Source organism: Daucus carota, chromosome 4, assembly GCF_001625215.2.
Source record: "Daucus carota subsp. sativus chromosome 4, DH1 v3.0, whole genome shotgun sequence".
In the NCBI taxonomy this organism is placed as follows: domain Eukaryota; kingdom Viridiplantae; phylum Streptophyta; class Magnoliopsida; order Apiales; family Apiaceae; genus Daucus; species Daucus carota.
Window position 1 is genome coordinate 19,941,048 of NC_030384.2, and position 72,089 is coordinate 20,013,136.

Consider the following 72,089-nt stretch of genomic DNA (forward strand, 5'->3'; position numbering starts at 1 on the left):
CATGCCAAGATTGATCCTCACAATGTTGTCAGTGCATGGTACTCTGTTAGGACATACAAGCTTTCTTATAGTTTTAGTATTAACCCTATACCTGACCAAAACCAATGGCCTGCATATGATGATCTACCTATTGTCATGCCACCTGCATGTGCTTTTAATTATATTTAGGTATCTTGTAAACACAAATAAAATAAAATAACATGGAAAAGTGCAAATACAAAAAAAATTTTGGCTGAGTGCTGCAACCTGTGAAATTTAGATTACTCGGTCAGCAACTTTCTTGAATCGTTCTGCATATGGAGCTGGTCAAAAAATTTAACAAACGAACTTAATAACTGAATGATTCTATTCAGGTCTATTCAGCCTCTTTCATCCACAAACAAATAGCCCCCTTAAGTTACCGGCATCACACACCTCCTTCCATCACTTACTACCATCACGGATCTCCGACAACTATAAGAGCTCGTCAATAGTCGACCACCAATACTTAACATAAGTAGATTTTCTGAATTATGAAGAACAAAATTGCTGATTTTATGTATAAAATAGTAATTAATGAAGAATAAACGGGTGATTCATATAGCTGCAAATAGTGATTGTGGAACTGGTTTTTAGTTTTTAATTAAGAATTGGTTTGTTTTTATATTCTTATGTTTCATCGATATTGATAATTTGGTTGCAGTGTTATTTTCTTCTGTCACAGGAAAGCAAATGCAACTTTAATTTCATGAAATGTTTTTGTATCAAGATTTTTATCTCTTGATCCACCATCTACTTCTAAGTTTTCTGTGTTCGCTGTCATCACCAATGACACTAATGCAGTTATGCAAAGAATGCAACAGATCTGCAGTAGCATACCATTATCCCAGAGTTCATATACAGGAAACACATACATGGTGGGATGGAGTAATCAGTATCCGTATAACTTTCCCCATTAAATCCCAAAAAAAAAAGAAGCAACATATTTAGGACTTATCTGAATATCCAAAATAAAATAATCATTAAAATTCAAAAGTACCATTATTTTCCTACTGTTATTGTTATATCGATAGCTAAGAAGATTCTAGGATTCTTAATCTTCTGAACAGCTCACTATGTGTTCCTCCCTAATCTGCTATCTCTATAACAAAATGAAGTTGTAGGTATTATATCGTTCATTGACACTACCAACACAAAACATTCAGTATCCTCAGGAGAGATACTCAGAACTTTCACACAGTTTCCTCAAGAGAGATTGCGTCGATGGTTGAGATAATTCAGTTAATTTAACAGAAAGATTATTTCCATAACTTGACAGAACTGTCGTGACTTCCGGAAGCAATCATTCATGTTACAGTGGACTGTGCTAAAGCAGCAACCATATTTTCATGTGCGCGAACTGTCATGATTTTATTCTCAGCAATATTCCACAACTCTAAACCCTGTACAGAATGTTAAAGAATATAGTGTTAGCAAAGTACAGATAGCTTTATGTATAAAAAGGAAACAAATACATTATATAGTGTTATTTAAAAGTCTACAATGTCAAGTGTCACACATCCAGAAATGATTGGTTGTATTGAGGTACCAATATCGACTAAAGTTATTGGTCCAGTCATTTGCAAGTTTTAAAATTAAAATTGAAGTAACAGAACATGAAAGATTGCAGCATAGCAAGTTAGTTCAAACTAGGCTCATGGCAATTAAGATCATTTAAGTATGACGAAAAAAGTACCCCCAAGTACCTAATCATCCAAAAGACAAGTCCATAATGGTAGACTAAGTGCAATATTTAAAACAAGGTCGCAGGAAACAAAAATACATAGATAAATACCTTCTCTCCACCAATCATCAAAAGAGCTGAATAGCTTGGATGGAAAGCACAGGAATGAAAGCGGTTACTCTTTGAGCTAAGTTCATGAACGGATTTGCCAGAGGTCAGCGACCAGACTTTCACAAACTCTTTACAAACGGAAGCCAAATAATAACCATTTAGATCCCAGCATAGGGAGTTAACCACACCGCTATGTCCCTGATAAGACACCGAGGTGAGAGAAAAGGGGTCAAATCAATTTTGTAATCAGCACATGAGAAGATATGCCCAAAGCCTTATACCAACAGTATATTAAGGTTTGGTAACACTAAACACTGACAAATAGCATTAAAATGTCAAACCTGGAAAAGATGTGTTTGCATGTCAGTTTCAACATCAAAGATGGACACAACTTCATCTGATGCTGCTGCTAATAAGCGTCCATTTGCCGGTTCAAATCTCACTTGTGAACTACCTCCTTGCTGACATGAGCAATACATAAAAAATGAAAGATAAAAAGTTAGTACTATTTAACATAATTTACATTTGTCTGCGAGAAGAAACGTATATAAGTTTCACAAACTAACCTTCGAAACCCGAGTACAGGAAAATGGATTGATGTTCCAATAACGAATTTCATTGTTACTATCACAAAAACAGAACATGTCATTCTTCTTTGGATGAAAGTCTAGGGACATAACATGAGAGGGGTGCCCAGTATAAGCATGCAGGCAGTAGCTTGGCTGCAAGGAAAAATAAGAGGTTATATAATAAAAACTTATGTCAGACGGTTCAATGGCTGAGTAATATTAAAAACTAAAACAACAATTATACACAACTGAGCGTAGATAATTACATTAGCTGCATCCCACAATTTCACAGACTTGTCAAGTGAAGCTGTCACCAATTGAGATGAATTAGGCCTGAAACGCACATCTGTAATCACGTCCTGGTGTTCTTCAGGAGTGCTTTCAGTTTGCAAGGTATTCATGTTCCAAAGAACAGCTTGTCAAATGACCAACACTTATATACATACATATACTCTCGTTCACCTTTACTCTGTTGTAACAGAGACAAAAAGACGTTGCAGTATTTTCTGTTACCTTCTTTTCATGTCTGGCACTAGCTAACAGCTTGCCATCTGAAGAGAAATGGCAGCATGTGACTTTATCTCTGGTCCGTCTACAACCAAGTTCTTCAAGGAAGAATCCTGATATAGGAGACGAAAACATGATAAGTGGTATTTATACACACTTATAGGCCTTCATTTCCACTTAAATTGGCTGGTTGTACTTAAGTGTTTAGTGTCTTTTGATGTGTTTTTATTGTTTTTCTGTGCAGGTCACGAGTTGAGGTGATGAAGTGATTTTCTATCATTTTAGGTTGGTTTTGGTGCATTATTTGCAAGAATAGAGAATTGTGGATTCATCAAGACTTGGGATTTTGTGGGTACATCTTCTACAAACCCTCACGAGAGCACACTCGTCCACTAGAGCTATCTAGGGGTTTAAAGGGCTTGTTGCATATGCTAAATGCAACCGTGATCACCTACGGAAGTGGTACTAGAAGCGAGGAAGGACATGCACGCGAGAACGAGCGAGAAACGAAGAAACGGAGCTGCCAGTGCAGACACTAGCGCGCCCGCGCTAAGTGGTAGCGCGCCCGCGCTACTAACTGCATCAACTAGCGCGCCTGCGCTAAGTTAGCGCGGCCGCGCCCATCAGAACTCCCCGGGCCGATTTTTACAGCTTTTTAGTGGATTTTCGCAGCGGTCGAGGCCCGGTTGACTTAGTCAATGCAATTTTTATTTCTCATGTGTAAAAAAACCCTAGCCTCAATAATATAGGGAGAGTTTTTAGTAGAGAACAATATCGTAGTTAATTTTTATCGAAGCACATTATCAGTTGTATTGGATCGTTCTTTGCGAGGAAGTGACAGTTTCGAGCAAGATCGTGAACATCAAATCTGTAACGTGTGATCCTTATTATTATTAATTCAAGCATTTTTATTCCATTCAATTCTTGTCTTTTATTTATCATGTTTTCATTAGAACCCATGATGTCGATTAGTTCGATTATGAACTAACCGCCTTCATGGGATTCTAATGGATTTATCGATGTAATCTAGTATTGTATATTAATTACTTGATTTTGTGACGTACGTTGATTTCTTTGCATGAGCCGTGCTTATTCTTCTTAGGAGAGTAGCTAACTTCTAAGTTGTTTGTTAATTCTTTCTGAAGCGAGAGTGGATGATTGAATTTAGAACTATGCCATGTAAACATAGGATTATGTGAATGAAACATAATTTGTGGTAGACTTGAACTATTTTTATCACCCTGTGTAATCACGATAGACGACTTGCTATTAAACCTCTCTGCTTACACTACCGCTATAGAGATATAGGGTCTGAGCTTTGTTGGTGTCCATGAGATTTCTGTCTTAATTGCGGATTTTGATTGGTATGATATGTGTGCAACGAGAGTTGGCATGTATTACTTTCGTGTTGTCTGATTAGGATCAACAGTCGCATGCTTATCAGTAATTTCAATTCTAGATGAATTCGATAATGAAGTTAGAATCCCATGTGTTTTCCTATTCTGAATTTGATTAGTAATTTTAGTTATTAGTATAAAAGAAACCATCCTTGTTAATTGTCTTGGCAGTGAAAAATTGATCATACATTGTTGCATAGGTGCGTATTCTTAATTCACCAGTCTCTGTGGGATCGAACTTAATATATTACTTGTGATCACGTGCGCTTGCGTGTAGTGTAGATTTCACCGAACAAGTTTTTGGCGCCGCTGCCGGGGACTCGGTGTTAATTAATTAGTTTATGTACTTGTCATCAGTGTGCATTAAAATTCACTGACTCGGATTCTTTTCTCACTTTTCTTAGTTGTTGTTGTATCTATTGTTTTTGTTTAGTTATTTATAATGTTTCCTTTGCTTCCTTGGGACTTCAGTTCCAAGTGAGGTAGCTTTTACTTCGTTCTTGGCTGTGTTTGTGCTGTTACAGGGTTACAATGGAAGAAGTCGATACCTTTGCACTTCTATCTTCCATAGTTGAGGCATATTCGTCGAAAGCTACAGAGCCGACCTTGTATCTGATGAGTGTCGATGAGATGTCACAAGTTGCCCCTACAACATACGGCTTCTGTCAAGTTTGTGGTGTTCAGGGTCACTATAGTTATGAATGCTCTTATAACCACTTCAACTCTCAGAATACTCAGTCGGGACATGGATATAATTATCAAGAAGAATATGAGTACAATCAGTATTCTAATTCTTGTGATCAAGAATGGATGGATCAACCAGATTTCTCTTACATGGACAACAATTTTGGTGATTTCCCATATCATGGTCAACATCAATTTCAAGAACAAAAATTTCAGCAACAATGTTATGAAGAACCTCCAATGCAACAATATGATCAGTTTGAGCAACAGTATTATCAGCCTCAATATGAGCAACCACAATCTCAACAGTATCAATATCCTCAAGTACAAGAGCTACAGGTTCCTCAACCCACTGTAGAAGTGCTTTCTGATCAAACAAATGAGGTATATGATATGTTGGTAAACATAAACAAGACGCTTAAGGAACTCAAAGCTACACAACTGATGATGGAGGCTCGACTTGAGCGGTTAGCTAGTTCTTTTACTGTCGAACAACCCGATTCTTCTCCACTTATAGCCACCCAAGTTGAAGATGACATAAATGCTACCATTCTTGCAAATGATGGAGATTGTGATAGTTTTTCGACCTGGGATGATGATGTGCCTATTAATAAAGAGGAAGATCGTGTCGCTGACGGCAAAATCGATGAAGTTGTTGTTGTGGACCGTGTGGGCGATGATGAGGTGCGTGAAAAAAGCAATATCGAGTTAATCGTAGTTTCTCCTACACCAGGTGTGCTTGAATTACATTTCCTGAAGGGGATTAGCTCAATCAAGGTTGCTCCATGTTCTGATATTGAAAATTTGGCTTTCAATCCAACCTCTACCCCTATACTTGAGAGTACATGTTTTAAAGCTGACATGATGATTGTCCAAGATGATCTTACACAAAATCTGGTGGGTTATCCAGTCCAAAAGGCTCTTACACTTCAACTCTTGGAAAAAGAGGATAGCAATTTCATCTCTTTATTCAGTGACATGAAAGGCCAAGAAGTTTTTATGACTCCTGTGAAAGTGAAGAGTTCTGAAAAACCACCACCCGAGCCTTCACCTTGTGTGAAAGTCGAAGGAGTTCGGTCCTTTAATGGATGTGAATTTTTTCGTTGTTTTATCACAAAGTTCTCTGAAAGTATAAATGTCGATCAATGGTTACTTCTTGAAGTGACAATTAAGTTTACTAACGTTTGTTTGGAGACTTTCTGCAGGACAAAGACAATATTTGATGCTCTTGATTTTAATTGTGGTGGCGAGATTTTGTTTGAGAAAGTGGATACCCCATTTCTTAAACCTAAGCAATATCCTCCACCGGAGTCACCTCCGGCAGAGGAGGGGGGAGGACTCCGATTAGGTACGTGTTCGCTCTAGCCTTTTTACCACTTTCAATGAGAACATTGAAAATTTTAAGTTTGGGGGTGGTAATCTAAGGAAGAGCATGTTATTGTAATTTTGTTTATTATTGCATGTGTTAGTTAGTTCATGTAGTTCACGTTTATTTTATTTCATTTTTTTTACATGTTTAGTGGTAATTGTCGTAGTTAGTATCACGAGCATTTGCATGAATTATGAAGTTGAGCCAAGTTAATTGCCTATGATGAGTTATGTGCGTAGTTCTTGATTAGTAATTTCAATTGCAATGCTAGGTTAGTACTTGGAAATTGCTTGTGTTGGAAATTGTAATTCACATATGTTCTTGAGATAGGATTTAGACGAAATTCCATGAATTCTAGGATTGAATTGAGCACCCTTCAGCTTAAGTCTGTAAATCTTAAGTTTGGGGGAACTGAGGAGTAGATATACCTTTCTAGAAAAAAAGAAAAAAAAAAGAAAAAAATATAGTAGTAAATAAATTCACTAAAAAAATAAGTGATAGAATTAACTAGGTTGGGCTCATTAGTACTCGAGTAATTAAGTCTGAGGGGACTTTGTGCCTAACAACCTAAAGCCCTTCGTGGTTTGGGATTGTTGACCCAACGCTCGCTACATGGGTACTAGTGCATAAATCTTTAGGGATCTCAACCATTGCACGGTTAAATAAACCAATGGAATAGAGTGAATAATTGGTGTGTGAAGTCTTGTGGTGTTCGTAACGCATTTACACTGCGAAGCGCTCTGACCTTCGACCAAGCAATTAAGCACCAATAAAAAGAAAAAAAAAAAATAATATAATAGTGAATAAAATAGAAGGGTGTGGACATTCTTTGGGACCTTGGCCTTAGTTGGACTTGAGTGACGGGGTGTTAGTTTAAACTTTTACGATTCTTGATTGGGATTCCGTGGGAGTAGTAGTTTTTGTCTTGTCTCAATAGAAGAGCATGCTTGCACACACGGGCACTCCACACTTGTAAATAGAAGAGTAATTGACTTGGTAGCGAGAGAGATGAAATTCGAGAACATTAGCACAATCTGAGGTATTATAAATTGGCAAGGCAATTACTTCATAGTTCACTCATTCATCACGTAGTTGCATTCATGCATTGCATTGTATTATTGTTAGTATCGTTGACGCTTGAGGACAAGCATCAGTTTAAGTTTGGGGGTGTGATAAGTGGTATTTATACACACTTATAGGCCTTCATTTCCACTTAAATTGGCTGGTTGTACTTAAGTGTTTAGTGTCTTTTGATGTGTTTTTATTGTTTTTCTGTGCAGGTCACGAGTTGAGGTGATGAAGTGATTTTCTATCATTTTAGGTTGGTTTTGGTGCATTATTTGCAAGAATAGAGAATTGTGGATTCATCAAGACTTGGGATTTTGTGGGTACATCTTCTACAAACCCTCACGAGAGCACACTCGTCCACTAGAGCTATCTAGGGGTTTAAAGGGCTTGTTGCATATGCTAAATGCAACCGTGATCACCTACGGAAGTGGTACTAGAAGCGAGGAAGGACATGCACGCGAGAACGAGCGAGAAACGAAGAAACGGAGCTGCCAGTGCAGACACTAGCGCGCCCGCGCTAAGTGGTAGCGCGCCCGCGCTACTAACTGCATCAACTAGCGCGCCTGCGCTAAGTTAGCGCGGCCGCGCCCAGCAGAACTCCCCGGGCCGATTTTTACAGCTTTTTAGTGGATTTTCGCAGCGGTCGAGGCCCGGTTGACTTAGTCAATGCAATTTTTATTTCTCATGTGTAAAAAAACCCTAGCCTCAATAATATAGGGAGAGTTTTTAGTAGAGAACAATATCGTAGTTAATTTTTATCGAAGCACATTATCAGTTGTATTGGATCGTTCTTTGCGAGGAAGTGACAGTTTCGAGCAAGATCGTGAACATCAAATCTGTAACGTGTGATCCTTATTATTATTAATTCAAGCATTTTTATTCCATTCAATTCTTGTCTTTTATTTATCATGTTTTCATTAGAACCCATGATGTCGATTAGTTCGATTATGAACTAACCGCCTTCATGGGATTCTAATGGATTTATCGATGTAATCTAGTATTGTATATTAATTACTTGATTTTGTGACGTACGTTGATTTCTTTGCATGAGCCGTGCTTATTCTTCTTAGGAGAGTAGCTAACTTCTAAGTTGTTTGTTAATTCTTTCTGAAGCGAGAGTGGATGATTGAATTTAGAACTATGCCATGTAAACATAGGATTATGTGAATGAAACATAATTTGTGGTAGACTTGAACTATTTTTATCACCCTGTGTAATCACGATAGACGACTTGCTATTAAACCTCTCTGCTTACACTACCGCTATAGAGATATAGGGTCTGAGCTTTGTTGGTGTCCATGAGATTTCTGTCTTAATTGCGGATTTTGATTGGTATGATATGTGTGCAACGAGAGTTGGCATGTATTACTTTCGTGTTGTCTGATTAGGATCAACAGTCGCATGCTTATCAGTAATTTCAATTCTAGATGAATTCGATAATGAAGTTAGAATCCCATGTGTTTTCCTATTCTGAATTTGATTAGTAATTTTAGTTATTAGTATAAAAGAAACCATCCTTGTTAATTGTCTTGGCAGTGAAAAATTGATCATACATTGTTGCATAGGTGCGTATTCTTAATTCACCAGTCTCTGTGGGATCGAACTTAATATATTACTTGTGATCACGTGCGCTTGCGTGTAGTGTAGATTTCACCGAACAAAACACCATAGAGTCAACAGTTCTGTGCAAAAGCCTAGATTTCTGAAAACATAATCAACAAGAAAAACTTTTACCTTTAGAAGACTCTGTTTTATGTTCAGTTAGATTTTGTTCGATGTTGTCGTATAAAGTCCGTCCATCTTCACCATCATTAGACAAAAAGGAGTCGACATCTCCCTCATCTCCAATATGTTCTATGTCATCCTGCGATATGAAATGTTCTTTGTGCATCAAGGCAATGTTTTGTATCAACTATCAAGTCATTCATAAACTTTACCACTTTTTGGATATATATCACAAACTTGATTATCTATATGCACATAGATTTTAAGAACACAATGCATATTTCGTCAATCATTCAAGTTAAACAAGGCAACCAATGATAAAAAGTGAAGAGTACTTAACATTGGTATTTCTAAGATGCAAATTGACACTAGCATATAGATTGACGAGTGTGTCTGTGAAACATAGAAGGGCCTACCAACTGATTTTCAGGTGATGCAAGACCTGCTGTTTCCGAACCATACATCATCAACCCTTTTTGTCCACTGCTTACATGCTGCAGACTACTAGCCGTATTTTTCTCATCGCCAGGGGTATGAGTCGATACCAGGGATTTTGGTGAAGGATCCATTGTGTTTCCCTTACCCTTACTATTAGTTGGTCCAGAAGACGACTGCTGTTTTCTTTCTCTGTTATTGTTCTGTATGGAAATAACAAGACAAGAGCATTAATTAAATCAAACCCAAAAGCGAACTAGGAAGCATGAGTGTGGGTGCGGGTACGTGAGTGGGCGTTACGGGGATACAAGAATTCGGCAATCCAAATATGGGGATTCAGGTGCAGGGGGATTTGGTAAATATTATTATATTAAAAATATATATTATGCATGTTTTTCAGGTTTCACATTAATAATTAAACCAAATATTCAAATATGTGGATTATGCTTAACAATTTACATAATGATTATTTAATAACACAATTGTTGTAGTATAGACTAATAAACTTATATTAAGTAATCAGCTAATTACAGAATTAATTATTTAATAAGAATCCCCGCCCACCCAACAATCGAGTGTGCGGTGCGGCGGGTGAGTGAATAATCCTGCTTTCTAGAAAGTGAACAATATAGGGAAGAACAGAAAAATTCCATTGTTGAAAATTGTGCCTCACTCCAACCTGTGTTGGTAGGGGAATGGAAGGTTTTGCTACTAAACTTTAACATTTCAGTTCGGCCTCTTAAAAATTCCTATTAAAGATATAGAAAAGAAATCAAACCTGTTGCAGTTGCTTATGTTGAGAGGATGATTGTGGCATTTGGGTCATTTTCATCCGAGATACATATAAAAGTGAATCAGATATATAGCTACTACAATAATACAATACAGTGATTATCTTACCAAATCAAGATTATACTACAATAATGTAATGATTATCTCATTCTTGGCATGTTTTTTAAACAGGATGAGAAATATCTATAGACTAGCATTCAAGCTGTGCAAGCACATATATAGCTGAGCAGCCTTATGGCTATATACAATGGATGAGAAATAATTTATGATATGCAAGCAATGCATCTACCCTTATGGCAATATATTATAGGGTCCTGTTTCCTGACAATTGATTGTCATGGAACATTTACACAACATACTGTGTCCCAGCCGTTGGATCGACGATCCAACGGCTGATACAAAAGGAGAATTTTTTAGGTATCCGTTGAAAATAACGGCGGACACTAGGTCTTTCCGCGTGTTTTTTACGCGGACACACAGAGGTATCCGCTGAAAATAATAACGGACAACACAGAAGACACATGTATTAACTGCCAAAATCCTAGGTCTCTCCTTCTCAATAAAAATGAAATTATACTCTCCTTTTTAAATTTATGTATCTAGATGATTATTCTGATTAAACTAATTTTGTTTTGAATAACTAACAATTAACTTTATTTTATATTGTATGTTTAGAATTCTTTGTTTATATATTTTTAATAGTTAGTCGATTATTATTAAAATTATCATTATTACCTATACATTCTTATGTTAGTATTTTATTATAAATTTAATTCTTTTTTTTAAGTTTTTTTATTGATTGACTAATTTATTTTTTGTGAATAATTAATATATAATTTTTATTCTTGTCACATATTATATATTATAAGTATTCTTTATTTATGTGTTATATAAAATATATTTCATTTAATTTATTCAATAAAAATATAAAATGCTACTTAGACGATGTATGTTTTTTAGACGTTTTTCTTGTTTTAAGTTTTAAATTAATTTAATATGTGGTATATACCACATAAAAAAGAAAAATATTTATGTACTTAAAAGAGAATAATATTTATGTACTTAAAAGGAATATTTATGTACTTAAAAGAATAATTATATACCACATAAATATTATTCTCTTTTAGATTAATTTAAAACTTAAAACAAGAAAAACGTCTAAAAAACATACATTGTCTAAGTAGCATTTTATATTTTTTTTAAATAAATTAGATTTAAATATATTTTATATAACACAAAATATAAAGAATACTTATAATATATAATATGTGACAAGAATAAAAAATATATATTAATTATTCACAAAAGAAAAATTAGTCAATCTGTTAGGTACAGATACGATTGTAGAAGAGGGGGTTGAATACAATCGATACCAAATAATCGCGGAAGTGAATCTGATTGGAATATGACTTGTTAATCAGATTATAATTAATTAATATAACAATGTTTTAAGTCGTTATATAATTAATATGGTTCAGTTTTAATGTCCACTAATGTTCGTAGAATATGGTTCAGTTTCAATCTGCTGTTTTCTTTCTCTATTATTGTTCTGAATGGAAATAACAAGACAAGAGCATTAATTAAATCAAACCCAAAAGTGAACTAGGAAGCATGAGTGTGGGTGCGGGTACGTGAGTGGGCGTTATGGGGATACAAGAATTCGGCAATACAAATATGGGGATTCAGGTGCAGGGGGATTCGGCAAATATTATTATATTAAAAATATATATTATGCATGTTTTTCAGGTTTCACATTAATAATTAAACCAAATATTCAAATAAGTGGATTATGCTTAACAATTTACATAATGATTATTTAATAACACAATTGTTGTAGTATAGACTAATAAACTTATATTAAGTAATCAGCTAATTACAGAATTAATTATTTAATAAGAATCCCCGCCCACCCAACAATCGAGTGTGCGGTGCGGCGGGTGAGTCAATAATCCTGCTTTCTAGAAAGTGAACAATATAGGGAAGAACAGAAAAATTCCATTGTTGAAACACACGCACTTATCCTGACTATAGGACTCTAAACCACGACCTCCACCCTGCTGGTAGTTTGCAGTACTCTTACTCACAAGGACTCTCTACATACAAAAGTGCTCTGATAGTGTTACCTGCACTGCCCAATCCAGGCTGGGACTGTGAGATTGCTTTCCGATGGATTGTTGATGCATGTGAAGGCAAAGAGTTCTGGTTGCCCGAGTTCACTTCAGTCTTTATGTCCCATAAGCATCAATCAGACACAAGTCAATGAACAATGAACTTCCAATACAGCAAGCATATTATTATCATGGATAGAAAGAATATATACTTTAGTTACTTACATTGGTCATTTGAGCACACAATTGCTGGGAAGACCGAGACATGTTCCCAGAATTTCCTTCAAGCAACTGGCTGAAATCCACACAAAAAAAGCCAATGAAACAACTAGTTAACCTTTATATCCTTACACGGGGTTGAGTAAAAAAAAAGAGAAATGGTGAAGCGGCCAAAATATGAGGGTTTATGTGTGTTAGTAGCCCCACTTTCTTTTCTCTAATAATATTTTTATACGACGAATATATAATTTCTATTTTTCAAAAAGCAAACAGTCTCATTGTAGGATGTAGTGGTGCTAACGGCGGTGCACCGTAATTACCTCCGGTTTGATTCGTTGGTCTCAAAAAATAAATTTCATGTTGTCACAGAGACTTTACCATTCTTGAAACTTGCTTACCTTCTACTTGTGCATGTTCATGTATATCATTAACAGTAATGAAAAGATTTAAGTCATGCACGCATATATCTTTAGAGAGAAGTTATATGAGTACATAAAAACATTGTTTATATTGGAGTATTGGAGTACAAATCATAATTTTTTAGTTTAATCATAAATAATTACTCTTATTATCCAAATTTATATATAATTTATCATTTATATGTAGTATTAAACATAATTGTCAATTAATCATTAATGTCTTTCAACTTTAACAAGCATTAAGATTGTTGTTCTGCTTATAAGTTATATTGCAGAACATAATGTCCTACGATTTATAAAAGTAGCGGTTCTATCTTTTGATTACAATGTTTATGTCGTAAAACATAATCGGCAGGTTGTAGGATGTCTACAAATATTGTAGAACAAAAATAATTAAAATTCAAATGACTAGATTATATTTTATGAATCTTGTACTCCAATACTCCAATTTCTTTTGTATTATATGAAATTTGTAAAATGTAGGGAAGAAACAATCTTCACCTCATTTTGGGTCAGAGGAAAATTGAGGGGAAATAAATGATGTGCAAATGATCTCTCCTTCCATTTCTGATCAATCCTTCTATTTCCATCCACATCAAGCTGTACAAAGTAATTATGTCGATTAGATCCACTAATAATATTTGTAACAAATAAGATTTGGCACATAAGTAATAAATATGTGATATATGCTTATTACATGGGAAACAAATTCTGGTACAATATAATCAAAAAAAAATTAAATATAAAACATTACCTTATCAGAAGAGGATACATGTGTGATTTTCTGGAGCATTTTCTTCATTATTTCCTCCAACTTAATTTACAAAGCAAATCAGAACAAATTACATATAATAAATGATTTCTATAGTAAAAGCATTTAAGAATTATATTCAAAACCTTATAAATATACAATATGTGTAATTTAGGAGAAACTCATTTTAGAGCATATGATCTTTTTTATCAGAACAAGACTTGCAAATAATATATAGATACAACAGATTTTAATACAAATAAAGTAATTCTTGTAGCAAAATCATATTTTATACTAAATTATGTGATATTTAGATCATATATGATTATACCTAATTATATGTTTAATATTAATTTTATACTTTTAAACGAGAATAATTTAAATCAGTTGTCTAAATTCTAAAAGTATCTTTAATCTTTTTATTGCACATGTTTTAGGATTTTAAATAATGTATATAACAAATTTACATTTGATGTACATAATTTTAATTTTTGTATTGTAGATGGAAATGTCTGAAAAATTCGAAGCTCGGAAAAAAATCTGAAAAGTTCGGCCCGAGCCTTAAACATGCCTCCTTTTTTTTTTCAAAATCCGAGCCTGCTCGAAGTTTAAAAAGCTTGGATAAAATCCTGGTTTTGAAAACCCTGATAATTTAATATCCATATAAAGCCTAGTTTTGACGTGGATTAAAACCACTTTTTAAGAATCCCTACTTAAATCTAGCCCAATTATACTATATTATCTATATATTATATTAGATACAAACAATTTATAGAGAAAATAATCCCTTATCTATTCCTTCAAAGACCCGATCTCTCTCTCTCAGCTCTCCACGATTACACTTGTTGGTGATAGCGAAAGTTATTAAAAATTGTAATTAGTTTGTTAACATGGAGGAGTAATACCGCGAGTTTTACAGATAAATAAGAGTTTGAACTGCGATTGAAATAGGATAAGAGCGTTGCATATCAAAATATCTATGACAAAACTTTGTAAGCGAGGATATCGATATGGGCTCCTACCAATTTGTTGGCCCAATATGATGAATTAGACAACTCAAGAAATATTTACAATTAGTATTATTGTGATGTGCAAAACACCACACGATATATCTATATAATAAATACTTTAAATGATAATATAGAAAATTTATCTGATTATAAGTTTTAATTACCAATATATATCATATTGAAACCTGATTGTATCTTATTACCGTCATATGTAATTTTATAGTTTTTGAGCATAATTTTATTATTCTTTTTTTTTAAGTTACAAAAGTATTGTTCATATTTAAATTACCAAAAAAATAGTATGTTAAATTATGGTTTTTAATTAATTTATATTTTAATGCACATGAAATTATTAAATTTTAAATTAGTGATACTAACAATAATAAAACTAGCAAATAAGCTTGAAACCTTAATACTAGCAAATAAGCTTTAAACCTTGAGGGGGTGAATCTTAATCCAATATAAACCAATTAGTAGGAAAATAAGAAACTCTCTGACCGAAAGAGAGAGAGTCTTCATCCAATGGAAATCAAAACTACCTAGACAGGGTCTGAGTGGGGCCTAGTAGGGTCGTGGCGGGGCCTAGTGGGACCATGGTGGGGCCAAGTTTTAGCTTTTAAGGCTGTTTGGAGCCTGTCCAAGGCCTTTGCGGAGTCTTCGTGAAGCTTAAGCGGGCCCGGGGAGGTTTAATAATCAAAATTTGTAATTATATTCCATAAATAATATAATATAATATATATTATGTATATATTTATAATGGTGTGCTACCTAACTCCATATAAAAGGGTATGCTATGGAGTGCTACCCTATATATATACACCACTAGAATAAAAACTAAAATACAAACCAAAAGAAACTATACTTACACAATATCACCCACCCCCTATATGTCATCACTCACCCCTATATGTTATCATCCATCTATGGCCTACCCTCGCCCCCTCTCAATACAGCCTGCGAACGCTAGAGACTTGCCAAGGCTCCGCACATGCACTGGACATGCTCTACACACCCTTAAGAGCCAAAACTTGACTCCGCCACGGTCCCATTAGGCCCTACCCCGACCCTATTAGGCCCCACTTAGACCCCGTCTAAGCCCATCTCGGGGTCTGTCCCCAGTCCCAAAACTCTTGTCTTCCTGCTTAATCGCATTAGTTTGTATTTTATTAGTTTGCCCATGAGCAGGACCCTATTTATATCACTTATTTGTTATAAATATATTAAAATTTATTTATTACAAATATTATAAATGGATCTAAGAACAACTCGAATAGCTAGGAGTCTTAAACCAAAAAATTTAACAAACGAACTTAATAACTGAATGATTCTATTCAGGTCTATTCAGCCTCTTTCAGCCACAAACAAATGGCCCCACCTAAATTACCGGCATCACACACCTCCTTCCATCACTTACTGCCATCACGGATCTCCGACAACTATAAGAGCTCGTCAATAGTCGACCACCAATACTTAACCTAAGTAGATTTTTTGAATTATGAAGAACAAAATTGCTGATTTTATGTATAAATTAGTAATTAATGAAGAATAAACGGGTGATTCATATAGCTGCAAATAGTGATTGTGGAGCAAATAGTGATTGTGCAACTGGTTTTTAGTTTGTATTTAAGAATTGGGTTATTTTTATATTCTTATGTTTCATCGATATTGATAATTTGGTTGCAGTGTTATTTTCTTCTGTCACAGGAAAGCAAATGCAACTTTAATTTCATGAAATGTTTTTGTATCAAGATATTTATCTCTTGATCCATCATCTACTTCTAAGTTTTCTGTGTTGGCTGTCATCACCAATGACACTAATGCAGTTATGCAAAGAATGCAACAGATCTGCAGTAGCATACCATTATCCCAGAGTTCATATACAGGAAACACATACATGGTGGGATGGAGTAATCAGTATCCATATAACTTACCCCATTAAATCCCAAAAAAAAGAACAAGCAACATATTTAGGACTTATCTGAATATCCAAAATAAAATAATCATTAAAATTCAAAACTACCATTATTTTCCTACTGTTATTGTTATATCGATAGCTAAGAAGATTCTAGGATTCTTAATCTTCTGAACAGCTCACTATGTGTTCCTCCCTAATCTGCTATCTCTATAACAAAATGAAGTTGTAGGTATTATATCGTTCATTGACACTACCAACACAAAACATTCGGTATCCTCAGGAGAGATACTCAGAACTTTCACACAGTTTCCTCAAGAGAGATTGCGTCGATGGTTGAGATAATTCAGTTAATTTACCAGAAAGATTATTTCCATAACTTGACAGAACTGTCGTGACTTCCGGAAGCAATCATTCCTGTTACAGGGGACTGTGCTAAAGCAGCAACAATATTTTCATGTGCTCGAACTGTCATGATTTTATTCTCAACAATATTCCACAACTCTAAACCCTGTACAGAATGTTAAAGAAAATAGTGTTAGCAAAGTACAGATAGCTTTAGGTATAAAAAGGAAACAAATACATTATATAGTGTTATTTAAAAGTCTATAATGTCAAGTGTCACACATCCAGAAATGATTGGTTGTATTGAGTTACCAATATCGACTACAGTTATTGGTCCAGTCATTTGCAAGTATTAAAATTAAAATTGAAGTAACAGAACGTGCAAGATTGCAGCATAGCAAGTTAGTTCAAACTAGGCTCATGGCAATTAAGATCATTTAAGTGTGACGAAAAAAGTACCCCCAAGTACCTAATCATCCAAGAGACAAGTCCATAATGGTAGACTAAGTGCAATATTTAAAACAAGGTCGCAGGAAACAAAAATACATAGATAAATACCTTCTCTCCACCAATCATCAAAAGAGCTGAATAGCTTGGATGGAAACAAGGCAACCAATGATAAAAAGTGAAGAGTACTTAACATTAGTATTTCTAAGATGCAAATTGACACTAGCATATAGATTGACGAGTGTGTTTGTGAAACATAGAAGGGCCTACCAACTGATTTTCAGGTGATGCAAGACCTGCTGTTTCCGAACCATACATCATCAACCCTTTTTGTCCAATGCTTACATGCTGCGGACTACTAGCAGTATTTTTCTCATCGCCAGGGGTATGAGTCGATACCGGGGATTTTGGCGAAAGATCCATTGTGTTTCCCTTATCCTTACTATTAGTTGGTCCAGAAGACGACTGCTGTTTTCTTTCTCTGTTATTGTTCTGTATGGAAATAACAAGACAAGAGCATTAATTAAATCAAACCCAAAAGCGAACTAGGAAGCATGAGTGTGGGTGCGGGTACGTGAGTGGGCGTTACGGGGATACAAGAATTCGGCAATCCAAATATGGGGATTCAGGTGCAGGGGGATTTGGTAAATATTATTATATTAAAAATATATATTATGCATGTTTTTCAGGTTTCACATTAATAATTAAACCAAATATTCAAATATGTGGATTATGCTTAACAATTTACATAATGATTATTTAATAACACAATTGTTGTAGTATAGACTAATAAACTTATATTAAGTAATCAGCTAATTACAGAATTAATTATTTAATAAGAATCCCCGCCCACCCAACAATCGAGTGTGCGGTGCGGCGGGTGAGTGAATAATCCTGCTTTCTAGAAAGTGAACAATATAGGGAAGAACAGAAAAATTCCATTGTTGAAAATTGTGCCTCACTCCAACCTGTGTTGGTAGGGGAATGGAAGGTTTTGCTACTAAACTTTAACATTTCAGTTCGGCCTCTTAAAAATTCCTATTAAAGATATAGAAAAGAAATCAAACCTGTTGCAGTTGCTCATGTTGAGAGGATGATTGTGGCATTTGGGTCATTTTCATCCGAGATACATATAAAAGTGAATCAGATATATAGCTACTACAATAATACAATACAGTGATTATCTTACCAAATCAAGATTATACTACAATAATGTAATGATTATCTCATTCTTGGCATGTTTTTTAAACAGGATGAGAAATATCTATAGATTAGCATTCAAGCTGTGCAAGCACATATATAGCTGAGCAGCCTTATGGCTATATACAATGGATGAGAAATAATTTATGATATGCAAGCAATGCATCTACCCTTATGGCAATATATTATAGGGTCCTGTTTCCTGACAATTGATTGTCATGGAACATTTACACAACATACTGTGTCCCAGCCGTTGGATCGACGATCCAACGGCTGATACAAAAGGAGAATTTTTTAGGTATCCGTTGAAAATAACGGCGGACACTAGGTCTTTCCGCGTGTTTTTTACGCGGACACACAGAGGTATCCGCTGAAAATAATAACGGACAACACAGAAGACACATGTATTAACTGCCAAAATCCTAGGTCTCTCCTTCTCAATAAAAATGAAATTATACTCTCCTTTTTAAATTTATGTATCTAGATGATTATTCTGATTAAACTAATTTTGTTTTGAATAACTAACAATTAACTTTATTTTATATTGTATGTTTAGAATTCTTTGTTTATATATTTTTAATAGTTAGTCGATTATTATTAAAATTATCATTATTACCTATACATTCTTATGTTAGTATTTTATTATAAATTTAATTCTTTTTTTTAAGTTTTTTTATTGATTGACTAATTTATTTTTTGTGAATAATTAATATATAATTTTTATTCTTGTCACATATTATATATTATAAGTATTCTTTATTTATGTGTTATATAAAATATATTTCATTTAATTTATTCAATAAAAATATAAAATGCTACTTAGACGATGTATGTTTTTTAGACGTTTTTCTTGTTTTAAGTTTTAAATTAATTTAATATGTGGTATATATACCACATAAAAAAGAAAAATATTTATGTACTTAAAAGAGAATAATATTTATGTACTTAAAAGGAATATTTATGTACTTAAAAGAATAATTATATACCACATAAATATTATTCTCTTTTAGATTAATTTAAAACTTAAAACAAGAAAAACGTCTAAAAAACATACATTGTCTAAGTAGCATTTTATATTTTTTTTAAATAAATTAGATTTAAATATATTTTATATAACACAAAATATAAAGAATACTTATAATATATAATATGTGACAAGAATAAAAAATATATATTAATTATTCACAAAAGAAAAATTAGTCAATCTGTTAGGTACAGATACGATTGTAGAAGAGGGGGTTGAATACAATCGATACCAAATAATCGCGGAAGTGAATCTGATTGGAATATGACTTGTTAATCAGATTATAATTAATTAATATAACAATGTTTTAAGTCGTTATATAATTAATATGGTTCAGTTTTAATGTCCACTAATGTTCGTAGAATAAATTCGACAGGGTATATTTTAGATTAGTGATTAAAACAACCAGGTTATCAAAGCACATAAAATTGTGCATATAACGATCAAGCAAGTTACGAACAACTTGAAAGCTTTACAAATGCTTTGATTTACAAAGTGATGAACACTTTCAAATGAAGAAACTAAGCCATATATATAGGCAAAGGAATGAACTTGTAAGACAATTAAGAGATAAGACGATTACAAGTGTTGGAAAGACAAAATAAGAAGGGTAAGACAAACTAGTCATGGGCAAGACAAAGCAAAGCAAGGGAAGACAATCTATATACTCGGCAGGACAATTGAAATTGTCTTGGCTTTGGAATTGTCTTGGCAGTGGATCAATACACACGGCAAGACAATTAACATTGTCTTGTCATGGGTGTGTATTCAGTAGGACAATCCCTTTGTGATTGTCATGCCGAATACCCCAATTGGTAAGACAAAACCCATTGTCTTGTCTTGCTTGGCTTTAGTAAACTGTCAGACAATTGAATTGTCTTGGCTGTTTTGATATACACTCGGCAAGACAATCTTAGATTGTCTTGCTGAGTTGATTTAGATGTTTTAGAAATGTAATTGTTGTTTATATTTAATAGAAAATTATCCACTTAATTAAGTTAATTATATAAACTCATAAATTAAATTAATTCAAGAGTTAATTAATTTAATAAATAAATTACATAATTAATATAATTATTTGAGAAGTGAAATAATAGTCCATTAAATATTTAATCACCCAATCTTCAGTAGAACTGCTTCCTGTCTTCTTTAAACTTTAATAACTTCGTCTTGATTTGTCGATTGAATGAACTACCACTTCTGCTTGACTTCAAATATTTAATTTGAGTAACTGATACACAGATGTACTGTCTAATTCATCTGTATCTAGTTAAATCAAATATTCTTCGTCAAATAAACAATAAGAATTAGGTTTGTTCGTGGAGTCTTCGTCTTGTAAGTTCTTCTTCATTAAATAGAATCTTCTGAATAAATAAAATATAGAAACTTTATACCTTCTGAAATTCTGGACGTGCCACAAAAGATTATTTGTCCACTGAGGCTTGAACATATTAATGAACTTCTTTCAGTGGTGTGCAGCAGCATCCTGGATTCTTCTAACATATAAAAGTGAATCAGATATATAGCTACTACAATAATGCAGTGATTATCTTACCAAATCAAGATTATACTACAATAATGTAGTGATTATCTCATTCTTGGCATGTTTTTTAAACAGGATGAGAAATATTTATAGATTAGCATTCAAGCTGTGCAAGCACATATATAGCTGAGCAGCCTTATGGCTATATATAATGGATGAGAAATAATTTATAATATGCAAGCAATGCATCTACAGGTGGCTGCCTTATGGCAATATATTATATATACATATACTTGGCCAAGTCAATCTTATATTTTTTCTTAACCTTTTGTGAACACATCGATCCTTTATTTTTTTCCAGCTCAGCATCTTTTACTTTCAATCCACCCCGTGGTAATCCACCAAACCCGTAATTAGGTGAGCTTCCAATACATCCTTGTGCCTGAGCTTGTTCTAATGCTTGCTGGATTGATGAGGACAGGGGAAATCGATTCTGATCCAGTAGATCCGGCTGATGTACTTGTAGACCTGAATTCGGCTTTAGTTGATCAATTCCCTAAATTATGACAGATTGATGACAAATGGTCAGGCATACACGTTCATGTTATGATGTGAAAAAATACAGCAATGCTGTACTGAACATAATATATGTATAACTCACCAGAGCCCAACCCTTCTGTGGAAGACCAGTGACCCCTTGATTTAATCCTGAAGAAACAGCAAGGCAATTGAGTAAATATCATAGCTACCCATTCCTTCTTATATATAGTCTTTATTTGCAAAAATCAGTACAGAGGTCGTATAATAGAAATGATACAGTCATACAGTATACATTTCAATTACCAAAAGATGTCCATCAGCCAGAAAAAAAGTTCAGTAAACAACTGTGCAGATATTAATGGGTGAAGTTTTAGAAAACTGTCTAATCAATCGAATGGATTAGTGATAAGACCCGTTTATACATTAAGAGATGTTACAGTTTATTTTGCTAGCTATAACATATATATTGTATATTTATAGAAACACACGCACTTATCCTGACTATAAGACCCTAACCCATGACCTCTACCTCCCACTGGAGTGATGAGGGGGTGGACACTTCCCTGCTGGTAGTTTGCAGTACTCTTACTCACAAGGACTCTCTACATACAAAAGTGCTCTGATAGTGTTACCTGCACTGCCCAATCCAGGCTGTGACTGCGAGATTTCTGGTTGCCCGAGTTCGCTTCAGTCTTTATGTCCCATAAGCATCAATCAGACACAAGTCAATGAACAATGAACTTCCAATACAGCAAGCATATTATTATCATAGATAGAAAGAACATATACTTTAGTTACTTACATTGGTCATTTGAGCACGCAATTGCTGGGAAGACCCAGACATGTTCCCAGAATTTCCTTCAAGCAACTGGCTGAAATCCACACAAAAAAAGCCAATGAAACAACTAGTTAACCTTTATATCCTTACACGGGGTTGAGAAAAAAAAAAGAGAAATGGTGAAGCGGCAAAAATATGAGGGTTTATGTGTGTTAGTAGGCCCACTTTCTTTTCTCTAATAATATTTTCATTCGACGAATATATAATTTCTATTTTTCAAAAAGCAAACAATCTCATTGGTGGATGTAGTGGTGCTAACGGCGGTGCACCGTAATTACCTCTGGTTTCATTCGTTGGTCTCAAAAAATAAATTTCATGTTGTCGCAGAGACTTTACCATTCTTGAAACTTGCTTACCTTCTACTTGTGCATGTTCATGTATATCATTAACAATAATGAAAAGATTTAAGTCATGCACGCATATATCCTTAGAGTTAAGTTATATGGAGTACATAAAAACATTGTTTATATTGGAGTATTGGAGTACAAATCATAATTTTTTAGTTTAATCATAAATAATTACTCTTATTATCCAAATTTATATATAATTTATCATTTATATGTAGTATTAAACATAATTGTCAATTAATCATTAAAGTCTTTCAACTTTAACAAGCATTAAGATTGTTGTTCTGCTTATAAGTTATATTGCAGAACATAATTTTCTACGATTTATAAAAGTAACGGTTCTATCTTTTGATTACAATGTTTATGTCGTAAAACATAATCGGCAGGTTGTAGGATGTCTACAAATATTGTAGAACAAAAATAATTAAAATTCAAATGACTAGATTATATTTTATGAATCTTGTACTCCAATACTCCAATTTCTTTTGTATTATATGAAATTTGTAAAATGTAGGGAAGAAACAATCTTCACCTCATTTTGGGTCAGAGGAAAATTGAGGGGAAATAAATGATGTGCAAATGATCTCTCCTTCCATTTCTGATCAATCCTTCCATTTCCATCCACATCAAGCTGTACAAAGTAATTATGTCGATTAGATCCACTAATAATATTTGTAACAAATAAGATTTGGCACATAAGTAATAAATATGTGATATATGCATATTACATGGGAAACAAATTCTGGTACAATATAATCTAAACAAAATTAAATATAAAACATTACCTTATCAGAAGAGGATACATGTGTGATTTTCTGGAGCATTTTCTTCATTATTTCCTCCAACTTAATTTACAAAGCAAATCAGAACAAATTACATATAATAAATGATTTCTATAGTAAAAGCATTTAAGAATTATATTCAAAACCTTATAAATATACAATATGTGTAATTTAGGAGAAACTCATTTTAGAGCATATGATCTTTTTTTATCAGAACAAGATTTGCAAATAATATATAGATACAACAGCTTTTAATACAAATAAAGTAATTCTTGTAGCAAAATCATATTTTATACTAAATTATGTGATATTTTTGTACCTCCACGAGGCTAACATACAATATATAGATATAGCGATTTATGACAACTAAAAATTTAAATTTCCACTTGAACATGATTTTTTGTGATTTTTCTCAAAACCAAATTTAATCAAAATTTAAACTGCTTCTACGTATAACGGCGGGTAGAAAATTTTATATACATGTATATAAACATATTAAATATGTATATTAAATAAAATCAAACTCTTAGATTGAGCTTCTGTAAAAAAAAAAAAAAAACTCTTGAATTATGTTTAACTTTCGATTTAATAACAAACAAATCAATCGAAAATAAAACATTCAAGAACCAACAAAATTATGGTATAAATATTCAAAAAGAAAAAAAAAGCAGGTAACCATCAATTCATTCATATAAGCACTATTATGTAATGTGCCACAATCAACAAGGATTCACCGAGTTGCTATCCCACGCATCTTTCACGCGTAATAGGAAAATGAATGAGAATTCGGATAATATTACAAACATCGATCACATCACTTCAATTCACGATTGTCTTCACTTGTTGGTATTAGGGTAACTTGAGCTTTATTATCTGGTTATACAAAGACACAAGGAGGAAAGCATAAAGTTTATAGATAGAGGGGCACAAAGAGGAAAGTCGCGGCTGCGGTGAATATAGGGTAAAAGCATTGTACAAGAAATATTTATAACCAAATTTTGGGCCATCTGAACAACTTTTAGGCCCAATATGATGAATAAAAATGTTCTACAAAAAATATTCAAATAATACAAATAAAAATTATAATACTCAAAGCAACTATTCAAAATATATTATATATTTTAGAAGATAAAATAGACAATTAACATGATTATAAGTTTCAACATTTCTATTTAGATCATATATGATTGTAACTAATTATATGTTTAATTTTATGTTTTTGGACGAGAATAATTTGAATTAGTTGCATGATTCTAAAAGTATCTTTAATTTTTTTATTGCACATGATTTAGGATTTTAAATAATGTATATAAAAAAAAATTACATTTGATGTACATATTTTTTTAATTTTTTTATTGTAGATAGAAATCTCCAAAAAATTCGAAGCTCGGAAAAAAGTCCGAAAAGCTCCGCCCGGACCTTAAACAGGCCTCCTTTTTCTCAATCAAAATACGGGCCTGCCAGAAGCTTAAAAAATTTGGATAAAATCATGATTTTGGAAAAGCCCAGATAATTTAATATCCATACAAAGCCTAGTTTGGGCCTGGATTGAAACAATTTTTTAAGAACCCCAATTTAACTCTAGCCCAATTATACTATTTTATCTATCTATTATATTAGATAAAAATATATATATAGAGAAAATAACCTTGTATCTATTCCCTCAAAGATCTGATATCTCTCCCTCTCCACGATTATATTTGCTGGTAATAGTGAAAGTTATTAAAAATTATAATTATTCTGTTGACATGGAGGAGTAATACTGCGAATTTTACAAATAAATGGGAGTTTGAAGAGAAATTATAAGAAACAGTTGCGTTTAAGATAGGGCAAGAGCGTTGCATATCAAAATATCTATAACAGAACTTTGTAAGGGATGATATCGATATGGGCTCCTACCAATTTGTTGGCCAGTATGATGAATTAGGCTATTCTTAAGAAATATGTACAAATTAGTATTATTGTAATGTGCAAAACACAACACGATATATCTATATAATAAATATTTTAAATGATAATATAGAAAAAATATCTGATTATAAGTTTTAATTACTAATATAGATCATATTGAAACCTGATTGTATCTCATTATTGTTATATGTAATTTTATAGTTTTTGAGTATAGTTTTATTATTCTTTTTTTTTAAGTTAGAAAAGTATTGTTCATATTTAAATTAAAAAAATGAATATGTTAAATAAAGGTTTTTAATTAATTTATAATTTAATGCACAAAAAATTATTAAATTTTATATTGTTGATACTGACAATAATAATACTAGCAAATAAGCTTGAAAACTTAATACTAGTAAATAAGCTTGAAATCCTAATACTAGTAAATAAGCTTGAAACCTGGGGAAGGGGTGTCTTAATCCAATATAAACCAAATTAGCTGAAAAATGAAAAAAATAGTCTTTGACCGAAAGAGAGAGATTCTTAATCCAATGCAATACAAATCTGCCTCAAACAAAAAACCATTCCCTAACAAATTTTTAATCATTATTTTTAAGTACAGTTTATACATCACAAGTCACTATTTTATATATAACTAGCCCTAATAGATTAATTTTTCTTTTTGAAGAATTTGATGCGACCTTGTAGTGATTGTATGGGTACAGTTTAATCATTTTTTAGTAATTGTATGGGTACAGTTTCTACTTATTCCATTTATAAATAGATTAATTTTCTTTTTGAAGAATTTGATGCGACCAGTTTAATATAATAGAATTTAAAATGATTTTTGATATATATATTTTATGAACATTTAGTTAATTTATCGTCTTGACTATCGCTGTAATTAACTTTCTAATATTGTCGAGTTCTAAACATAACATGCATGCTTTTTTTACATCAATTTTAAGAATTTTACTCGTTTAAACAATTTTATTTGGCTTGATTTTTCTATATTTTTCCATCCATGGTACAAAATGTTCAAGTTTTGAATACCTTCAACAACATATCACAATAATTTATTAATTCAAACACATATAAGAAAATTATTAACTATTATAATACACAGGTGCACAGCACGGGTTACAGGCGAGTATATTATCAAAACTAAATATAAAAAATCAAATATCAAATATTTTTTTGCTTACACGACAAATACATTTTATATATATGGTAATAAAACAAAAATGACAAGTTAGTGTAGTGGTATGAATGAAATTGATGTTGGTTGGTGCACTCAAGTTCGATTCTCCAAAATCACAAATTTTTAACAAATATTAGACAAAAGGATAAATTAGTCTTTTCACACGAATAAAAAGTCTCATGAATTAACTGACTTGCCACCAACACCTACCATCACTAAACACCTACCATCATTAATAACCTACCATCACTAATACCCACCGTTGTTTGCTTGTATTGTTTTTGTTTTTTTGAGTAAAGCTACATGTTTTATTCCGTCAAATCAACCTAGAGAAGAACATCCTACTCAGATAATTTACAATATATATATTATAATAGTTCCAATATATAATAGTTATATATTACATATATTTATAATTTATAATATATATTTTGTGTCAATAAATTTCATTTGAATATAATGTAACAAAAATTGTCAAATAGCCTTACTTAATCAGATGGGTAAAATTGGGAAAATATTTCATTTAGATATTATGAAAATTTATTTATCAAATAATATTATTCACTCAGCATTCATATTTCAGATTTATTCAGATCATTCAAATATATTAATCTTTCAGATATAAATCATTCAGATTTGTCAAATGACCCTTTACTGCAACTAGTGACTAAGGGGTCATTTGGCAAATCTGAATGTAACGTTGATGAATGATTAATATATGATTAATATATCTAATAAACGGGTGATTCATATAGCTGCAAATAGTGATTGTGGAACTGATTTTTAGTTTGTATTTAAGAATTGGTTTGTTTTTATACTCTTATGTTTCATCGCTTATTGATAATTTGGTTGCAGTGTTATTTTCTTCTGTCACAGGAAAGCAAATGCAACTTTAATTTCATGAAATGTTTTTGTATCAAGATTTTTATCTCTTGATCCATCATCTACTTCTAAGTTTTCTGTGTTGGCTGTCATCACCAATGACACTAATGCAGTTATGCAAAGAATGCAACAGAACTGCAGTAGCATACCATTATCCCAGAGTTCATATACAGGAAACACATACATGGTGGGATGGAGTAATCAGTATCCGTATAACTTACCCCATTAAATCCCAAAAAAAAAAAAAGAAGCAACATATTTAGGACTTATCTGAATATCCAAAATAAAATAATCATTAAAATTCAAAAGTACCATTATTTTCCTACTGTTATTGTTATATCGATAGCTAAGAAGATTCTAGGATTCTTAATCTTCTGAACAGCTCACTATGTGTTCCTCCCTAATCTGCTATCTCTATAACAATACAAACTTTCTTATAGTCGGGTACGAGAGGACATACAAACTTTCTTATAGTTTTAGCATTAACCCCATACCTGACCAAAGCCAATGGCCTGCATATGATGATCTACCTATTGTCATGCCACCTGCAATGAAGAGAGGGGTTGGGAGACCAAGCAGAGACAGGAGAAGGGAAGAAGGAGAAAACCAGAAAGGGAAGAGAGCAAAAACAGTGAAATGCACTAAGTGTGACTGCCTTGGCCACAATTCAAGAACTTGCAAGGGAGGTTTGACTGCAAAAGAAAAGAAGGCAGCAAGGAATGGACCAATAGTGTTTAGACATCCAAGAATTAGGGATCAATCGAAGGCAAGGAAAGCAACTGCAGCTCTGAAAAAGGAAGCTTCAAATCAGACTAAGGAGGGCAACACATCACAGTCCACTGAAATCAACATGTCTCAATGTCCACCATCCCAATCTCAGCCTTAAATCTGACCTGTTTTATTATGCTTATTATGCTTTAAATGGTTAGAACATATTTTGGGAAATTTGTGAAACTCTTGTAGTTCATTATTGATTCAGACTTGTTGGTTGTTTTGGATATTGTATTAACTTGCTGGTAACAGTATTTTGGAGGGAAATATGATTTTAATTACTACTTAACAGCTTGATTAACGTTTGATTAACAGAGTGGTATGTGATGGATGAAGTCAAAAGTTGGGTGTTACCACTTGGAAGCCCAAAATAGTCATTGGTACCATTTGGAAAAGCCAATTCTACAGTGGTACCGTTAGGAATTTCCCAATGATTAATATATCTGAGTGATCTGAATAAATTAGTTATCTGAATACTGAATGAATAATCTTATTTGATAAAATATTCTTAGAAAATCTGAATCATATTAAGTTTTATTTTGAGATTTAAATTTTATTAAAATTATCATTTAACATAATATTGTTGAACATAAATCTACTTTAAACTAGTTATAATATACATCAATCAATAAATATAATATTATATGAACATATGTATGGGTGGAATAATAAAATCAAAATTGATTAATATATTTAAAACAATAACTTACAATGACCTGTTTAGATTTGCATGTGCTTTTAATTATATTTAGGTATCTTGTAAACACTAATAAAATAAAATAACATGGAAAAGTGCAAATACAGAAATTTTTTTGGCTAAGCACTGCAAACTGTGAAATTTAGATTACTCGGTCAGCAACTTTCTTGAATCGTTAGCTGGTCAAAAAATTTAACAAACGAACTTAATAACTGAATGATTCTATTCAGGTCTATTCAGCCTCTTTCAGCCACAAACAAATGGCCCCCCTAAGTTACCGGCATCACACACCTCCTTTCATCACTTACTACCATCACGGATCTCCGACAAGTATCAGAGCTCGTCAATAGTCGACCACCAATACTTAACATAAGTAGATTTCTGAATTATGAAGAACAAAATTGCTGATTTTATGTATAAAATAGTAATTAATGAAGAATAAACGGGTGATTCATATAGCTGCAAATAGTGATTGTGGAACTGGTTTTTAGTTTGTATTTAAGAATTGGTTTGTTTTTATATTCTTATGTTTCATCGATATTGATAATTTGGTTGCAGTGTTATTTTCTTCTGTCACAAGAAAGCAAATGCAACTTTAATTTCATGAAATGTTTTTGTATCAAGATTTTTATCTCTTGATCCATCATCTACTTCTAAGTTTTCTGTGTTGGCTGTCATCACCAATGACACTAATGCAGTTATGCAAAGAATGCAACAGAACTGCAGTAGCATACCATTATCCCAGAGTTCATATACAGGAAACACATACATGGTGGGATGGAGTAATCAGTATCCGTATAACTTACCCCATTAAATCCCAAAAAAAAGAAGCAACATATTTAGGACTTTTCAGAATATCCAAAATAAAATAATCATTAAAATTCAAAAGTACCATTATTTTCCTACTGTTATTGTTATATCGATAGCTAAGAAGATTCTAGGATTCTTAATCTTCTGAACAGCTCACTATGTGTTCCACCCTAATCTGCTATCTCCATAACAAAATGAAGTTGTAGGTATTATATCGTTCATTGACACTACCAACACAAAACATTCAGTATCCTCAGGAGAGATACTCAGAACTTTCACACAGTTTCCTCAAGAGAGATTGCGTCGATGGTTGAGATAATTCAGTTAATTTACCAGAAAGATTATTTCCATAACTTGACAGAACTGTCGTGACTTCCGGAAGCAATCATTCCTGTTACAGGGGACTGTGCTAAAGCAGCAACCATATTTTCATGTGCTCGAACTGTCATGATTTTATTCTCAGCAATATTCCACAACTCTAAACCCTGTTCAGAATGTTAAAGAAAATAGTGTTAGCAAAGTACAGATAGCTTTAGGTATAAAAAGGAAACAAATACATTATATAGTGTTATTTAAAAGTCTACAATGTCAAGTGTCACACATCCAGAAATGATCGGTTGTATTGAGGTACCAATATCGACTACAGTTATTGGTCCAGTCATTTGCAAGTTTTAAAATTAAAATTGAAGTAACAGAACGTGAAAGATTGCAGCATAGCAAGTTAGTTCAAACTAGGCTCATGGCAATTCAGATCATTTAAGTATGACGAAAGAAGTACCCCCAAGTACCTAATCATCCAAGAGACAAGTCCATAATGGTAGACTAAGTGCAATATTTAAAACAAGGTCGCAGGAAACAAAAATACATAGATAAATACCTTCTCTCCACCAATCATCAAAAGAGCTGAATAGCTTGGATGGAAAGCACAGGAATGAAACTGGTTACTCTTTGAGCTAAGTTCATGAACGGATTTGCCAGAGGTCAGCGACTAGACTTTCACAGACTCTTTACAAACGGAAGCCAAATAATCACCATTTAGATCCCAGCATAGGGAGTTAACCACACCGCTATGTCCCTGATAAGACACCGAGGTGAGAGAAAAGGGGTCAAATCAATTTTCTAATCAGCACATGAGAAGATATGCCCAAAGCCTTAAACGAACAGTATATTAAGGTTTGGTAACACTAAACACTGACAAATAGCATTAAAATGTCAAACCTGGAAAAGATGTGTTTGCATGTCAGTTTCAACATCAAAGATGGACACAACTTCATCTGATGCTGCTGTTAATAAGCGTCCATTTGCCGGTTCAAATCTCACTTGTAAACTACCTCCTTCCTGACATGAGCAATACATAAAAAATGAAAGATAAAAAGTTAGTACTATTTAACATAATTTACATTTGTCTGCGAGAAGAAACGTATATAAGTTTCACAAACTAACCTTTGAAACTCGAGTACATGAAAACGGATTGATGTTCCAATAATGAATTTCATTGTTACTATCACAAAAACAGAACATGTCATTCTTCTTTGGATGAAAGTCTAGGGACATAAGATGAGAGGGGTGCCCAGTATAAGCATGCAGGCAGTAGCTTGGCTGCAAGGAAAAATAAGAGGTTATATAATAAAAACTTATGTCAGACAATTCAATGGCTGAGTACTATTAAAAACTAAAACAACAATTATACACAACTGAGCGTAGATAATTACATTAGCTGCATCCCACAATTTCACAGACTTGTCAAGTGAAGCTGTCACCAATTGAGATGAATTAGGCCTGAAACGCACATCTGTAATCACGTCCTGGTGTTCTTCAGGAGTGCTTTCAGTTTGCAAGGTATTCATGTTCCAAAGAACAGCCTGTCAAATGACCAACACTTATATACATACACATACTCTCGTTCACCTTTACTCTGTTGTAACAGAGACAATAAGGTTTAAAACCTTGCAGTGTTTTCTGTTACCTTCTTTTCATGTCCGGCACTAGCTAACAGCTTGCCATCTGAAGAGAAATGGCAGCATGTGACTTTATCTCTGGTCCGTATACAACCAACTTCTTCAAGGAAGAATCCTGATATAGGAGACGAAAACACCATAGAGTCAACAGTTCTGTGCAAAAGCCTAGATTTCTGAAAACATAATCAACAAGAAAAACTTTTACCTTTAGAAGACTCCGTTTTATGTTCAGTAAGATTTTATTCGATGTTGTCATATAAAGTCCGTCCATCTTCACCATCATTAGACAAAAAGGAGTCGACATCTCCCTCATCTCCAATATGTTCTATGTCATCCTGCGACATGAAATTTTCTTTGTGCATCAAGGCAATGTTTTGTATCAACTATCAAGTCATTCATAAACTTTACCACTTTTTGGATATATATCACAAACTTGATTATCTATATGCACATAGATTTTAAGAACACAATGCATATTTCATCAATCATTCAAGTTAAACAAGGCAACCAATGATAAAAAGTGAAGAGTACTTAACATTGGTATTTCTAAGATGCAAATTGACACTAGCATATAGATTGACGAGTGTGTCTGTGAAACATAGAAGGGCCTACCAACTGATTTTCGGGTGATGCAAGACCTGCTGTTTCCGAACCATACATCATCAACCCTTTTTTTCCACTGCTTACATGCTGCAGACTACTAGCAGTATTTTTCTCATCGCCAGGGGTATGAGTCGATACCGGGGATTTTGGTGAAGGATCCATTGTGTTTCCCTTACCCTTACTATTAGTTGGTCCAGAAGACGACTGCTGTTTTCTTTCTCTGTTATTGTTCTGTATGGAAATAACAAGACAAGAGCATTAATTAAATCAAACCCAAAAGCGAACTAGGAAGCATGAGTGTGGGAGCGGGTACGTGAGTGGGCGTTATGGGAATACAAGAATTCGGCAATACAAATATGGGGATTCAGGTGCAGGGGGATGCGGCAAATATTATTATATTAAAAATATATATGTTATGCATGTTTTTCAGGTTTCACATTAATAATTAAACCAAATATTCAAATAAGTGGATTATGCTTAACAATTTACATAATGATTATTTAATAACACAATTGTTGTAGTATAGACTAATAAACTTATATTAAGTAATCAGCTAATTACAGAATTAATTATTTAATAAGAATCCCCGCCCACCCAACAATCGAGTGTGCGGTGCGGTGGGTGAGTGAATAATCCTGCTTTCTAGAAAGTGAACAATATAGGGAAGAATAGAAAAATTCCATTGTTGATAATTGTGCCTCACTCCAACCTGTGTTGGTAGGGGAATGGAAAGTTTTGCTACTAAACTTTAACATTTCAGTTCGGCCTCTTAAAAATTCCTATTAAAGATATAGAAAAGAAATCAAACCTGTTGCAGTTGCTCATGTTGAGAGGATGATTGTGGCATTTGGGTCATTTTCATCTGAGATACATATAAAAGTGAATCAGATATATAGCTACTACAATAATGCAGTGATTATCTTACCAAATCAAGATTATACTACAATAATGTAGTGATTATCTCATTCTTGGCATGTTTTTTAAACAGGATGAGAAATATTTATAGATTAGCATTCAAGCTGTGCAAGCACATATATAGCTGAGCAGCCTTATGGCTATATATAATGGATGATAAATAATTTATAATATGCAAGCAATGCATCTACCGGTGGCTGCCTTATGGCAATATATTATATATACATATACTTGGCCAAGTCAATCTTATATTTTTTCTTAACCTCTTGTGAACACATCGATCCTTTATTTTTTTCCAGCTCAGCATCTTTTACTTTCAATCCACCCCGTGGTAATCCACCAAACCCGTAACTAGGTGAGCTTCCAATACATCCTTGTGCCTGAGCTTGTTCTAATGCTTGCTGGATTGATGAGGACAGGGGAAATCGATTCTGATCCAGTAGATCCGGCTGATGTACTTGTAGACCTGAATTCGGCTTTAGTTGATCAATTCCCTAAATTATGACAGATTGATGACAAATGGTCAGGCATACACGTTCATGTTATGATGTGAAAAAATACAGCAATGCTGTACTGAACATAATATATGTATAACTCACCAGAGCCCAACCCTTCTGTGGAAGACCAGTGACCCCTTGATTTAATCCTGAAGAAACAGCAACGCAATTGAGTAAATATCGTAGCTACTCATTCCTTCTTATATATAGTCTTTATTTGCAAAAATCAGTACAGAGGTCGTATAATAGAAATGATACAGTCATACAGTATACATTTCAATTACCAAAAGATGTCCATCAGCCAGAAAAAAAGTTCAGTAAACAACTGTGCAGATATTAATGGGTGAAGTTTTAGAAAACTGTCTAATCAATCGAATGGATTAGTGATAAGACCCGTTTATACATTAAGAGATGTTACAGTTTATTTTGCTAGCTATAACATATATATATTATATATTTATAGAAACACACGCACTTATCCTGACTATAGGACTCTAAACCACGACCTCCACCCTGCTGGTAGTTTGCAGTACTCTTACTCACAAGGACTCTCTACATACAAAAGTGCTCTGATAGTGTTACCTGCACTGCCCAATCCAGGCTGTGACTGCGAGATTGCTTGCCGATGGATTGTTGATGCATGTGAAGGCAAAGATTTCTGGTTGCCCGAGTTCGCTTCAGTCTTTATGTCCCATAAGCATCAATCAGACACAAGTCAATGAACAATGAACTTCCAATACAGCAAGCATATTATTATCATAGATAGAAAGAACATATACTTTAGTTACTTACATTGGTCATTTGAGCACGCAATTGCTGGGAAGACCCAGACATGTTCCCAGAATTTCCTTCAAGCAACTGGCTGAAATCCACAACAAAAAAGCCAATGAAACAACTAGTTAATCTATATATCCTTAATCAATATATAGTTCCATTGAATATACCCCTGGTTTATCCAATCTTTGTACATTTTCATGTCCAGGAACTTGGCTGAAGGCTGTCCCATTATTCCTTCAGAGTTCATAGCATTTACCGGGACACCATGGGAAGAATGACTAGGATCCCATCGCTGTAATTGAGCATTCTGTTGCTGGATAAGTTGCAACTGCTGTTGGTTCTCTCTTGCTCTGCTTTGTTGCGTCTAAAATTTTATCAAACAAAATAGCACAATGTTAATCAGACAGAAATTATGGCAATAAATAATCATATAATAAGATTCCAAATTAGGGGCAACATAAATCATTTAACATTCCGTAAACACCTCAACCTGCAAAGCAGCAGCTTCATTTGACTTTGCAGTGTAGCTGTCCCAGAAAAGAGACCACCACTCGAAGAGAAATCCTCCAGGCGCACCGATAGCTGCATATCAAAAATTTTAATTAAAACAACTCCAAAATAAACAAAACAACCAAACCGAAATTTGATCAGTATATACATTACATACGGGGTCATTTGGAACTGCCCTCTCAGCCTTAAAAGCTTTCGCGGATGCATGTAGCTTTTTTGCCATAAGATAATCATATATGTAGGCATCAAGCCTAAACACCAACAAATCCAAAAATCACAACTTTAACAATCAATATTTCAACTTTCAAGCCAAATTTACAGCATACACACATGAAATGAAATAATTAAGATGCACACATTGACAGACACACACACAGGGGGAGAGGGGGAGGGGGAGAGGGAGAGAGAGAGGGAGGGAGAGAGAGAGAGAGGGAGAGGGAGAGGGCGAGGGAGAGGGAGAGGGAGAGAGAGAGATGAAAGGAGAGGGAGAGAGAGAGAGAGAGAGAGAGGGAGAGTCAATACAGCGAGAGAGAGAGAGAGGGAGAGGGAGAGGGCGAGGGAGAGGGAGAGGGAGAGAGAGAGATGAGAAGGAGAGAGAGAGAGAGAGAGGGAGAGTCAATACATTTTGTCAGCATCCCAGTCACGCTGTGCCATTATGGGTTGAATTCTCACGACCAAAGAGTGAATCAACAGTCCTCATGTCAACTAAAACCTGCAAAACTACAAAAATAAAATCTTTACAACAAAATTCACCTGAAAAAAAAACCCAGAATAATCAAAAACCTTCATGGTCAATCAAATTAAGATTCCTTCATCAAAAATTACAACTAATCAAAAATCATTAATTCTTTGTCTAAAAAGAAATCAGATCATTTCACAACAAAACCCTACTAATTAAAAAACAATCCTTTACGATTCAAACACTACTAATCAAATTAATCGAGATAAACACAGTCAATGCACATGCTAACGATGAAGAAGAGAATTATACTTACACGGGGTTGAGAAAAAAAAAAGAGATAAATGGTGAAGCGGCCAAAATATGAGGGTTTATGCAGAGCTCGTGTGCATGGGTCGTAGTGTAAGTATATATAATACGGCAGTTTGGGCTTTGGGTTTGCCCAGCGGACGCGCTGTTGTGTGTTAGTAGGCCCATTTTCTTTTCTCTAATAATATTTTCATTCGATGTATATTTTTTAAAATCTCATTGGTGGATGTAGTGTTGCTGATAATTTCTGAAACTTGCTTACCTTCTACTTGTGCATGTTCATGTATATCATTAACAGTAGTCAAAAGATTTAAGCCATGCACACATATATCTTTATATCAAACTAGTTTTTTAAACTCGTGCAAAGCACGGGTTGCTTTAAATTATTTATTTAATATATTTTATATTCTTTTGTCATCTTTTTTAAATTGAGGTTATTTGTATTATAAAAGTAATTTAAAATATATATCTATTTGTATATAAAGTCGTATTATGTTAGTGTTTATAGATACGCATATTCTCACTATTATGATATTTATTAAAATATAAACATTAAAAATATACACTATTTAAAATTTTTATATAATTAAATTACCACTTACCTAAAATTATTTAAAATTTGATTTACGAAATGAGATTCTTGCCAAATCAGAGTTTTTGTCATATAGTAATATATATTATATTTAAAATTATTCTAATATATATATATATATATAATTTTATTAAATCATAATAATTTAATATTCTAAAAATCGGCCGACTAACCGATTAGTCGATAATCAGACTAATTTTTAATCTGATTTGACAAAATTCGGTAGAATTGATGATTTATTGGTATAAAATTGGATTAATCAGTCGAAAATCAGAAGAATATTAAAATTTACAGAATGTGTGGGAGAAATTTAAAATTTGAAAAATGATGATATATATTATCTTTACATATATAGTATTAAACTAATTCTGAATAATGTTTCGACTAATCATTGGGATAGATCGTTGATTTTCTGATTCCTGCTTTTCACAATATCGGATATTTATTTATTTATTAAAACATAATTATAGATATACTACAAATATATGTATTGAATTCTTAATGTGAAGTAATTAATGTATATTAATGAATGGATATTAATGTCTAATAAATAGGTTAGTATCAAAAGTCAATAATAACCTTTGTATAAAGTGTATATATGCATAAGTGAGCGAGGGTATATTAGTCTTTTCGAATTAAATTACTCAAAGTTCCTCTATTAGATATATAATAGATAATAGATTTGTAATAAGTAGGGAAGAAACAACCTTCACCTCATTTTGGGTCAAAGGAAATCAAGGGGAAATAAAGGATGTGCAAATGATCTCTCTTTCCATTTCCATCCACATCAAGCTGCACAAAGTTATGTCGATTAGATTCACTAATAATATTTGTAACAAATAAGATTTTGGCACATAAGTAATAAATTAATATGTGATATATGCATCTTACATGGGAAACGAATTCAGGTACAATATAATAAAAAAAATTAAATATAAAACATTACCAGAGACATGATTTTCTTGAGCATTTTCTTCATTATTTCCTGCAACTTAATTTATAAGGCAAATCAGAACAAATTACATATAATAAATGATTTTTATAGTAAAATTATTTAAGAATTATATTTAAAACCTTATTAAATTACAACACGTGTAATTTAGGAGAAACTCATTTTAGAGCATATGATTTTTTTTTATCTGAACAAGACTTGCAAATAATATATAGAGATACAGCAGATTTTAATACAAATAAAATAATATTCTTATACCAAAATTTTATTTTATACCAAATTATGTGATATTATTGTACCTCCACGAGGCTGGCATACAATACATAGATATAGTGATTCATAACAACTAAAAATTTAAATTTCAACTTGAACATGATTTATCGTGATTTGTTTCAAAACTAAATTTAATCAAAATTTAAACCGCTTCAACATATAACGACGAGCAGTAAAGTTTATATACATGTATATAAACATATTAAATATGTATATCAAATAAAATCAAACTCTTAGATTAAGTTTAATTTTCGATTTAATAACAAACAACTCAATCGAAAATAAAACATTCAAGATCCAACAAAATTATGGTATAAATATTCAAAAAGGAAAAAAAAGAGCAGGTAAGCATCAATTCATTCATATAATCACTATTATGTAATGTGTCACAAATCAACAAGGATTTACCGAGTTGCGATCCCACACATCTTTCACGCGAAATAGCAAAATGGATGAGAAATCGGATAATATTACAAATATCGATCACATAACTTCAATTCAAGATTGTCTTCACCTGTTGGTATTGGGGTAAGCTAAGCTTTATTAGCAGTTAATATAAAGACACAAGAGAGGAAAACAAAAATTTCATAGATAAAGGGACATAGAGAGGAAAGCTGCGGCTGCGGTAAAGGTCGATGAATATAGGGTAAAAGCGTTCGTACAAGGAATATTTATAACCAAATTTTGGGCCATTTGAACAATTTTTAGGCCCAATTTGATGAATAAAAATGTTCTTCAAAAAAAATTTAAATAATACAAATAAAAATTATAATATGCAAAGAAATTATTCAAATTATATTATATATTTTAGAAGATAATATTGAAAATTAACGTAATTATAAGTTTCAACATACCTATTTAGATCATATATGATTATACCTAATTATATGTTTAATATTAATTTTATACTTTTAAACGAGAATAATTTAAATCAGTTGTCTAAATTCTAAAAGTATCTTTAATCTTTTTATTGCACATGTTTTAGGATTTTAAATAATGTATATAACAAATTTACATTTGATGTACATTTTTTTTAATTTTTGTATTGTAGATAGAAATGTCTGAAAAATTCGAAGCTCGGAAAAAAATCTGAAAGTTCGGCCCGAGCCTTAAACATGCCTCCTTTTTTTTAATCAAAATTCGAGCCTGCTCGAAGTTTAAAAAGCTTGGATAAAATCCTGTTTTTGAAAACCCTGATAATTTAATATCCATATAAAGCCTAGTTTTGGCCTAGATTAAAACAACTTTTTAAGAATCCCTACTTAAGTCTAGCCCAATTATACTATATTATCTATATATTATATTAGATACAAACAATTTATAGAGAAAATAATCCCTTATCTATTCCTTCAAAGACCTGATCTCTCTCTCTCAGCTCTCCACGATTACACTTGTTGGTGATAGCGAAAGTTATTAAAAATTGTAATTATTTTGTTAACATGGAGGAGTAATACCACGAGTTTTACAGATAAATAAGAGTTTGAGCTGCTATTGAAATAGGATAAGAGCGTTGCATATCAAAATATCTATGACAAAACTTTGTAAGCGAGGATATTGATATGGGCTCCTTCCAATTTGTTGGCCCAACATGATGAATTAGACAACTCAAGAAATATTTACAATTAGTATTATAGTAATGTGCAAAACACCACACGATATATCTATATAATAAATATTTTAAATGATAATATAGAAAATTTATCTAATTATAAGTTTTAATTACCAATATATATCATATTGAAACCTGATTGTATCTTATTACCGTCATATGTAATTTTATAGTTTTTGAGCATAATTTTATTATTCTTTTTTTAAGTTACAAAAGTATTGTTCATATTTAAATTATAAAAAAAAATAGTATGTTAAATTATGGTTTTTAATTAATTTATATTTTTATGCACACGAAATTATTAAATTTTAAATTAGTGATACTAACAATAATAATACTAGCAAATAAGCTTGAAACCTTAATACTAGCAAATAAGCTTTAAACCTTGAGGGGGTGAATCTTAATCCAATATAAACCAATTAGTAGAAAAATAAGAAACTCCCTGACCGAAAGAGAGAGAGTCTTCATCCAATGGAAATCAAATCTGCCTACAAACAAAAAACCATTCCTTAATAAATTTTTAATCATTATTTTTAAGTACAAAAATCACCCGTTTATACATCCGAAATCACTATCTATACATAACATATCTTTAAAAATACATATACATACATACATACATATACATATACATACATACTGCATACATATATATATAGGGTCCTACTCCAATACAAACTACTAAAATACAAACCAATACGATTAAGTAGAATGATAAGGGTTTTGGGACCGGGGATGGACCCCGAGATGGGCCTAGACAGGGTCTGAGTGGGGCCTAGTAGGGTCGTGGCGGGGCCTAGTGGGACCATGGTGGGGCCAAGTTTTGGCTTTTAAGGCTGTTTGGAGCCTATCCAAGGCCTTTGGGCGGAGTCTTCGTGAAGCTTTAGCGGGCCCGGGGTGGTTTAATAATCAAAATTTGTAATTATATTCCATAAAGTATATAATAGAATATATATTATGTATATATTTATAATGGTGTGCTACCTAACTCCATATAAAAGGGTATGCTATGGAGTGCTACCCTATATAAATACACCACTAGAATAAAAACTAAAATACAAACCAAAAGAAACTATACTTACACAATATCACTCACCCCCTATATGTCATCACTCACCCCTATATGTTATCATCCATCTATGGCCCACCCTCGCCCCCTCTCAATACAGCCTGCGCACACTAGAGACTTGCCAAGGCTCGGCACATGCACTGGACAGGCTCTACACAGCCTTAAGAGCCAAAACTTGACCCCGCCACGGTCCCATTAGGCCCTACCCCGACCCTATTAGGCCCCACTTAGACCCCGTCTAGGCCCATCTCGGGGTCTGTCCCCGGTCCCAAAACTCTAGTCATCCTGCTTAATCGCATTACTTTGTATTTTATTAGTTTGCCGATGAGTAGGACCCTATTTATATCACTTATTTGTTATAAATATATTAAAATTTATTTATTACAAATATTATAAATGGATCTAAGAGCAACTCGAATAGCTAGGAGTCTTAAACCAAAAAATTTAACAAACGAACTTAATAACTGAATGATTCTATTCAGGTCTATTCAGCCTCTTTCAGCCACAAAACAAATGGCCCCCCCTAAGTTACCGGCATCACACACCTCCTTCCATCACTTACTACCATCACGGATCTCCGACAACTATAAGAGCTCGTCAATAGTCGACCACCAATACTTAACATAAGCAGATTTTCTGAATTATGAAGAACAAAATTGCTGATTTTATGTATAAAATAGTAATTAATGAAGAATAAACAGGTGATTCATATAGCTGCAAATAGTGATTGTGGAGCAAATAGTGATTGTGGAACTGGTTTTTAGTTTGTATTTAAGAATTGGGTTATTTTTATATTCTTATGTTTCATCGATATTGATAATTTGGTTGCAGTGTTATTTTCTTCTGTCACAGGAAAGCAAATGCAACTTTAATTTCATGAAATGTTTTTTTATCAAGATTTTTATCTCTTGATCCATCATCTACTTCTAAGTTTTCTGTGTTGGCTGTCATCACCAATGACACTAATGCAGTTATGCAAAGAATGCAACAGATCTTCAGTAGCCTACCATTATCCCAGAGTTCATATACAGGAAATACATACATGGTGGGATGGAGTAATCAGTATCCGTATAACTTACCCCATTAAATCCCCAAAAAAAAAGAAGCAACATATTTAGGACTTATCTGAATATCCAAAATAAAATAATCATTAAAATTCAAAAGTACCATTATTTTCTGACTGTTATTGTTATATCGATAACTAAGAAGATTCTAGGATTCTTAATCTTCTGAACAGCTCACTATGTGTTCCTCCCTAATCTGCTATCTCTATAACAAAATGAAGTTGTAGGTATTATATCGTTCATTGACACTACCAACACAAAACATTCAGTATCCTTAGGAGAGACACTCAGAACTTTTACACAGTTTCCTCAAGAGAGATTGCTTCGACGGTTCAGATAATTCAGTTAATTTACCAGAAAGATTATTTCCATAACTTGACAGAACTGTCGTGACTTCCGGAAGCAATCATTCCTGTTACAGGGGACTGTGCTAAAGCAGCAATCATATTTTCATGTGCTCGAACTGTCATGATTTTATTCTCGGCAATATTCCACAACTCTAAACCCTGTACAGAATGTTAAAGAAAATAGTGTTAGCAAAGTACAGATAGCTTTAGGTATAAAAAGGAAACAAATACATTATATAGTGTTATTTAAAAGACTACAATGTCAAGTGTCACACATCCAGAAATGATTGGTTGTATTGAGTTACCAATATCGACTACAGTTATTGGTCCAGTCATTTGCAAGTTTTAAAATTAAAATTGAAGTAACAGAACGTGAAAGATTGCAGCATAGCAAGTTAGTTCAAACTAGGCTCATGGCAATTCAGATCATTTAAGTATGACGAAAAAAGTACCCCCAAGTACCTAATCATCCAAGAGACAAGTCCATAATGATAGACTAAGTGCAATGTTTAAAACAAGGTCGCAGGAAACAAAAATAAATAGATAAATACCTTCTCTCCACCAATCATCAAAAGAGCTGAATAGCTTGGATGGAAAGCACAGTAATGAAACTGGTTACTCTTTGAGCTAAGTTCATGAACGCATTCGCCAGAGGTCAGCGACCAGACTTTCACAGACTCCTTACAAACGGAAGCCAAATAATCACCATTTAGATCCCAGCATAGGGAGTTAACCACACCGCTATGTCCCTGATAAGACACCGAGGTAAGAGAAAAGGGGTCAAATCAATTTTGTAATCAGCACATGAGAAGATATGCCCAAAGCCTTAAACCAACAGTATATTAAGGTTTGGTAACACTAAACACTGACAAATAGCATTAAAATGTCAAACCTGGAAAAGATGTGTTTGCATGTCAGTTTCAACATCAAAGATGGACACAACTTCATCTGATGCTGCTGCTAATAAGCATCCATTTTCTGGTTCAAATCTCACTTGTGAACTACCTCCTTGCTGACATGAGCAATACATAAAAAAAGAAAGATAAGAAGTTACAATTTAACATAATTACATTTGTCTGGGAGAAGAAACGTATATAGGTTTCACGAACTAACCTTTGAAACTCGAGTGCATGAAAATGGATTGATGTTCCAATAACGAATTTCATTGTTAGTATCACAAAAACAAAACATGTCATTCTTCTTTGGATGAAAGTCTAGGGACATAACATGAGAGGGGTGCCCAGTATAAGCATGCAGGCAGTAGCTTGGCTGCAAGGACAAATTAGAGGTTATATAATAAAAACTTATGTCAGACGGTTCAATGGCTGAGTACTATTAAAAACTATAAACAATTATACACAACTGAGTATAGATAATTACATTAGCTGCATCCCACAATTTCACAGACTTGTCAAGTGAAGCTGTCAGCAATTGAGTTGAATTAGGCCTGAAACGCACATCTGTAATCACGTCCTGGTGCTCTTCAGGAGTGCTCTCAGTTTGCAAGGTATCGATGTTCCAAAGAACAGCCTGTCAAATGACCAATACTTATATACATACACATACTCTCGTTCACCTTTACTCTGTTGTAACAGAGGCAATAAGGTTTAAAACGTTGCAGTGTTTTCTGTTACCTTCTTTTTATGTCCGGCACTAGCTAACAGCTTGCCATCTGATGAAAAATGGCAGCATGTGACTTTATCTCTGGTTCGTATACAACCAACTTCTTCAAGGAAGAATCCTGATATAAGAGACGAAAACACAATAGAGTCAACAGTTCTGTGCAAAACCCTAGATTTCTTAAAACATAATCAACAAGAAAAGCTATTACCTTTAGAAGACTCCGTTTTATGTTCAGTAAGATTTTGTTTGATGTTGTCGTATAAAGTCCGTCCATCTTCACCGTCATTAGACAAAAAGGAGTCGACATCTCCCCCATCTCCAATATGTTCTATGTCATCATGTGATATGAAATGTTCTTTTGTGCATCAAGGCAATGTTTTGTATCAACTCTCAAGTCATTCATAAACTTTACCACTTTTTGGATATATATCACAAACTTGATTATCTATATGCTCATATATTTTAAGAACATAATGCATATTTCATCAATCATTCAAGTTAAACAAAGCAACCAATGATAAAAATTGAAGAGTACTTAACATTGGTATTTCTAAGATGCAAACTGATACTAGCATATAGATTGACGAGAGTGTCTGTGAAACATAGAAGGGCCTACCAACTGATTTTCAGGTGATGCAAGACCTGCTGTTTCTGAACCATGCATCATCAACCCTTTTTGTCCACTGCTTACATGCTGCAGACTACTGGAAGTATTTTTCTCATCGCCAGGGGTATGAGTCAATACCGGGGATCTTGGTGAAGGATCCACTGTGTTTCCCTTACCCTTACTATTAGTTGGTCCAGAAGACGAGTGTTGTTTTCTTCCTCTGTTATTGTTCTGCATGGCAATAACAAGACATAAAACATTAATTAAATTGAACACAAAAGCGAACTAGGAAGCATGAATGCGGGTGCGGGTACGTGAGTGGGCGGTATGGGGATGCAAGAATTCGGCAAATTTACAAATATGAGGATTCAGGTGCGCAGGGGGGCGAGGGGGGGGGGGTTTGGCAAATATTATTATAATAAAAATATATATTATGGATGTATTTCAGGTTTCACATTAATAATTAAACCAAATATTCAAATAAGTGGATTTTGCTTAACAATTTACATAATAATTATTTGATATAGAAGTTTTACTACTAAACGTTTAACATTTCAGTTCGGCCTCTTAAAATTCGTATTAGAGATATAGAAAAGAAATCAAACCTGTTGCAGTTGCTTTTGTGGTAACTCTTCATGTTGAGACGATGATTGTGGCATTTGGGTCATTTTCATCTGAGATACATATAAAAGTTAATCAGATATATAGCTACTAACTACAATAATGCAGTGATTATCTTACCAAAAATCAAGACTATCCTACAATAATGTAGTGATTATATCATTCTTGGCATGTTTTTTAAACAGGATGAGATATATTTATAGCTTAGCATTCAAGCTGTGAATGCACATAGTTGAGCAGCCAATGCAGGACAGATTTACGTCTTAGACTCCAAATGCAGAAAGCAATGGTAAACAGAGGTAAAAAAAATGGAAAAAAAATAAATCTAACGTATACACATTTTAAGTAGTCTGTTAATTTCCCTTTGTAGAAAAAAAAATCATATACAAGATATATCACCATATGCATGTGCCTTTCCATCTACCAGTTGATGTTAAAGCTCATTCCAAGAAGAAACGAGAATGATATGAATGCATCTATCGGTGGTTTCCGTATGATATATATTATATATACATATACTTGGCCAAGTTAGTCTTATATTGTTTTGTAACCTTTTATGAACATGTTGATCCGTTATTTCTTTCCAGATTAGCATCTTTTACATTCAATCCACCCCGTGGTAATCCACCAAACCCATTATTAGTTGAGTTTCCAATACATCCTTGTGCCTGAGCTTGTTCTAATGCTTGCTGGTTTGATGATGCCAGGAGAAATTGATTCTGATCCAGTAGATTCGGCTGTTGTACTTGTAGACCTGAATTTGGCGGTAGTTGATCAATTTCCTGAATTATGACAGAATTATGACAAATGGTCAGGCATACACGTTCATGTTATGATGTGATAAAATACAGCACTGCTGTACTGAACATAATATATGTATAACTCACCGTAAGAGCCCAACCCCTCTGTGGAAGACCAGTGACCCCTTGATTTAATCCTGAAGAAACAGCAATGCAATTGAGTGAATATATAAGCTACCCATTCCTTCTTATATATAATCTTTATTTGCAGAATCAGTTAAAAAAACGTGAGCGCCCCTGCGCTAGCTTCAAGAGGTCGTCTAATAGAAATGATACAGTCGTACAGTATACATTTCAATTACCAAAAAATGCCCATCAGCCAAAAAAAAAGTTCAGTATACAACTGTGCATTGATTAATGGGTGAAGTTTTAGAAAACTGTCTCATCAATCGAATGGATTAGTGATAAGACCCGTTTATACATTTAGAGATGTTACAGTTTATTTTGCTAGCTATAACATATATATTATATATTTATACAAACACACGCACTTATCCTGACTATAGGACTCTCTACATACAAAAGTTCTCTGATAGGGTTACCTGCACTGCTCAATCCAGGCTGGGACTGTGAGATTGCTTGCCGATGGATTGTTGATGCATGTGAAGGCAAAGAGTTCTGGTTGCCCAAGTTCACTTCAGTCTTTATTTCCCATAAGCATCAATCACACACAAGTCAATGAACAGACTTCCAATACAGCGAGCTTATTATTATAATGGATAGAAAGAACATATACTTTAGTTACTTACATTGGTCATTAGAGCACGCAATTGCTGCGAAGACCCAGACATGTTCCCAGAATTTCCTTCAAGCAACTGTCTGAAATCCACAACAAAAAAGCCAATAAAACAACTAGTTAATCTTTATATCCTTAATCAATATATAGTTCCATTGAATATACCCTTGGTTTATCCAATTTTTGTACATTTTCATGTCCAGAAAATTGGCTGATGGTTGTCCCATTATTCCTTCAGAGTTCATAGCATTTACTGGGCCACCATGGGAAGAATGACTAGGATCCCATCGCTGTAACTGAGCATTCTGTTGCTGGATAAGTTGCAACTGTTGTTGGTTCTCTCTTGCTTTGCTTTGTTGCGTCTAAAATTTTATCAAACAAAATAGCACAATGTTAATTAGATAGAAATTATGGCAATAAATAATCATATAATAACATTCCAAATTAGGGGCAACATAAATCATTTAACATTCCGTAAACACCTCAACCTGCAAAGCAGCAGATTCATTTGACTTTGCAGTGTAGCTGTCCCAGAAAAGAGACCACCACTCGAAGAGAAATCCTCCAGGCGCACTGATAGCTGCATTTTCAAAAATTTTAATGCAAACAACTCCAAAACAAACAAAAGTAACAACCAAACCAAAATTTGATCAGTAAATACATTACCTACGGATCATTGGGAACCGCCCTCTCAGCCTTAAAAGCTTTTGCAGATGCATGTAGCTTTTTTGCCATGAGATAATCATATATGTAGGCATCAAGCCTAAACACCACCAAATCCAAAAATCACAACTTTAACAAGCAATATTTCAACTAAATTTACAGCATACACACATGAAATAATTAAGATGCATACATCTGACAGACACACACACGCGGGAGAGAGGGGGAGGGGGTGAGAGAGAGAGAGAGAGAGTCAATACATTTTGTCAGGTTCCCAGTTACTCTGTGCCATTACGGGTTCAACTCTCACAACCAAAGAGTGTATCAACAGTCCTGATATCAACTAAAACCTGCAAAACTCCAAAAATTAAATCTTTACAACAAAATTCACCTGAAAAGAAACCCAGAACAATCAAAAACCTTCATCGTCAATCCAATCAAGGTTCCTTCATCAAAAATCACAACTAATTAAAAATAATTAATTTTTTGTCTAAAAAAATCAGATTAATTCACAACCAAATCCTACTAATTAAAAAACAATCCTTTACGATTCAAACACTAATAATCAAATTAATCGAGATAAACACAGCCAATGCACATGCTGACGATGAAGAAGAGAATTATACTTATACGGGGTTGAGAAAAAAAATAGGGAAAAGGTGAAGCGGCCAAAATATGAGGGTTTATGCAAAGCTCGTGTGCATGGGTAGTGTATGTATATATAATACGGCAGTTTGGGCTTTGGGTTTGCCCAGCGTGGACACGCTGTTGTGTGTTAGTAGGCCCACTTTCTTTTCTCTAATAATATTTTCATTCGACGTATATATAATTTTTATTTTTCAAAAAGCAAACAATCTCATTGGTGGATGTAGTGGTGCTAACGGCGGTGCACCGTAATTACCTCCGGTTTGATTCGTTGGTCTCTGATAGATCCCTATTTAGACATTGACATGCCGGAAGCCCTCTCCTTGGCCTCCGACAGTGGCTGTGCCTACGATCCTTACAAAGGCTTACACGCCTACAGTCCTTACAACCCTACAAACCCAACAAATCAAAGCTTAAGCAGCCAGGCACGTGTCAAGGCTCCATTGCAACAACTGTCCACCACTCTCCAACTCACCTGTGCCTGGCTGTGCTATTTCCCCCACCTTGTCACCTACCCTACTCATGTAGACCAACTGAAGTGGCAAGCAAAGCAGAAAAGAAGTGATGACTCATAGAAATAAGAAGAGGTATAAAAAGAAAAAGAAAGAGAAAGAGAAAGGGACGGAAAATAAATCCATCAGATTGGCGCCGCCGTCGGGGATCAAAAAAAGAAAAACCCGTGAAAAGTTACCACAAAAACAACAACGACCAAGAAAACAGAGAGGAATTTCATAGAAATCTCTGACTCGAAGATGAAGAACGAGGGATAACGAAAACCCTAAACGAAGAAAGACGAGCGGAGAATCGAGCAATTAACCCAATCACCCGTCCAATTCACCTTCACCACCTCAGTCTTCTCACCACCCGTATATCATGACTCCCTCACCGTCTCACTCTCCGAATTTTGGTCGCTTCCACCAATATGAAGCTCAACAACGACATCTACAAGAGCAGATGGATGATTTGGCCGCCCAGATGGCCACCTTCACCGGCCAAACCGCTCTTCCTCTAGGTCTCGAGTTTCAGCAAACTCCCACCACTGCCCCAGAGCAGGCCCATATGGCAACCGTAGTCCCCGACATGGACGAAGAGCAAGGTCCAGGTCTCCCGACCACCGAAGAATGTTTTCAAATTCAGCAATCCATTAGATTCGGCTTTCCCGCCACTAACAATTGCTCTGAATACGAAGCCCTCTAGCCGGCCTCCGCCTAGCTCACAATCTCAAGGTCGATTGCATACAGGTTTCCAACGACTCTCAGCTAGTATCCAAATAACACATCTGTATGTAAATTTCCTATCACCTCATATATCTCACCTCTTCCTTAAGCGTTATCTAACACAGAATAAAACAAGGCCATCATACGTAGCACTGCAATCGCTACGGCCCAACAGCAGAGAGCCTACATACATAGCCTATTCTTCGCTAGGGCTACTCTGCCACAAGGCCATCATACGTAGCCCTACAATCGCTATGGCCCAACAGCAGAGAGCCTACATATAGCACATTCTTCGCTATGGCTACTCTGCCACAAGGCCATCATACGTAGCCCTACAATCGCTACGGCCCAACAGCAGAGAGCCTACATACATAGCCCATTCTTCGCTATGGCTACCTGCCACAAGGCCATCGTACGTAGCCCTACAACCGCTACGGCCCTAAGGTTCACTGCAACCAACACAATCCAACGGGTTTAAGATACGTAGGCCACCTTCGCTACGGTCCTAAGGTTCACTACAACCCACACAATCCTACGGGTTTGACCAAACGGCCAACATACGTAGCCCACTTTTACTACGGTCCTACGGTTCACTGCAACCCACCCAACCTTACGGGTTTCAACAAAGAGCCAACATTAGCCCTACCCTTGCTATGGCTCCTTTGCCAAAAAAAAAAAGAAGCCTACAATAGCTGGGGCCCGTTATAATAAACACTCTATTCCAACTTCGGGAGTAACCTAAAAGATTACTCGATCCGTGTTGGTGGTACACTTACCCCGCCTACGATTCTTACAAAGGCTTACCCGCCTACGATCTTTACAAAGGCTCACACGCCTACGATCCTCCCGCCTACGATTCTTACAAAGGCTTACCCGCCTACGATTCTTACAAAGGCTTACACACCAACGATCCTTACAAAAAACTTTTTACCATGATTCTTACAAAGGCTTACACGCCACCGACCCTTACAAAAACTTTGATACGATCCTTACAAAAAATTTAATACAATCCTTATAAAGGCTTACACGCCTACGATCCTTACAAAAAAAAAAAAAATATTTCCACGATTCTCACCAACAAACACGAAAAAGAACAGCACAAACTCCACTAAAATTCCCCAAAACTCTTACTCACCCAGTGTAGTTCGAAAAGTGGATAGTAATCACGAGATGCCTGCAACCGATGTAGAGATCAAAACAAAGACAAAGTTGGCTCCAAACTCACCTCTGTACACCTAGCTATAAAAGCACATATCTTCCGAATAGAATTCCGGTCCTAACTGCCCCAAAGTTAACCTCATATTAACAAACAGTGTATGAATGAACCTATGTAAAGGCAACCGTAAGCCTGTCCTAAAGTGTTCCAAGGGTATCCCAACCCACATATCTCCACCTTAATGATATATCATCTCACCCACTTCCGACAACCTCACCTCATAAGCCTCGAGTATCTGAAAAGCCGTTTTTATCACTAAGAAATAAGTTGGATCAAAATTGCACGACATGTTTATATGTCCAGCTTTCCCAACTCCTCGCTCAAAAAGTCATATGCCACTACATTCCACTTAGGCTCATAATAACAAGCCACTCCATATGACTTGAAATACTCCTCCCCACGAAACACCGCCGGACTTAGCACAAACTTCTCCGCACAATCCAACCATCCCGAAGCATCCCCCAAACGACTATGGACCGAAACTTTCAGCACCTTAGCTTTCTTTCTACCTGGAATTTCAACCTCCGCCACTTTCTGCTTCCCCTTTTTTACAGACATCTCCCCCACTTTTTGTTTAGAACCCACAACATGAGCCCTCCTACAAGACAACTCATTTATGGGAACATTCTCGCTTGAGGATTCCCCTCCGCTTTCAGATCCCCCTTCACTACTCTCTGTCTCTGAACTTTCCCCGTCCGAACCCTCCCCTACATTACTGGACGCGAACAACAACTGATTCTCCGAATCAGTAGCACAAGCTTCAACGTCTTCCCCAGCTTCCCTCCTACTCTTAACCATGTCTTCTCCCTGCAATATCTACTGGAAAACCAAAGACACATTCCCAAATGAACCCATTAATCTCTAAAAAACCCACATACATTCAAAGAATATCTATGAGAAGAAACGAAAAATTCCTCCGAATTCTCATCTAAAACATGCTCCACAGAAGGAGAACAACATAGAAATTTCGCCTCTAAAAGAAACCCATCCACTTGCACTTAGAAACCACCTTTTCTCCATGAAAACAATAAATATCAAAATATAAACAAACTCACTTAAGAGCCCTCTTTTTATCATCTATTTATTTATTAATTCATTTTTACTTCTACTTTTACATAACTCAGGCGCTATCGAATCCCGCTCCCCAAACGACGCCTCCTAAAGAAGGTTTCTCCACCACGAGGGCAAATGATAGATCCCTATTTAGACATTGACATGCCGGAAGCCCTCTCCTTCTCCGACAGTGGCTGTGCCTACGATCCTTACAAAGGCTTACACGCCTACGGTCCTTACAACCCTACAAACCCAACAAATCAAAGCTTAAGCAGCCAGACACGTGTCAAGGCTCCATTGCAACAGCTGTCCACCACTCTCCAACTCACCTGCCTGGCTGTGCTATTTCCCTCACCTTGTCACCTACCCTACTCATGTAGACCAACTGAAGTGGCAAGCAAAGCAGAAAAGAAGTGATGACTCATAGAAATAAGAAGAGGTATAAAAACAAAAAGAAAGAGAAAGAGAAAGAGAAAGGGACGGAAAATAAATCCATCGGATTCAAAAAATAAATTTCATGTTGTCACTGAGACTTTACCATTCTTGAAACATGCTTACCTTCTACTTGTGCATGTTCATGTATATCATTAACAGTAATGAAAAGATTTAAGTCATGCACACATATATCTTTAGAGTTATATGAAATTTGTAAAATGTAGGGAAGAAACAATCTTCACCTCAATTTGGGTCAGAGGAAAATTGAGGGGAAATAGATGATGTGCAAATGATCTCTCTTTCCATTTCTGATCTCTCCTTCCATTTCCATCCACATCAAGCTGTACAAAGTAATTATGTCGATTAGATCCACTAATAATACTTGTAACAAATAAGATTTGGCACATAAGTACTAAACTAGCTTATAACCCGTGCAATGCACGGGCGGTTATAATATTTGTTATTTTATCGTATATATTTTAACTTAAACTAATATTATTGTGAGAAAAAAATTATGATAGAATAATATGATTAAATAAATTTTTTATTTAACAGATGACAAATTCTTAATAGTTAATTTCGTCAAATGACTAATTAAAAATTAGATCGAACGTATATATTTTATTGAGAATGTTAAAATATGTTTTTTTTTCATGTTATAATTTAAGTAGATCTATAAAATCAAATATAAATCAATCAATCAATCTTTTAGTATTTTGTTATTGATAATTAATAATATAGTATGTAACATATTAAGTTAAAAAGACGCGTAAAACCAAATACGGACTCATCATACTAACCTAAATGTTTTGGTAATTGATAGATAATAAAATTTACATCAAAACATGATATAAATTAAAGAGATTCATGGGTCGAATACCAACCGGCTCACCCAACTCGACTGACCTTGACCTACCGATTAACTGAACTTTTCATGTTTCGGATTTAACAATATAATAGTATATTATAGATTTATAAATTTTGTCCCAAGTACCGACTGACCAAACTTTTAATATTTCGGCTTTAATAGTATAAAGTATAGACATATAATATCTTTTTTATATGAATGTTGCATGTGTTATTTTTGGAAAATCGATTTTTTAGTTAAGATTCTGAAAAAAAATAATGTGTTTTAGTTAAAAAGAGTAGTTGATATGTTGTCTAATATTATTTTTAAAAATTGAGTTTTTTTAGTTAGAACATATTAAAAAAGATAATGGATATAGTTAAAAAGATAATTGATTATTTAAGTAGGCCCATAATTTGGCCCAAGTACCGCCGACCAAAATTTTAATGTTTCGGCTTTAATAGTATAGTAAACTAATATTATTGTGAGAATAAAATTATGATATATGTAGCCCGTGTTAATTGTAGAAGATTTTTTTTTTGTTAGAATATATAAAAAAGATAATGTGTTTTAGTTAAAATGGTAATTAATATGTTTTTCGATGTTATTTTAAATAATGGAGTTTTTTTAGTTAGAAAATATAAAAAAAGATAACATATTTTAGTTAAAAAGAATAATTAGTATATAAATAGGCACGTATTTTGGACCAAGTACTGATTGACCAAACTTTCAATATTTCGGCTTTAATAGTATAGTATAGTATAGATGTGTATATATTTTTTAAGGTTTGATTTTAATTTTTGGTATAGTTAAATAGGTCTTATATTTGTTTTATGTTTTGTTTGAAGCCCACTAATTTTATTTGAACTCCGTTAATTATAAAAGTCCGTATAAAAGCCCGCGCGTACCGACCGACCGACCAAACTTTTAATGTTTCAGCTTTAATAGTATAGTATAGATATGTGATATATGCGTATTACATGGGAAACAAATTCTGGTACAATATAATCAAAAAAAATTAAATATAAAACATTGTTAGGTCCAATCAGACGTAGAAGGGGGGGGGTTGAATACGTCTTACCAATTTCTTCGATTTAATTTAATTGCGGATAATCTGTTTCAGTCCATGTTAAATCAATCGTAAATAAATAACTCCAGCAAGTCGGGGAATATTCTTATATTAGAAATAATCCTCGGGTGCTACAAATTCCAACACAAGTGTCGGCTGCAGAGACTACAATCACTCTATTACAAACTCTCGATAAATACGATCTTCTAATTGAACTCTCGAGAACGTGTATAGTGTGTGCACTTACAAAGTGTGTAGTTGTTTTCAAATGAAAACATCAACCTCTATTTATAGGCTTTCCGACAACTAACCATGGTTAACGAGTTCGTCCTGGACGACTTGAGTTCGTCCTGGACGGATTCGTTTAATAAAAATAAAACTAACTCCCCAAGTATTTAAGAAGTGGCGCCACTTCAATATACATATATAAATACATATATATATATATGAAAGTTGCGCCCAAATGCATTCATACACCACTGGAAGTCAATAGGTCAAATCTTGCGCCTATAGAGTGTCCTCCTGTATCAGTACTTAGAATAAATCTAAGTGTTGAAGTTGCGCTTGAGAGATGGGTGAGAGTCGCAACCTTTGACTTGGTCAAAGGTTGCGCTCCACTACTGGTGACTTCACTGTGTTGCCTGTGACTTAGCCAAATAAGGAGTTTGGCAAACTTGCGCTAGATGGGTTTCGGAGTCGCAACCTTTGACTAAGTCAAAGGTTGCGCTTCGAGAAGTGCTACACTGTTTCCCCTGTATGATACTTAGAAATTCTAGCACATAAGTCTTGTGCATTTGTATGAAGCGCAAGCTTTGACTTTTCATGGTCAAAGTTTGCGCCTAAATGCAACTGAGTTCCCTGTGATGTACTTAGACATTTTTACAGGTCTTTCATTTGTGCAATAATTAAATATACATATATATACAATTAATTGTGTTAAGTTAATTACTTGAATTATTTAAACTCAAATAATTCACAATTAATATATATATATATATATATATCTAATTAATAATTTCCTTTGGCAATAAATCCAGGAGCAGCTCGATTGACTTGATCAATTAATTCGTTGATCGAATCCATTGAATACTTTCGTACGTCCTGACGTCCTGTGCACTGGTCTGGTTCACGAACGACTCGAACTGAAATAATCCCTTGAATTCTTTGCTTGATAATATACTTGATCAGTCATTCCGGGTTAGATGTTGCTTCGATAAATTTGATTATTAATAATCAAATTAAGTGTACTGGAATCTTCTGGTCTTTGATACTTGATCTTCAGGCAATCTTGATAGCAGACACATTGAACTTTATTCTTCACTGAGGCTTGAACATATTAATGAACTTCTTTCAGTGGACGGATGCTTGTCTCAGATATCTTGATTGTCTTTGTCTGTTCGTATCGAATCTCCAACCTGTAGATTCCTGTATTATACTTACGTATTGTTTCCTGTCTATTGTTGTGTTGAGTTATCGTAATTACATTTACGTTACATTATGCTTTACAATCTCCCCCTATTTGTTTGTTAGAGTTCGACAAGCAAATCCTTTAAGAGGATAACTCAACTGACACAATGAAAAAGCATACTAATTTAAACAGGAAATAATACTAAGTACAGTCTGGATTATATCTTACATTTTCCAGAAATCAAAAGTAAATACAAGCAGCCATTGTTCCTCTAGCCTGAACTAATCTTTCCTTGGTTTCTTGGCTCTTGCATTAATCATCTTCTGCTCAGCTTTCCTCTTTGCAGCTTCTTCTACTCTCTTCTGAGTAAGCTTGTTTTCAATCTCTTCAATCCTTGCTGTAATGGTACTCAGTGCCACTTGCTCCAGTGTATTCTCAGGTGGAGGTTGCTCTAGATTTTTCTTCATCTTCTCTAAAGTTTGCAGGTGAACCATCTTCTTCAACTTCTTGAAAGTGACATTCATCTCCATTCCTTCAATTTTCATAATGATCCTTGATGGATGAGCACGAACTCTAGAAGTGTTGTGGACAGTCTCTACAGCTTTTCTTATCTCCAGAAGATCAACCAAATCTTTGAGCACACTCTTGTCTTCTTTTACCACTGACCACTTAACAGCTGCAACTGCACGAGTGATTCTTTTGGAATTGAGTTTTCCAATTTCTGTGAGTGGTATAGCAGTGACTTCAGAGTCTTTCTTCTTCTTGAATATTACAGATGTAGGATTGTAAGTGACAACAGGTGCATTTGGATTTTCAGGAACTTCAGGGTCTAGTGGAGGCAGTGGATATGGTGGTTGACGATTGATGGCTGATAAGTCTAATTCTCTCAGAGCAGCAAAGTTCAGACGATAGGCATATAGCAGTTCAGCAGTTAGTCTTCCCTTGCTAGTCCTTGAGCACTTCTCCCTGACTTGAGCTTCCAGATATTTCAGTATACGAGGATTGTATGTTGATAGTGCTTCATCAGTGAGTCCTATACTCTGAATCATACCATCCTTGAAGTACTTAATAACTGAGGGCTTGTCATGAATTTCAACTCCAATATCAGTGATCCATTCTTCCACCATATCTCTGAATACCTCATTATGCTTTTTGCCGGTAGAGATGATCTTGTTTCTTACCACAAACAGCTCAGTTAAAGATAGATCTCTGAGAAACTGACTTGACACATGCTTGAGTCCATGGCCTTCTCTTTGTAGCTCAAATGATATGTTAACCATCCATCCTCTTCTGGGAAGAACAGCAACAGACACAGTAGAAATGATATCATTCAACACCTCGTGATAATCATGTAAATCTTTGTAGTTGTTCCTGAAGGAGTCAAAGATATCTTTTACTTCGTCATCATCATTATCTTGAGTGACCTCTGGAAAGTCAAACACAGATCTAGCAACATCCCATTCAGCTCCATCTTTATGTAAGTTGGCAAGTCTCCTTTCCCGTCGAATCCGTCTTTGGTTTTCTAACTTCTCCCTTGCTCTCTTTTGCTCAGCATAATCCCTAGCAACATTAGCAATGTCTTGTGGATTTGCAATTTCAAATTCTTCAGCAGGAAAGATGTCATTGTGATATGCAAGTTCATCAGCAAAGACTTCAGCATCTGGGATTTCTCCTTCTTCAAGATCTTCATTCTCAGCACCAACCATCCTAATCACCCTGTCATCAACAAACTCAGGGATGTATTCATCATGAGTGTAACTGAATTGATGCCTAAGAGCAGAATCAATCAGTTCTTCAGACACCCCTGATATCACCCTCTTTCCTTTTGCTTTTTCTGCTGCTCTCTCCCCCTCAGTTGAGTAATCCTCTCTGGAAGGTTGAGATGCCAGCAATTTAGCCTCCAGGGTAGCCAACCTTTGCTCCATTGTTGATTTGATTTCTACCAACTCCTCCCGTAGAACAAGATTCTCAGCTTCTAAGTGTTGAACTTTGAATTTCAGAGCTTCAAATTCTGTCACAGATACAGTTGGAACGGCAGATTCAATTGTAGGTTGGGATTTGGGGTTCTCACTAGTACGTTCTGCAGGTGTTTCTCTCATTTCACTCAACGCTAGAACACTCAGTGGGTCAGAGGGTTTCTGTATTACTGGTTCTGTAAGTGTTTCCCTCTCACTCAAAGAATCTCCAGCTTCTGTGGATGTACCTGCAATAGAAATCTTCTTAGCCTCTTCTAGAGAGGTCACAGAAGGTGCAATGAAGGTTCGTGAGCCTTCGTCCTCGGTTTCCTCGTCAGATGAATCTGAGTCATAAGAAACAAGTTGCCGACCACTTGAAAGTGGTGAGTCCTTTGATGGATCCTGAGTTGGAATCTCAGGGTGGGTAGACACAGGGCTCGAAGGATGTGATCCTTGAATTGGCGAAGCACCCTGGTTTCCCACAACTGCCTTTGACGGCGAATGACTTTGTGACAAGTCCTCTACAACTGGCTCACTTCCTGATATGAAGGGCTCAGAAATAGATTGCCGTTCACCTTCGAGAGGTGAAGAGTCCTTTGAAGGATCTGGGAATGTTCCTCCCAGGGGGGTAGACAAGGATGTAGAAAGTGGCATTTCATCCAAGTTTCCCCCAGAAGCCTGTGAAGGCACTTGACCCTGAAAAGGATCAGAAACAACAGTGTCTATCCCTGACATGGACGACAAAGTGTTCGCAACCGTCAATTCTTCAACTGTGTGTGCAACCTCACTGTGCATTGGAATAGTATTTGGCTGAGGTGGTGAAGAAATAGACATATCTGCAGTTGTCTCAGGTTCTATTCTCCTTTCTTGACTAGGAGACAGAGCTGCAGTTTCAGAAACAATCTCCTTATGTGGTGCACTTAAGGCACTTTCTCCCTCTTTCTCAGAAATATGAAGTGGTTGGCTGAGGGGTTGAGAAGTTTCTGCTACAATTGTTTGTGAAGTGGTGCCTTGGTTATGAATTTGGGGGATTTCAAATTCAATGGCACTTGTGATAGTAGGTGAAAGCTGATTGGAATCCAAAAGATTCTGAACCCAATCAGGTGCATCAAATGACAAGTTGTCAGAGTCAGAAGGAATACCTGACTGTAGCAGTGGATTGTAGGTGTTAGAGAAAAGTTCATCAACATCCACCATTACATCAGCTGCAGTGGATTGAATAGGAGTATTCACTTCATCTTCTGAATCAGTGGAGTTGTCTTGCAATGAATCCTCTCCTTCAGATTGAGCATTGTCATCTGAGGATGTCTGTGCATCTTCCACTATCACCTCTTCTTGAATTTGAGAAGTTTGAGTCTCAGGAATGTCAGCTTGATGAGATGACTCAGGAACTTCTGCACTTTGTGTTTCAGGGACCTCCTCTTCCTGAACCACAGGATCAGCAACATTTTGAATGTGTGGTGGAGGCAAGTTCTGGTTGTTTAAGAATTCTTGCATTGCCTCCGGAAGAACCACATCCTCATTGTTAGTGTAGTTCTGGTGACTCTCCAGCATAGATATCACCCTTGTGGTCATGAAAGAGCATATGACATTGTCTATATTTGGATAGACAGCTCTCTCAGCAGGAGTCAGCATTTGATTCAGAACAATCTGAAAGAACCGAGGGTAGAGAAGTACATTCCTGTTCTTTCTTAGAGAATCCTGAAAAGCTCCCATGATTAAGTGTCCCAGATTTATCCTTGTGTTCTGTGCTATTGCAATTCCTATTTCCTGGTTGAAGATAGTGATGCCATGGAACCCTCCAGTCTTTGGTGCAAATACATGAGAAATGGAATTAAAGAAGAAATTCCATTCTCGAGGTAAATGCTTGACGTACATTTTGCTTGGAAGATCACCATTCTCCCTCTGGCAATGAATAGCAAAGAAGAAATTTGTTCTTTCAGCCCTATCTGGAACAGCTTCAAAGTCCTCTGTTGGAAGTTGCAGAGCAGTGTTCAGGGTATTTTCAGTAATTGATAGTGTTCGTCCCTGAATTTGACAAGTAATACCAAGTACCTGTCCTGCATTCACAACAGAAATAGAAGACAAGAAATCTCGTAGAAGAGATTTGTTAAGATATACTGACTCTGTCATAGCAAATCTAGCAAATGAATATTCTGACATATATCTAACCCAACGTCGATAATTCGCTTGCGTAATTAAATTATTATTCTCAACAATTGTGAAATTTGTTTTCGGAATCTCAAAATTTGCAGCCATTTTTAATTAGAATTAAAAATGATTATAAATTTCGTTTCACGAATAAACACGAACAAATATTCACTTTATGTCACGAAAATAATTAATTAATAACGCTCCGAAAAACCCTAAATTCAAGAATTTCAGATTTTGATGAAATTACAGTATGTTATACTCCTTGAAATTCTAAGAATAATGGTATCGGATTCGAAAATTATCGATGCAAAAATCACGTTCAAAACTAGCCTAGAATATGAAAAGCTTCGAAAACCCTCTTCGAAAAATCGTAACGGATCGTTGTGAAACAGGTATGTATTGAAAGCTCTAGACTTAAGGAATCCAAAACTGGTCTCAGTTTGAAAAATGGACAACAAAAATGTGAGATTTTGGTCGATTAAACAAGATGAGTCCAGGTTTTTGAAAGTGGCAGTTCGTCTGTGTGTATGCGTATGTATATGCGTTGATGAAGTTTTGAAAATAATGAAAAGAAAAACTCTTAAGTCCAGTACATATACACAGAGTATAACCGAGGCGCAACTTGGTTTATTACCAAGTTGCCCTCCATTATGTATACAGGGACGAGCGATAGGCGCGACAATTGAATTGTCGAAACTGCCCCTCATACATGCACTGTATGAGGCGCAAGTTTGGAGGACTTAGAATATTTCTAAGTCGGAATATACTCAGTCAACAGACATATACGCTCGAGGCGCAAACTTTGACTCGGTCAAAGTTTGCGCTTCAACATACAGTGCAGCAGAACTTGAACTTGACTTAACCAAACAAAGAATTATATATACACACCTGTTGGTCAAGGGCGCAACATTTGACTTGGTCAAATGTTGCGCCTATCATCAGATATATATACATACTTAGGCTAAAATCAAGTGAAACTCTTTTATATATCAATTTTGTTAAATGAACTTTGATGAAATTCAAAATAATCTAACAAATTGATATCACAATTAGATTAAATAAGTTTAACTAAATTAAAATTTAGTCAACAAATATTTAATGAATTGTGCTGCAATTATTTTAATTAAGATTTAATTAATGGTCAACTTAAAATAATTTGAATTGCTCCAAATCCATTAATCAAATATAATTAAAATATGAATTAAATAATCACTAATATTCATTAATTGAATATAAGCACTTAAATAATTCAAAAGAATTAATTCTAAATATCTACCACTTAGCAATTAATCACATAATCACATAGAATCATGCAAATCATATAAATCATGGCAAATAATTAAAACTAATTATCAGAAAATTATGTATAATACTGGATGCACTTTGTAAATTCACAAGTCCTGAAAATATGGACATTTTAAAACTTGTGAACTTACGAACAAATTGCAGTTATTTCATGTCTAATTAATTAGACATATTTAACATCCCAAGTTCACCAACCAATCTAGAGAAAGTGGATTCGTCTAGTGGTTTAGTGAAGATGTCTGCAATTTGTTGATCAGTAGGTACGAAGTGTAACTCTACTGTTCCATTCATGACATGCTCGCGAAGGAAATGATACCTGATATCAATATGCTTAGTCCTGGAGTGTTGAACAGGATTGTTGGCAATGGCAATGGCACTCGTGTTATCACACAGAATCGGAATTTTATCCAACATGAGTCCATAATCTTGTAGTTGATTCCTCATCCACAAGATTTGAGCACAGCAACTTCCAGCAGCTATGTATTCAGCTTCCGCTGTGGACGTAGACACGGAGTGTTGCTTCTTGCTATACCATGACACCAACCTTCGTCCAAGAAACTGACAGCTTCCTGAGGTACTTTTCCTATCAATCTTACATCCTGCAAAGTCAGAATCTGTATAGCCAACTAGATTAAAACCTGTATCTTTAGGGTACCAAATCCCTAGATTGGGGGTTCCCTTAAGATACCTAAAAATACGCTTAACAGCTATAAGATGTGACTCTTTAGGATCAGCCTGGAATCTAGCACATAAACAAGTTGCGAACATGATATCTGGTCTACTAGCAGTTAAGTATAAGAGAGAGCCAATCATACCTCGATACTTCGTGATGTCAACTGACTTACCAGATTTGTCCTGATCAAGTTTGACAGCAGTTGGCATAGGGGTTTTGGCAGTAGATGCTTCTTCCATTCCATATTTCTTCAGAAGATCCTTGATGTATTTAGATTGGCAGATAAAAATACCGTCAGGCTTCTGAATGACTTGAAGTCCTAGGAAGAAGGACAATTCTCCCATCATGCTCATCTCATACTTGCTCTGCATTAACTTAGCAAATCTCTCGCACAAAAGCTCATTAGTAGAACCAAATATAATGTCATCGACATATACTTGTACAAGAATTATATCATCCTTATGCTTTTTATGGAAAAGAGTTTTATCGATGATACCTCTGGTGAAACCATTTTCAAGTAAGAACTTGGAAAGAGTGTCATACCAGGTTCGAGGGGCTTGCTTCAGGCCATAGAGTGCTTTGAAGAGAAAGTAAACGAAGTCTTCAAATTCTTTGTCTTCAAACCCAGGGGGTTGTTCAACATAGACTTCCTCTTCCAGATCACCATTCAGGAATGCACTTTTCACATCCATCTGATATACTTTGAAGTTGGAGTGTGCAGCAAATGCTAAGAACATCCTGATTGCTTCAAGCCTAGCAACTGGAGCGTAGGTTTCATCATAATCAATTCCTTCTTCTTGTGAATAACCCTTTGCAACCAGTCTTGCCTTGTTCCTCGTAACAATACCATCTTCATCCAGTTTGTTTCTAAAAACCCATCTGGTGCCAACTATAGATTTTCCTTTAGGTCTTGGCACCAGCTTCCAAACTTTCTGCCTTTCGAATTGATTGAGTTCTTCCTGCATTGCAGATACCCAATCTGGATCATTTAGAGCCTCTTCAACTTTCTTTGGTTCTGTCTGAGACAAGAATCCAGCAAAGTTGCATTCATTCTGAGTTGCTCTTCTAGTCTGCACTCCTGTGTCTGGATCACCAATGATTTGTTCAACAGGATGAGCTCTACTCCATACTCTTTGTCTTGGCAGATTCAATCTTGATGATTCACCAAAATCATAGTTGTGTTGAGTGTGATGACTAGTGGATCCACTTTGACTTACTCCCCCTGAGCTGATGTAGATTCTATTTGATGATCCTCCACTTTGACCACTGTGACCATGATGATCATTTGTATTGTTGCCAATACTTCCTCCAGATGGTTCAGGATCAGCATTCTCTTCATTTGCATTAGGATCTCTTATATCAGCTTCAGGTTCATCTTCTCCTAAGTAGATGTCTTCTAAATTCTCAAATTCCAGAGAATCAGATTCATTTTCCTTTTGAAGACTTGGGAGTCTGGTATCATCAAATCTTACATTGATGCTTTCAATCAGCTTGTCGTCATTGATCAGATAAACCCTGTAGGCCTTAGACTCCAAAGAATAACCCAGAAATATGCCTTCTTCAGCTTTGGCATCAAACTTTCCCAAATGCTCTTCTTTTAACACAAAGCATTTTGCACCAAACACATGAAAGTAACTCAGTGATGGTTTTCTGTTGGCCATTACTTCATAAGGAGTCTTATCCAAATCCTTGTTAATCAGGGTACGATTTTGAGTGTAGCAAGCAGTACTCACAGCTTCAGCCCAGAAATAGATTGGAAGTCTTGATTGACTAATCATTGTCCTTGCAGCTTCAATCAAGGTTCTGTTCTTCCTTTCCACGACACCATTTTGTTGTGGAGTCCTTGGAGCTGAATACTGACGAGAGATGCCCTTATCAGTACAGAAGTCATTAAGAACAGCATTACGAAATTCTGTTCCATTATCTGATCTGATTGCCCTTACTGGCAGATCTGCTTCCTTTTCAATCTTCTTGATATGATCAATGATGACGAGTGCTGCTTCATCCTTCGAATGTAAGAATAATACCCATGTGTATTTTGAGTAGTCATCGACGATCACAAGAGCATATCTTTTCCTTGATATAGAAGGAATGTTGACTGGTCCAAACAGATCCATATGAATCAGTTGAAGGGGTGAACCAATGTCAGACATGCCTTTGCTCCTGTGTGATGCTTTCTTTGACTTCCCTTTTTCACATGCATCACAGAGTCCTTCTTGACAGAATTCTTTCTGTGGCAATCCTCTCACAAGTTCCCTTTTGACTAAAGAGTTCATAGTCTTAAAGTTCAAGTGTGAGAGCTTCCGATGCCATAACCAACTATCATCAGCAGAGGCCTTGGTGTAGAAACACTTGACCTCCCCCTTACTTGCTGAGTCTATGTCGGCTATAAACAAACTTGATTTTCTTACACCACGGAGTGTAAGATCCTTGTTCTTCCGGTTCTGGATTAAGCAAACTTCCTTCTGAAAGATTACGTCGTATCCTTTGTCACAGAACTGACTGATACTTAGTAAATTATGCTTGAGTCCTTCTACCAGAGAGATATCTTCAATTATGACATTTCCAACTTTCAGCTTACCATATCCCGTTGTAAAACCTTTGCTGTCATCTCCAAAGATTACAATTGGGCCGGTTCTCATCACCACATCTGTGAGCAGGGACTTTTCACCAGTCATGTGTCTTGAACAACCACTATCAAGAACCCACACAACTTTTCTTTTCTTTCCTGTGCCCTGCATTCACAAATGGATTAAACTTTCTTTGGTACCCAGACGTTCTTGGGTCCAGGTGATTTAGTAGAAACAGGATTATCAACAGGAACTTGTTTAACATGTGCTTGTTCAGGGGTGACTGGACTCTTCTCCATTTTAGTCTTAGCAGAAGTGCTTTTAGACTTGGAGTAGGGAGTTTCGTTCTTCTTAGAAGGACTAGCAGTCTTTGCCACAGGGGCAACAGAAGGTGCAGGCATATTCATATTCATGGCAGATGGTGCAGAAAAAGATGCACTCAACATGGTAAAGCATGCAGACATCATATTCATAGCACATTGCATGCAACCTACTCTACCACATGGTAAATGAACAGCATTCATGTTAACAATGTTTGGCATGCTAGAAACAGAATTATCTACTTTAATCACTTTACATGCATGAGTAAGATGATTAGTAGAATTGCAGTTGTTACAAACCTTTCTAGCATTAGAATTCCTAGAGTTTGAGTTCTTAGGATCTAACTTGCCATTCCTGTTGTTCTTCTTTTTGTTGGAACTAGTACTTCCTAATCCAGTTTTATCTGAGTCATCTCTGACTTGGGAATTAGAAGGTACATCTTGTGATTCCTGTTTTACTTGAGGCTTAACAACTTCCTCATTTTTCAACTCTTCCTTGATTACAAGATCTTCTTCTATCAGAGGTTCTGTTTGTGCCATTCTAAAGATAGGGGTCTTGGTGTTCTTCAGAATTTTAGGTATATTTGTTCCTTCAGGAGCATTCTCAGTTCCTGCTGAAACAAATATGCCTTCATTTTCTTTTCTTTTCTTTCTTTTAGCTCTTTCCAAAGAACTATAGTCAAGGCCAATAGCAACCTTCTTATCAACCCTTTGACTATCCAAGATTTCTTTCTGTAGAAAGGCAGAATTCTGATAGGCCCTAAGCTTAGTTTCTAGGTCAGCAATTTGAGACCTAAGGGACTCCTCAATTTCTGCACTACACTTCTCCTTATTCTCTAGATATTCAATTCTATCTTTAAGGTTAGTGTTCATGAGTTTCTCTAAAGCCAATTCATCTACTCTTTCTTCAAGTTTAGCTATCTTTAGAGAAAGACTACAGTTATCTGATTCTGAGGCTAATAAACTAGTGTGCAAGTTATACATCTCTTGACCTAGTTCATTTATAGTCTTTTTATAATCAGCAGTAGTCATGTCATCAACAGAAATTTCAGGAGATACCTGAGATGGAGATTCCTCGACAGTGTCAGCCATTAATGCAAATGCATAATTGCTCTGGACAGGTTCATCATCAGAATCTGTGTCATCCCAGCTTTTTCCCTCAGCAATGTAAGCCTTTCCTTTGTGCTTGGCCACCATTGCTTCCAACTTAGCTTTTAGCTTCTCATTCTCTTTCTTCAGATCCTCATAAGAATTCTTCTTATCATATGAGTTGCTTCTGACAGGAGCTGCTTTGGGTTTCCTGCACTCCGTTGCAAAGTGCCCTAAGTCATTGCAGTTGTAGCATCTGACCTTGCTTTTGTCATACATGTTTGGTTTGAAACTGCCAGTAGTCTTTGACCCTGAGCCTGAGTATCCTCCTTTACCCTGAAACTTGTTCCCTGAAGTTTTCTTGTACCGGGGGTTCTTCCTGAACTTGATATGCTTGAACCTTGCAGCCATATAAGCCATTGACTTATCTTCCAGCTGCTCCAGCTCTTCTTGAGTGTAGAACTCATCCTCCGGTTCTTCAGAAACTTCATCAACTTCAGCTTCTACAATCTCAGTAATGGTAGAAGGATAGTCAGCTTTGATGGATGAACAATCACTCTGAGCAACAGTGTGATCATTGATACCATATTCAACTAATTGTTGATAACCAAAGTATGGTTGATCAGCAATCAGTGCAGTGGTCTTCTGTAAGGCCATACTCTTGGATTCTGTTGATCCACCACCATATATAATCTTTCTCTGTTCAAGTTCCATCTCAAACGTCTTCAGTTTTCCAAACAGCTTTTCCAAAGTCATAGTCCTGAAGTCGCTTCTTTCCCGGATGGTCTCTGTCTTTACAACTAGATGGGGTGGCATCACAAATGAGAACTTTCTGTTAATCTCTTTCTGTGGATAAGTCTTTCCATGCAGGGTGAGTTCATTCAGTAACAACATGAACCTCTCGTAGATTTGAGAAATGTTCTCTCCAGGTATTGCCTGAAATGCTTCATATCTGGCAATTAGCATATCGTATCTGTTTTCCCTGACTTCTTCAGATCCCTCCATCAATGCCTCAATAGTGTCCCACATCTGCTTTGAAGTTTTCAGACTTAGTATCAGATGTGTCATTGTCTTGGTCATTGATTCAACAATTATGAGTTGCAGATTATGATCTTGTGCAACATATTCCTTATCAGTGTCAGTGTATTCACTTTTCTCTTTAGGAACAGACTTCTGTGGAATACGAACACCATTTTCAACAGATTCAGGAATAACCTTCATAGGCACAAATGGACCATTTTCCAGAATCCCAATGAACATGGGATTAGCAACTCTGATGTATAGCAACATCTTCATCTTCCAGTTGTTGTAGTCATCTTTGTCAAATGGAGGTACTTTGATTCCTAACTTGTGTGTCGACATTGTTATCAGATAAAATTACGATTGTACGGACAGCTAGCTTTTCAGATTGGTTACGGATCTCAGATCTGTATATCGATCAGCTATGCTCTGATACCAATTGTTAGGTCCAATCAGACGTAGAAGGGGGGGGGGTTGAATACGTCTTACCAATTTCTTCGATTTAATTTAATTGCGGATAATCTGTTTCAGTCCATGTTAAATCAATCGTAAATAAATAACTCCAGCAAGTCGGGGAATATTCTTATATTAGAAATAATCCTCGGGTGCTACAAATTCCAACACAAGTGTCGGCTGCAGAGACTACAATCACTCTATTACAAACTCTCGATAAATACGATCTTCTAATTGAACTCTCGAGAACGTGTATAGTGTGTGCACTTACAAAGTGTGTAGTTGTTTTCAAATGAAAACATCAACCTCTATTTATAGGCTTTCCGACAACTAACCATGGTTAACGAGTTCGTCCTGGACGACTTGAGTTCGTCCTGGACGGATTCGTTTAATAAAAATAAAACTAACTCCCCAAGTATTTAAGAAGTGGCGCCACTTCAATATACATATATAAATACATATATATATATATGAAAGTTGCGCCCAAATGCATTCATACACCACTGGAAGTCAATAGGTCAAATCTTGCGCCTATAGAGTGTCCTCCTGTATCAGTACTTAGAATAAATCTAAGTGTTGAAGTTGCGCTTGAGAGATGGGTGAGAGTCGCAACCTTTGACTTGGTCAAAGGTTGCGCTCCACTACTGGTGACTTCACTGTGTTGCCTGTGACTTAGCCAAATAAGGAGTTTGGCAAACTTGCGCTAGATGGGTTTCGGAGTCGCAACCTTTGACTAAGTCAAAGGTTGCGCTTCGAGAAGTGCTACACTGTTTCCCCTGTATGATACTTAGAAATTCTAGCACATAAGTCTTGTGCATTTGTATGAAGCGCAAGCTTTGACTTTTCATGGTCAAAGTTTGCGCCTAAATGCAACTGAGTTCCCTGTGATGTACTTAGACATTTTTACAGGTCTTTCATTTGTGCAATAATTAAATATACATATATATACAATTAATTGTGTTAAGTTAATTACTTGAATTATTTAAACTCAAATAATTCACAATTAATATATATATATATATATATATATCTAATTAATAATTTCCTTTGGCAATAAATCCAGGAGCAGCTCGATTGACTTGATCAATTAATTCGTTGATCGAATCCATTGAATACTTTCGTACGTCCTGACGTCCTGTGCACTGGTCTGGTTCACGAACGACTCGAACTGAAATAATCCCTTGAATTCTTTGCTTGATAATATACTTGATCAGTCATTCCGGGTTAGATGTTGCTTCGATAAATTTGATTATTAATAATCAAATTAAGTGTACTGGAATCTTCTGGTCTTTGATACTTGATCTTCAGGCAATCTTGATAGCAGACACATTGAACTTTATTCTTCACTGAGGCTTGAACATATTAATGAACTTCTTTCAGTGGACGGATGCTTGTCTCAGATATCTTGATTGTCTTTGTCTGTTCGTATCGAATCTCCAACCTGTAGATTCCTGTATTATACTTACGTATTGTTTCCTGTCTATTGTTGTGTTGAGTTATCGTAATTACATTTACGTTACATTATGCTTTACAAACATTACCTTATCAGAAGAGGATACATGTGTAATTTTCTGGAGCATTTTCTTCATTATTTCCTGCAACTTAATTTATAAAGCAAATCAGAACAAATTACATATAATAAATGATTTCTATAGTAAAAACATTTAAGAATTATATTCAAAACCTTATAAATATACAATATGTGTAATTTAGGAGAAACTCATTTTAGAGCATATGATCTTTTTTATCGGAACAAGACTAGAAAATAATATATAGATACAATAGATTTTAATACAAATAAAATAATTCTTGTGCCAAAATCATATTTTATACTAAGTTATGTGATATTTTTGTACCTCCACGAGGATGGCATACAATATATAGATATAGCGATTTATAACAACTAAAAATTTAAATTTCAACTTGAACATGATTTATTGTGATTTTTCTCAAAATCAAATTTAATCAAAATTTAAACTGCTTCAACGTATAATGGCGGGTAGTAAATTTTATATTCATGTATATAAACATATTAAATATGTATATCAAATAAAATCAAACTCTTAGATTGAGCTTCTGTAAAAAAAAAAACCTCCTGGATTGAGTTTAATTTTCGATTTAATAACAAACAAATCAATCGAAAATAAAACATTCAAGATCTAACAAAATTATGGTATAAATATTCAAAAAGAAAAAAAAAGCAGGTAACCATCAATTCATTCATATAAACACTATTATGTAATGTGCCACAATCAACAAAGATTTACCGAGTTGCGATCCCACACATCTTTCACGCGTAATAGGAAAATGGATGAGAATTCGGATAATCTTACAAACATCGATCACATCACTTCAATTCACGATTGTCTTCACTTATTGGTATTGGGGTAACTTGAGCTTTATTATCTGGTTATACAAAGACACAAGGAGAAAAACATAAATTTTATAGATAGAGAGACATGGAGAGGAAAGCCGCGGCTGCGGTAATATAGGGTAAAAGCATTGTACAAGAAATATTTATAACCAAATTTTGGGCTATATGAACAACTTTTAGGCCCAATATGATGAATAAAAATGTTCTTCAAAAAATATTCAAACAATACAAATAAAAATTATAATGCGCAAAGCAACTATTCAAAATATATTATATATTTTCGAAGATAATAGACAAAATTAACATAATTTTAAGTTTTAACATACCTATTTAGATCATATATGATTATAACTAATTATATGTTTAATATTAATTTTATATTTTTGGACGAGAATAATTTAAATTAGTTGCATGATTCTAAAAGTATATTTAATCTTTTTATTGCACATGTTTTAGAATTTTAAATAATGTAAATTTTACATTTGATGTACATATTTTTAATTTTGTATTGTAGATAGAAATGTCCAAAAAATTCGAAGGTCGGAAAAAAGACCGAAAAGCTCGGCCCGGGCCTTAAACAGGCCTCCTTTTTTTTAAATCAAAATATGGGCCTGCCAGAAGCTTAAAAAAGCTTGGAAAAAATCCTCGTTTTTGAAAAGCCCGGATAATTTAATATCCATACAAAGCCTAGTTTGGGCCTGAATTGAAACCACTTTTTAAGAACCCCTACTTAAATCTAGCCCAATTATGCTATTTTATCTATTTATTATATTAGATACAAAAAAAAGAGAGAATAACCCCTTCTCTATTCCCTCAATGACCCGATCTCTCTCTCACTCTCCCTCTCCACGATTATACTTGTTGGTAATAGTGAAAGTTATTAACAATTGTAATTGTTTAGTTAACATGGAGGAGTAATATATACTGCGAATTTTACAAATAAATAAAAATTTGAAGAGAAATTATAAGAAGCGGTTGTGATTAAGATGGGTAAGAACGTTGCATACCAAATTATCTATAACAAAATTTTGTAAGCAATGATATCGATATGGGCTCCTACCAATTTCTTGGCCCAATATGATAAATTAGACTATTCTTAAGAAATATTTACAAATTAGTATTATTGTAATGTGCAAAACACCACACGATATATCTATATAATAAATATTTTAAATGATAATATAGAAAATTTATCTAATTATAAGTTTTAATTACTAATATAGATCATATTGAAACCTAATTGTATCTTATTACTGTTACATGTAATTATTATAGTTTTTGAGTATAATTTTATTATTCTTTTTTTAAGTTACAAAAATATTGTTCATATTTAAATTACAAAAAAATTAGTATGTTAAATAAAGGTTTTTAATTAATTTATATTTTAATGCACATAAAATTATTAAATTTTATATTATTGATACTGACAATAATAATACTAGCAAATAAGCTTGAACCTTAATACTAGAAAATAAGCTTGAAACCTTTTGGGATAAAGAAGTATCGTTAATTTCTTCATGCTAGTTCCAAGTTCGAAGTACCATTTGTAAAAATAGGAATCCCCTTCGTTACATGATTTCTTCTTAATATAGATAGATATAGGATTATGGGACAATTACTTAGAAGTACATTTTGTGCTACATCCCTTACGATATGATAGAATAGGATCCCATGATCCTGAACCGATCTTACCCGGGATCGACCAACTCTTAAATTTTGGGTGGAAATTTCTTTTACCTATATCTCTCGGCAATCTATTATTAACAACTTCTTCCCAACTTCTTTCACGGTAAAAGACTATGATATTATATCTTCATGATTTGTCTCAAACAATAACAAGAGAAAGATTGAGCGAAGGGTACGAAATTGTAACATCCCGAATTTTTGAAATATTAAAAACCAATTTCACGACATGAATAATACCATTACTTAAATCAAAATCATCAAATAATATATAAGTCAAAGCAGCGGTCAAACCCAATAATCAAAAATCATAAACTTAGAGACGCAGCTCCATAAATATCAAAACCAATATCTAATGAATTCATCAAATTATTCTTAATAAACACTAAGTCTTTATTCACTAATGCAAACAATCACGAAGCACAAATATCCACAAGCCTCATTCTTATTCTCAAAATCCTTCCACACAAAAGAACCTGAAATATAGAAAAACAGATGAGCTACACAGCTCAGCAAGTAACAATTTGGATGTAAATAAATCTCAAAATCAATGGACGGTTTATAAAACATTGTTTCTGAAAAACAATAACAATTTGTAAAATATTTGCAAAATTAAATCCAACCCGAAGTTTATGTTTTAAAAATAATTTCAGAATTTAAACAGAACAGGGCAGAACAGAATAAAACAAAACGAAAATCTTATAAATATCACAGTCTTGCTCTACGACCACACTTACCAAGTGACCGGGATCTTATTCTTATTCTTTTGCCACACTTACCTAGTGACCGGGATCTAAAGTTCAACAATCACGCGCCCTTAGCAGGTATCTAAAGTGCACACTTGTGCGCCTACTAAGGGTATGCTGGTTCCGGAACTATAGCGTAGACTACGAACGGGTTCGAAACGTAGAGACTGTGTTCTAAAATTTCACAAATATTTATATCTTATAAATTCAAAATCAAAAACTCTTGTATCTAATACGAAATTAAAAGTAGAATCGAAATATCTTTTCAAATTTAAAAGTAAGTCAAAAGTACTTACCTCGAAGTCGAAATTTAAAATCCAAATAATCTCACGAACACGAATAGATCCTATAATTAATCAAATCAAGAAAATAGAATTCACTTAAGTTTACACATTTAAATAAATTATAATCCACCTAGCATAGAAGGAGCAGTCGAGTACATGTTCTGACCAGACAAAGATACACATGCAAAATTTATATTCAGCTAACGTACTAAAACAAAGTGATACAATAACTTAATTAATAACTTATACATTTTAGTCAACTAATAAATTTACACGATTCAAATTAATTATCAGAGCCGGCTATTAACATGTGCAAGTGGAGCATTTGCACAAG

General features: G+C 34.6%; 3 pseudogenes; all 3 read right to left on the reverse strand.

Annotated features, from left to right (window-relative positions):
- Positions 1–1,277: 1,277 nt before the first annotated feature.
- LOC108216982 (transcriptional corepressor LEUNIG_HOMOLOG-like) lies at positions 1,278–27,983 on the reverse strand (annotated as a pseudogene).
- A 2,393-nt stretch (positions 27,984–30,376) lies between these two features.
- Positions 30,377–35,949, reverse strand: LOC108216983 (transcriptional corepressor LEUNIG_HOMOLOG-like; annotated as a pseudogene).
- A 6,255-nt stretch (positions 35,950–42,204) lies between these two features.
- LOC108217930 (transcriptional corepressor LEUNIG_HOMOLOG-like) lies at positions 42,205–47,531 on the reverse strand (annotated as a pseudogene).
- Positions 47,532–72,089: the final 24,558 nt, after the last annotated feature.